The sequence below is a fragment of the Mchenga conophoros genome, linkage group LG22, assembly GCF_057382185.1.
Source record: "Mchenga conophoros isolate Kocher_MC1m ecotype Shallow Benthic linkage group LG22, M_conophoros_male_GT1.1, whole genome shotgun sequence".
Classification (NCBI taxonomy): Eukaryota; Metazoa; Chordata; class Actinopteri; order Cichliformes; family Cichlidae; genus Mchenga; species Mchenga conophoros.
The window spans coordinates 26,081,551-26,144,060 of NC_140546.1; the positions used below are offsets into that span (position 1 = coordinate 26,081,551).

The window sequence follows — 62,510 nt, forward strand, 5'->3', positions numbered from 1 at the left end:
AATAATAAAAACAAAGGTCGATCAAATGGACCAAAACGGCAATGCCACGATGATCCATTTGGCAAAATAAAGCCATTGGGTATCCTTGTTGGTCTTCGGACAACAATTCTGATGGCTAAAGAACCAAATGGGACAGGCAAAAAAAAAAAAAAACACTATGAGGGAGCCCCACTGTGTTCAGGTTAAACCACTCATGGGCCAAGCCTATAGAGCTAGTCTCTCTGGGTGGGGGTGGAATATTTCCCCCCGTGCCTGAGACAGGAGGTCTCTGCGTAGTGGTAACGGCCAAAGTGGCTAAAAAATCTCTGCCAGCCAGTGCTTCCCTGGCCAGTGTGGGGCTATCAGGATCATAGAGTGACCTCTTTCTCTCACTCTGGCCAGAGTTGGAGAAATGAGGGCCACTGGGGGGAAAAGTATAGAGTAGGGTTATTGGCCACTCGTGAGCTAGAGCATCCACCCCCAGTGGAGCTTCCGGATTGTGCAGGGAGTAAAACAGGGGACAGTGAGCAGTCTCCCCAGATGCATAAATGTCCACGGTCGCCTGACTGAATCGCAGCCAGATCTTCTTCACCACCTCTGGGTAAAGCTTCCAGTCTCTGTACAGTGGGTTGCCCCTGGAGAGAAGATTCCCAGCATGTGAGTTGCTCTCACTGACAGCTGGTGAACACTGCTCCACACTATCAGTCTGTGTGCCAGTGTATGTAACTTGGGGGACCCCAGAACCCCCTGTCTGATGATGTAGGCCACAACCATGGAATTGTCCTCACTAAAACATGATGGCCCCCTCAGCCAAGGGAGAAACTGTTTTAGCGACCGGTGAACTGCCATGAGTTTCAGACAGTTTATGTGGGTAGAGCACATGTGAGGGCCCCATCCCCTGTTTACTGCTTTGCTTTTGTGGGCGGCCCCCCAGCACAAAAGAGAGGCATCTGTGGAGATCACCTTCTTGGCTGAAACTGCCCCTGAGACAGGAAACCTGGTTTCTTCTACTTGTGGAGAGCGTGTGACATGTATTTCCTTAAATGCTGGTTCAGGACACGGAATCCAATGTCCTCAACACCCATGCTGACTAAGTACAGGTAGCCCAGCTCTTTATTCGGAGAGACAGAAGGCTCACTGGCCACTTCACCGATGATAGCGTGTTGGCATCCCCTTGTGGTTGCCGCGCGAAATATACGCCATCCCAGTTTCCCATCACCTCCCTTACCTGTGACAGAGGTGATGGGCTCGTCTGCATTATCATAACCGTGGAAACCCGAGTTTCCATATGCTGTGTTATTGCAGACAGCATTGCTCTGTTTTTCAGCATGTTTGATTTTTTTCATGTGTTTACATCACTTGACAGCGCCCTTGGCAAACTGCCTGGATATGCGTGTCGGGAACTTTTTAATACAGAATGCATGAGAGAAACGCTTGTGAAACAACACTGCAAACTTTGGCTCTGTTTCCCTCTTGCGGGTCCAGTGACAGGAACGCTGGCCTGAGTTATGCACTCTGTGTCGAACATGTCTTGAACTTGCTCTGAAACAGAGCTGTGTGGAGGCAAAGCAGCCTGTGAAGGGGGGAAAGCTGGGCTAGCTCTCCCCTAGAGGAGAGGCCGTCAGGCAGGCCACTTCTTCTTCCTACTGGTCGCAACAGCATGAGGAGGAGGAGGGGCCACTTGAGGTCTGGCCTGGGGAGACTGCTTCCTAGTCCAAGGATTCTGTGATATCCTGAAACTAAGGAACCACAGAGACCATGTTGACCTCACAGTCACTTCTTTATTTATCAAACTGGGGCATGCGCAACAAATAAACTGGCACTGCTCTCCAACAACTGTTGCCCCGTGGAGGACAAATCCCTGCTACATTATAACATTCCTCCCACCTTAAACTGAAACTACCCTGTAGCTTTAATTACTACACAAAATACCCATTAAGAAAAACTTAACCTTTATTAAAATGTAACACAACCTCCTTCCCAGCCTTTACTTAAATTTCACTCGCTAAATAATTAACCAATCCAACAGTCTTAGGTTATTCCTATAGTCTAATAGTCTATAACAGTTTAACATTACCACGTAGGAAACAGGCTCCATCATTTCCTGTCCTGGTATCCATTTGGGTCCCCCGCCATAGTTTCTGGTATATACTGTGTCTCCAATAACAAACATGCACTCCTTGGCATGTCTATGATGACACAGTCTTTGGCTATCCTGTTTTGTTGTCACTTTCTGTTTCAAGTCGAGGTGTTTGAGATCAAGTGTACACCTCAACTTCCTGCCCATCATCAACTCAGCGGGAGACTTCCCTGTTTTGGACGTTGGTGTGATTCAGTAACTATACAGAGCCCTGTTTAACTTGATTGCCACTGTGTCTCCAGTACTCTTTTTCATAAGTTCTTTGAAAGTTTGTGCCGCCCTTTCTGCTAACCCATTGAATGCTGGGTGATATGGAGCAGAGGTGACATGTGTGATGCCGTTCTTTGCCATGAACTCTTTAGTTTGTGCACTTACGAAACACTGGGCATTGTCTGAGACCATTATTTCAGGAAGGCCATGTCGTGTGTACTGAAACAGTTTTTCAAGCAGTCAATGGTTGCAGCTAATACAGCTGATGCCACTGAATACACATCTAACCATTTGGAGTGGGCATCCACTATTATTAAGAACATCTTACCCAAAAAAAGAGCCAGCATAATTTATATTTATTCTCCTCCATGGCTTCTCCGGCCACTCCCAGGGGTGTAGCGGTGCCTCTTGAGGGCTGTGTCTATGTTCTTGACGTACCGCAGGATTTCACCTTGTCTTCAAGTCAGTCTCCATCTGTGGCGACCATATGTAGCTTCTGACCAAGCCATTCATGTGGCTCATTCCCAGGTGTGGATGATGTAGCTGTTCCAACAGGGGGCATCGACCTCATTGTGGTATCACCACCCTAGCCCCCCACACCACACACCCATCCTACACACTCAGCTACTGTTGTCTCTGTCTGTAGGGCTTAAAATTAGGATGCTGTGTTATGGGCCATTCTCTCAGAACATTCTCATGCACTCGGGAGAGTATGGGATCTTTGGTTGTCCACCTTTGTAGCTGCTCAGATGTCATCACCACCCTGCTGCCAGCTCTTTAGGGGAGTTCTCTGGATGAGGAAGACTACTCAGTCCATCACGGCCGGGTAGGAGTGGCTGTGAAATTGAACAGCCTTCTAGCCGTCGTTCAAGTCCGCCCTTCTGCGTTTTTCTGGTCGCTGGCGCCACAGCACGAAAACTTTAAAATGGACACAGAAATGTTCCCCTGTTTTTTTGTACGTTTTTAATTTTCGAGAAGCTAGAAAAACTTTATCATTGTCGCTGGCACGTCTTGTACCTTAGGCTCATCAGACACGATCATACCCAGGTAAAATTATTTCCCTTCATCTACACACATTTAGGAATTACTTAGCTAGTTTCAATTATTACCAGTCATCCGTGCACATATATTGTATTATAAAAAATATATAAAGTAAATCTCTTTGAAACTTATGGAATTAATCTTTTGTTTTCTTTTTTTTACATGGCACTTTATCAAACTTTTGTCTGCTACAGAGTTACAAGTAATATAGTAGTAGTAATATAGCATATAGGAGAGAGGGAATTAGGACAGGAGGCCTAATAGATAGCCTCTGTCCTATCACCTCATCCATGGGGGCAAACCAGGGCCAAGTTGCAATCCCAATCACTCCCTCTCCTGACCCTGGATACTTGCAATCCTAAAGGCAGAGGAAATAAAAAAAAATACAGTAGGCAAATAAAAACAACACAAAAACTCTTAGTAATTGCACATTTATTAACTTGTGTTCTTAAGAATAATCTTCGTGATAACACACATACATACTTTGTATATTTTTTTAAGCTATCTCATTTCTTTCCGGCCTACAAGGGGGCCACCTTCTCCAGAATTGTCCTGATCACATAACAAATAAGAGAAGAGAGTGAACCATGGCAACTTATTTTAATCCCTAAACATAGTTGTGGGCTCTTACAGTCAGAGCCGCTGCCTTGTAACACTTATCCGTAAGGCTAGAATGGAAGCGGTCTGCCTTGGAGGGGAGAGACGTCTTTGGGTGAAGATGGCTCGCTACAGCTCCACTTGTGGCATCTGGTGGAGGCCGATAAACTCCATCCCCTCAATCCGACAGCAGGGAGCTCCCTGCGATGCGGTGTTTCTCGCTGTAAGGTTTTGCTTTCCACGTCACTGCTATCTCATTGAGTAGCTCCGGGAAAACAGGCAAAATCTTACGAGATTTTACAACCTCGATTTGTACAGCGGGCCATGGGATGTTGAGCCTAGAAGCTGTGCGCTTGCACATGACCTGCATGTCGAGATCCAAGAGAGACTTCCTCCTCGTAGTCATACACCAGGAGCTCTGAGTCAGCCGACTCCTCATCTCCATCCTCGTTATCTTCTCCTCCGCAGGTGACTCCAGCATGGGGGAAAAGCTCACATTCTCCGATGGGCTGAGGGTCTGCTCCTGCCCAGCCTGGGCCTGGGGTTGCAGCCAAATCATCAGGCATCTCAATTTCTCCTTGCGCCGCAGCAGCCTCAAAAAACCGAAGGGTCGCCACGCAACAGGTTAGCCTGTCAGAGTAGTTTGCGTGAGAAAGCCACGCAGTGGATACAGTCTTGTGTGGATGTCAAGGCAGCCTGAGTGCCTTTGTCCATGTTACTTTATTTCCATACATTGGTATGTCCATAAGTTTGTCCAGCAGCTTTGGTTTCCCTGATACTTTTTAACTTCAAACTACTGTAACAGAGTTTCCTTTTGAGTGGGCGAAGAAAGTGCAGCCTGGAATCCACATTTTTTTTTCTATTTAGGCTATATAATCATCACTGTGCACAGTGGTGGGGCAGTCAATGCAAGTAACTAAAAAGTATTTTAAAGGTAAATGCCTGAAATCAGAGACCAGGTCCTCGCTCTTTCTCATAAATCAGACACTCTGTATTGTAATGTGCTTATTTGCATCCATTTTTGCATCACATGTCGGCATCAGACCTATGCAGATCGGTCTGGTTATCCACCTACATTTTCTGCTGAATATATTTGCTATCATTATGTATCATCAACCAACTTTTTGCATCATTTCTCTCTTTGCTGTGCTGCTATCTTTCTGCATCACGGTTTCCCTTCCATTTCCCTTCCATTTCTCTGACATTGTCTCTCTGTCACTTCTCGTTTTTCCTCAAAATACCCTGGGGCAGTTTTCTTCATGCCCAACATGCAAACTAAAACCGTCAGGTGAGAGAATGTAACTTTTTCTAAGCGACGCTCCGCCTATCTCCCTCTGGTTCCTTGTGTTTACCAGCAAGGCCACACCTCAAAGCCAGCCCCCTCTAAAGGTCTAGATGTAACCAAGTCAGTGAGCATTGAGGCAACAGCAGCTGACACATCACATTCATACATTTATGGTGCTCCCTGTGTCCAGGGTAAGGTGCTTTATATGTCTATATTTGCGCAAATTAATGGATCAAGGAAACAGGTGTTTCGTAGCCCATTTGCTGAGTTCTGTTTTAAATTCAGACTAATACAAGAAAGGATGAGGACAAAAATATAGTAGTAGGAAAGCAGTGGCCTGGCGAAATAAAAAGGGCACAAGTCTCACTCATTCGGTTCTTGTTGTATCATGTGCCAAGAGAACCACGTTATAATAAAATCAATTGGAAAAGAGAAATTAAAAAAGAATATTAACAGAAAAATGGATTAAATAAATGTTTTCAACCGCTTTCTAAAGGAGTCCACAGAGTGAGCGAAACAGAGTTAGAGTGGTAAAGTGGCAACTTGCTCAACCTGTAGAGCAAGTTGTATTCAAACATCTGTGGCAGTGCCAGAATAGTCTGAATTATATTGGTTCATGTGTCACACTGCAGCCATAGTGTAATCTTTGTTATGTTTATGGATGTTAATTTATCCTAGTCTCTTTAAGACATTTAATTAAGATAGGGACAACCTGAGAAAGCTGTCTGCATTGTCACGATGAAGTGAAAGAGAAACATATGCAAAAAGATAGATAGATAAGAGAGAGGGCAACATTGCATCTAAAGCAAACGGAAAAACAAGTTGTGGTCACCTCCCTTTAGGCAAGATATGCTCTTCTCTCTGAGGTTTTGTTTATTCACTGAGAATCACTGCAGTCTGTGTTTGTATTTTGTATGAACAAAAATCACATGCCTTTTACATTTGTGAATAGCAATGAATAGCAACTGCACGATGGTAGTAGGCTGTGTGTTTATAAATCCTTTAAGCATCTGTAGCTGTTTTTTTAAGATGATGCCAGAAGATTTCCTTTAAGAATCATAGACAGACAGAGACAGAGATTAAAAAAGAAAAGCAAAAGAATAATGAGCAATAACCATGACATATTTGACATAACAGCTGACATATTTGCAGTCGCAATGGCTTAATTCGTGAGACTTCATATTTAACTCATCAGTAATTAAGAATAGCTTACATGTTTGTAATTGTTAGTTTTGGGGAACATTACTAGAAAAAAACTGCAGTGGCTTCGTAGTTGCTGTTGTAGAAATACTCCAAGAAACGCACTCATACACAGTTTGGCACACACATGACAAACATCAGCCACTAAATGTACAGGATGATCATAGTGCTGTGAGTTGACAAGATAAAAAAATTAAAATACTGAAATCTTTAAAGGCACACTCCATGTCAAGTTTTTTGTTTGCTATGACTTCTGAGCCATTATGTCAGCTTGAACTCACTACGAAGCTTAATACATCTATTATATTCATCCCAAAAAATCTTTGAAATATGTATCTAACTAGATATAACCAGATACACTGGATGGCATTGCATTGGCCTCCAGAGACCCTGTCTCAGAGTGAAACTGAAAGTTCATGCTGGACTACTGCAAATCGTTATTATCAGGATGTTCAAAGAATTCCATGAAGAGTCATCAGTTGATTCAAAATGCTACAACAAGAACACTGACAGGGACTAAATGATAGCATATTTCTCTAATTTCGGCTTCTATTCATTGGCTCCCTGTTAAATCCAGAATTAAATTTAAGATCCTTCTCTTCACATACTAGGTCTTGAAAAATCAGGCCACGTCTTATCTGAAAGATCTCATACTACCATATCACCTCAATAGAATAGAGAAGTTCACTCTCAGACTGCAGGCTTACTTCTGGTTCCTTGGGTATTTAAAAGTAAAATGGGAAGTAGAGCCTTTAGCTATCAGGGCTCTTCTTCCCCTCTTCTGTGGAACCAGCTCCAAATCTCACAGACACTGCTGAAGAACTTCCCATGATGCTCTGAATTTTACTTCTTCACTCATCTACTTCACTCACCATGTGTTTATACACCTCTCTGCATTTAATCATTAGTTATTATTAATCACTGGCTCCCTTCCACATTGAGCATTTTATTTCTGGAGGTTTCGTCCTCCCCACTGTCGCCTAAGCAGTTGTTCAAATAGGTCATATGATTGTAGGGGTTTCCTCTGTATTATTGTAGGGTCTTTACCTTACTGTGCACCTGTTGTTGTTATTTAGCACTAAATGAATAAAACAGAATTGTGTGTGTGTGTGTGTGTGTGTGTGTGTGTGTGTGTGTGTGTGTGTGTGTGTGTGTGTGTGTGTGTGTGTGTGTGTGTGTGTGTGTGTGTGTGTGTCATGCATATGATCTCATTGTATATAGCTAAACACTACAGTCTCAGTCAGTACTTGAAGTTAATATTTTCTTTCTATCTTTATTTAGGACATTAACTTAAATTAGAGGCTTTTATTATATTTGACTTTTTGGACCAGGACTTTACAAACCACTGACTGGCATCATACTGCTTCAAGTATTTTAACTACAAAGATTCTTCTAACATATTTTCTTGTTTCATTGCTCAGGTTTGGATCAGGAACTTCATTCCACCTGATCTCTTCAGGAGGTCAAACATACTCCTCAAATTTCTGTCCCCTTGTCCCCCTCCAAGACAGCAGTCATGAATTGGAATTGGCTGGAGGACCTCATCAGTGGGGTCAACAATTACTCCACAGTGTTTGGTCGGGTCTGGCTCTCAGTGGTCTTCATCTTCCGGGTGATGGTGTTTGTGGTGGCGGCTCAGCGAGTGTGGGGTGAAGAGAGCAAAGATTTTGAATGCAACACTAAACAGCCAGGCTGCACCAACGTGTGCTACGACCACTTCTTCCCCATCTCCCACATCCGCCTGTGGGCCCTGCAGCTCATCTTCGTCACATGCCCGTCGCTGATGGTTGTTGCCCATGTCAAATATCGAGAGATGAAGGACTTAAAGTACACCACCACCCATGAGGGTAAACACGTGTATGCCCGCCCTGGGAAGAAACGTGGAGGGCTGTGGTGGACATACCTGGTAAGAATGAAGGGTGCTAATGTTTAATTCCACTGTTATTGTGTATGCCACACATGGAAGGAGATTTGCAATTATAATGTATGAGCAACAAGCTCCACCAAACTGATGTGAAGTTGTGTGACTTTGCAAGAGTGGTCTACGATAATGCAAATTTTGGTATCTATCAATATCAAGTATTGCAAAGACATTCAGATATTTTTCACAGTGTATGTCTGATGTATTTTTTTATTTCTAAATATATATATACTGAACTTAGAGGATAGAAACAAAGTACAGATCATATCACCCTAGTATCGATCTGATACTGAAAGAAACTCTATTTTAAGTGGTTCTATGCTTTCAAGGCTTCCTTTAAACAGCCATATAATATATCCCTACAGTGGAATGTGGGACTATTATGTCTGTAACATGGTGTCTTTTTTCTTGTCTTTAATTTCACTTTCATTTGCTGTTTAGAAACGTCTCTACCAAGTGTTCACTTTTGTTTTGACTGATTTTGGTAAATATCAGGAATTTTCATTATATAGTTTATAGAAGGTTGAAGAATCCTCATTTATGTTCCAATTTTTTCATAGGGTCATTTATTTATTTATTTTTTTAAACTAATTAATCGTCATAACAAGAGCTTAGACAAATGGTTGGGATAAGTTACAGCAATTAGTGAACATTTAAAATTAATTCTGTCAAACACAGTCATTAGCAATCCATGAGATTTTTCCTACTTTAACACTCATTTGTCTTCTTATAGGTGAGCCTGATCTTAAAGGCAAGCTTTGATGCTGGTTTCCTGTACATCCTTTACCACATCTACGAAGGGTTCGACTTACCACGTTTGTTAAAGTGTTCAATGGATCCTTGCCCGAACATAGTGGACTGTTACGTATCCCGCCCCACAGAGAAGAAGATCTTCACTCTCTTCATGGTGGTGTCCTCTGCTGTCTGCATCTTGATGTGCATCTGTGAGATGTTTTACTTCATCTGCAAGAAAGTCAAGAAACGAATCAAGAGGAAAATAGATGCAGACAGGCAGGCGTCCGCAGAGACACACGAGCTGAAGCCACTGTCAGCAGCTTTTCCAAGGCACAAGTCTAGATCATCTTTGAGAGTGGATCCAACAGTGTCTAACCACACTCTAGAAACTGTGACTAGAGGTTACTTAAAAAAGTTATGGCAACAAAGTGACACTTGAAATAATTAAGTAGATTTTAATTTCAAAAGATTTATGTAAAATGTAGAGAAAATGTTAATTAAATTCAAATAGAAAACAAAAGTAGATATTAATAGAATTAAACTGTAAATATGTGTTGGATTTAGGGTCAAAATCTCAAACTGAAGGTTGAAATTGCCCAACTTTACCAAAAAAAATAATTGATATGAAATAAGTCTCTGAGAAAAATTACTTTGAATTTACTAACTATCTGGCAAAGGTTTAGTAAAAACTTCCTAAAATATCCATTACAAAGAAATGAAATCTTCTTGTTTTTTCAGTAAAACTCAAATTGGATTCAATAATTATCCAAATAAACCTTAAAAATAATGACTGAATAATAAGAGAAAATGAAATGAATTTTACTTATTTTCTGAGTAAAATGAATCGATTTCACAAAGAAAACATCAAAACAGTAATTTGTTTTATTGTGGAAAATAAAACACAGTAATTTATAATATAACATTTTTCTGCTCGTATACACTGAATTCTCATCAACAATCTCCTGATCTCCTAAATACATTCCTCTGCTGTAAATTTGTTTTAGTGTCATAAACAGTTTATCACACAGCTTTGTGTACAGAGCAACAGCAACATAAACTGCATGAATGTAAACCAGTTTTGTAAAAAAGAAATTAATCTTTAGACTGTAATATCAACATGAACCTGAAATTTGAATATCCTTTACCGTTTCCTTTATCTCTGTTACTTATTTATGATTGACTAACAAAAACTTTAGTTAGTCAATCTTTTGTTAAATTGAATCACTCAATATAACTGTAGAACAAAGGTTTTTCACTCATGTACATGGAATATCAATAATGTAAATCAACCTTTTATCCCAATTTGGATGTTTAACCTGAGAAAATCTAAGACACATGTAAGAGGAAGTAACATTTCTACAGCTACAGGACTGCACTTCTGTTAAATTTTAAAGTTGTTTTAAACCAATGTTTTATAGTAACATACACTATAAACAAAGAAAAGCTTCACTAGTGATTCCTCCAATTTGCTGCCTTTCAAACAGAATATTCCTAAGAAACTTGTAGGTAATAAAAAACAAACATTAAAATGAAGACCACAAATACAGCCTGACACATTGCAGGTCATTTGGGTAAGATATGAATAAGATGAAATTAACTTGAAAACTGAAAAGATAGCTGCATCTAACAAAGACAAAGGTTTTCAGTGAGCTTACTTCCCTTTCATTCTTTCAGAGTCCTCGTTTAAGCCAATAACTTGTTCTTGAGGCTGTTCACTTTTGGTGAGAGCTTAGCACAATCCAGTTCAAGGAAAAGTTTCTGGAATACTTCCAAGGTGTATTTTAGCTCTTTGGGATAGGCAAGATCGACTGCATATGTCAATCCAACCAGCATTGCGCATGCTCTTGGAAAATTGCCCAGAGCAGGCATAACTCTCACACCCTCCAGCACAATGCCAATGTCATCCTCCTCAGATCCAACAGCCTTGATTTTGTAGATTTTCATCCTCTGTTCAGAAAGATCTTGTGACACACCATCCTCATCAGCATCCTGAAACAACAAACACATGGGTTTTCTGACTGTAGTTGCACACATCCTGTAGCTGAATGACAAATAAAACATGATAATGCCTGAAATTATTTGAAACTTGACAAACACATATGAATAACAAAAACAGAATAATGTTTCTACTTCAACACTTACACTGTACTCTTTGATCAGTTGATCAATGGACTCCCCAAGGTACACCATCAAGCACTGAATAACCAGATTTCTGGTTATGTTATTGCTAGGATTGCTTGGTGACTGAAAATGAGCAAGAATTCCAAAAATTACCATCAGATAAGTGACCATTTATTAAGACAAAACTGTGAGAATTGGCAGTATTAAAAAAAAAAGTTAAATATCAAATTATCATCACATGGAGCATTATGTGCGATAATTAGCTGATGTTAATGCACATGCCTGGGTGCTGACAGTCAACACAAAGGTATTGTCAACATGCTTGTAAGCTTCAATCTTTAAATGTGTCGTTTTAGTAAATTACATTAATTTAGTCATTTAGTTTTTTATCTAATTTAGTTTATGTTTGTCAGAAAGGGTTTTTCCTTCTTGGGACAAAACAAAAACCCAGCAATATCTGTACTTGTGTTTTTTTGTTTGTTTTTTGTTTGTTTTTTTTACTAAGAATAGACATGTATTTAAAATACAATTAAAACATGAAACTCATAATTGTGTTGTTAATTATATCAGTGACGTCCTGGCGTCCTCTTGCACTGACAAAAACATGCAAACAAATTAGTGGAGCTGTGCACCATGCAAATGAAATTTGACAAAAAAATTCTTTAAATAAAATTCCAAGCTGAAATGTCTGTGGAAAATACCTTGGCTATGATAGCCTGCAACTTCAATCCCATGGCTCCCCCCTTGGAATGGAAAAGGGCCAACAGTTTGGGAGTGTACTCATCCAGCATGGACATGAATTTGGGTTCAAGGTGTACCAGGGTGATCCTGTAGAACTCATCCTGCAGCTGAACGACAAAAAAAACCATGATGCAGCCTCAAATTATTTGAAGTTTGAAAGATTACATTAAAAAAAACCAAAAGCCTACCCAAAATGAATTTGGAACTCACATGAGATGCCTCAAACAATGCTGGCCATCTGGCTTTGATGTCTTCAATGCTGGGGGACAGGTTGACAATTTCATGTCGTCTATGTGCAAATGTTTTAGCCATTTTTTCTTTTATCACTTTGTTGTTGTCTCTTTTCTTGACTTCAGTAAGCAACTGAATTCTCTCTTCTTCTTGACTGTCCTCATCTTCACCTGCTGGATATGGCAGAAGGTAATTTACCTCTGCTTTCCGAGGCTTTTTCACTTTATTTGCAGACTTCTGGTCACCTGGACTCTTGTGTTTCATGGCATTGCATGTCAACTCAGGAACACCAAACCCTCTAAGTTTTGTACGATAATTGGCCATCTTGTATTTGATGCTTTGTTGCCAACCATAATAACCTGAGAAAGAGCCAGGTTCCTTGAGACAAGGGTATTTTGTCACAAGTGCCTCAGCAACATAACTAACCTGTGCACTTGAAGGATAGGCCGTAAATGTAAATATAGTTTCAGCCAACTTCTCAAGAATATCAGTCTTTACTTTGGAGGTGGGCAGAAGATTTCCATTCTTTTTATACTCCTCAGTGGCTCTTTCCAGGTACATCTCAGTTTCATATGCAAACTGTGGAATGGGAAACTGTTTTGGCCAGGGCTCACAACGTTCTGTGGTCTTCTGCCTTTTGAGAATAATGGTGTCCTGAGAAGAAGTAGTTGCAGCAGAGTCTGCATTGGATACAACTGACTCAGCATATGAGGAGTCATAGTCAGACAGTTGGCCAGAGGGGCCGCCAAAACTGTCAGCAACCGGAGTCAAGCTTATCATGACCGGGGTGATGCCAACAACCTTCACAGTGTCTTTGTCTTTTATCTGGTCAGCTCTGTGAAGAGTGAAGTAGTCCTGGAATTCTGGGTCAAAATACTGAAGACTGAAGTCATTTGAAATCCCAAAAGTATCCTTCACAACACTCTGCAGCTCCTCCAATGTTGGTGGGATCCCTGATGGAAGAACCAACTTCTCGATTTGGTCATCAATAATTACACGAAGCTTTGCCTCCATCTTGTTCAACCTAGAATAAAATGTAAATGGGCAGAGTTAAATTTCCCTTCAATTAAATAAAATTAGTTATTACTTTTCATTTATACAATAGTTGAGATATAAAACTATAAAACAAAAAGCACACTTCAACACACCAAATGTTGCAAATAACAAATACTTGGGAGATGTACATGTTATCAAGTTTTTGTTGTTGTCGTTTTGTTTTTTTTACCTATTATTCACAGCAGATGTAACGTTTCAGGGTTACCAAGCGTTTTCTTCCCACATTGTAAGAAGCCAAGGGCCACATGTCACCAAGTTTCTGCTGCTCCAAAAGACTGATCTTGCCAGTGTCCTCCAGTTGAAAAGATCTCAGATGCTCTACATACCATGCAGCAAGTAACTTCACAATGAAATATACACAATTGTCCAAAACGACTATCTGTATTATCTCAGCAAAGTCTGGTAGTCCACATGTTGAACCATTAGACAGGATCATCCCAGCAGTGTATCTTGTTCCACTGTAGGTGACAGTGGTGGCAAGCTGCACACAAGTCAGAGATGGTGATCTTGCTCTTAAATCTGCCTGTATGTCTGGATGCAGCACATCTACAGGCATTCTGGATATTTTTGTGACAAGCAGGGCAGGTTTCACCTCTTTTGATTGCATGTGGTATGCCATCATCATTTGATGCCTTGTAGAAAGGGTCAGCAACACATTTTTGAAATTGTTAGTGTGTCTCACAACTTGCTTGAAAAATCTGTGTTTCGCCTCAAAGCGCATTGTCCATACTCCAACCAATGGCCCATATTTTTCTATTACAGCAGGGTAGTGCTCCAAAAAATGATGTTTTGGTGTGAGCCTTTGATCAGGAAAAACTTCCAAATATCTGACACGATGTTCAGATGTTTTAAATTCAAGGTAGGCAATACTTTGTGTTGTGTGAACAGGGGCAACCACTAACTCAACAATGTCCTTCAAAGTCAGAAGAAGTTGCCAAACAGGATCATCTTCAGGTACACGTAAACCAACAAGGAGAGGCAACAAACGTATTAGGGCCCAGTTTTCATGAGCATTTCCTCCTACAGTTTTGCGACCAGCAAAATTTGAAGGGATTGCTTGTGGACTGTTCAATTTGTCTGAGCCCTTATATGGAAAACATGTGATTATATTATTCAGTTCAGTCAAACTGAAGTAGTGCTTCTTCAAAAAAACTTGAAAACACAATGCTAACTCTCTTGGCACTATTCCCTCAAAAAGGTCATGAAGGACATCTGGTGGGTATCCAGACACAAAGTGAAAATTATTAAGTTGATCAGTTAATGGACATGACCGCTTTAAGCCAAAATGAGGCACTAAATTTGGATTTTCTTTGACAGCTTGTACGTGTAAATCATAGTCATCCTTTTTTCGAAGTGGGAAGACCCCAGACCGTACTTCATATGTCTGGTACTCTGAAGAATGTCCAAGGCAAAATCTACAAACATATGGCCCGTTAAAACTTTCAACAAGTCCACTAATTGCATGAGCACCAAGGTTATCAGCTACAACACAGTGTAGGGCGCCTTTAATATTTCTCCCTAAACATGAAATAAAAACCCCCTCCTGTTCAAGAGTGACAAGATCTTTCAAAAGTGGATCCAATACTACTTTGTATTCAAACTGTTTCACATCAACAGATTTGCAAAGTAAAGCTAGTTGTATTGATGTTAAGGCAGACTGTAATCTCAATGGCAAATTGGCCAAAACCTAATAAACTGCAGTTATTTTATGTTTTTTTCGAGAGGTTCCTAATGGGTTACACACCTCAAATTCATCAACATAAATTATTATAGAGAGTCTTGTTTCTTCTACAGCATAAAAGTCATTGTCCTTAAAACACGTACCATCAAAAATGGACTCAAAATGCCCAGTGCTACTTGAGCACCTCGAAAAGGCTTCCACTGCAATATCTTTGTTCTTCAGTACTTCTTGCAAAGTCTTTAGAACTGGTACATATTGAAAGCTCTTTTTTTGTTCAGCATCAAGAATATATTCAATAGGATCCACAAACTGGAAATGCTCCTTAAAATACTTATTTCTCTTAAAAGCTGAACCAAGTGGCCCGCCTGCTCCAAGAGCTCTGCTAATGGGATGAGAGCTGCACAACTGTTCAGCCAAGTCCTTTATGATAGTGTGGTCAACTGTGCATTTGTTAGATTTCAGTGCTGAATCAATTATATTTTTAACCGCCTCCACAGATGCTGAAGAAGAAATATAGAAGAGATCTTCAACCAAAGCATTAATGCACCTCACTGAAACATTGTAAGTGCTTTCTAACTTGAGTAGAAGTAAGCCAAGTCCTTGAAGAACAGTACAAGATGCACTTTCTGGCTCAACATCACTAGAGCATTCATCACTGTTGAGTTCAGGGACATCAGAATGGTCAGTGTTCTGACTAGGATGACTTTCCAAGACTTCTTTCTTAAAATCAGTTAAGGAACAACATGTATGTCTCCTGCCTTTGTGCTTTAGAAATGTATTGTATATGTTTGTGCGAAAGTCACATCCATTAAAAACGCAAAATACAGTTTCGTGTCTCTTCAAGTGATTTCCTATATGCTGAAAATAGTCCTTCTGAGTAGAGCAAAAAGCAGTGCAAGCCAAACACTTAAATGCAGTGATCACTCCAGGCCTTGGACTCTCTTCAGTGGTATGGTATCTGGACAAATGTGTGCGAAGGGCTCCTTGTGTTTTAAATGTGCAAGGACAACTGCCATACAGACATGGCTGGTGCTGTCCACGACCAAATGTTGCGTGTTGCAATCTGTAATGACGTAGAAGATTCCCCTTTGTAGTAGAAAAAGATTTGCATATCTTACACTGCCATCCCATTTGCCAGGTCCTAAAGTGATGGAAAAATATATATCTAAGAATCTAAATAGTTTTTCATGACAAATGTAAGAGCATGGGTATCTATACACATTTGATGTTGAGATTATAGAGAAGAAGAAAAAAATCCTACAAATAATAAGCAATTATTTTCTACTTATTGTTTTTACAAAAACAAATAAGTTAGATTAAGTGGGGTCAACTTGGTAATTTCATGCCGCTTCAATTTCAAAACCATTAGTTTAATTTAATATAACATGTTATCACAACTTACTTTATAATGCACAGTCTACCTGCTGATCAGGTGAATTTAAGTTGAGGGATCTTCCATTACCTGAAAGGAAAGCAACATTATCATTAATCTCAGCCAAACCGATTTACTCACGAACAAATAAAACACTGAAAAAAACCAAACAATGACATTTTTAGGTTGTCTAAGTGACTTATACATTACGTTTAAACTGAGTAGCGAAACCCCGCGGTGATCTGAAAATGATGTGCCGGGAGTTGTGCCGTTCTCAGCGGCTTCAGTGACCCTCGAGCTCCCGGCTTGCTCGAGCTGGTGGGTAGCAGATGCTCCGAAAACGTCGAAGCACTTTTGCAAACATGCGATATCTTGATAAACCGAGCAGATATTTGATGTTTACACAGCTACTTTCTCGCCTGAAAATATGTTAAAAGTTTATTTTGTGACCCAGAAAGATTACTAAGAGTAATTTTAAAACTTAGTAGCGGCCGCCATTATTGGAAACTGGAGTTCGAAAAACTGACTGTGGCTGACAAAATCACTCACAACTGACCGCAAAACCTTTTCATGAACTTTTAAACGTGGATGAAAGACGTTAAAACTCATCGGAATATACCGTTGATATTTTTTAATACGGTAAAACATGTGGTTAGTTAAAGCTGTTCAGTAACACAGTCGTGAAGGCTTGGAAAGTGACCTTGTGCTAGCAGTCCACTAACTGCCATTTATGTAAAAATACGATACTATCATTACAGTGATGATTATTAATAAAATTTCGTATCATACTGTTTAAAACCTTTACTCAAAACCGATATACGTTATTGTTTAAACCATGTCTTATATTTGAACAAATTAAGAAGTCTTACCTCTGACAAAATGGAGATGTCCACTCATGAAGCGCGTGTGTCCTGCACGTGGCACAAAGGATTATGGGCGGAAGTGTACAATGATTAAAATGAAAATGCTTTCATCAGTTAAATCTATTAGATTTCTTAAATTTTTTTAGTACTCAAACATTTTTTTTAAATCTACTCAACAAACCATTGCTGAATTTACCCCAAACAAAACTGTGTAAATTTAAATAACTGAACATCTCAAAATTGTTGAATTTTGCTTAGATTTGATTAAAACTACTCATACACGTTTTTACTGAGTAATAATTACTATTACTCTCCTATTAGATTCTAATTAACCCCAATCACAGTTTTTACAGTGCAGAACCTGAATAACATCAAGACAGAGGAGACACCAACTATGAAATAAGAATCATCTTGCTCGGGCTACTCTGAAAAACTAAATGAATAACTCTAGGTGCTACTGGAAGCAAATGCATCCTTCCGACGGCTTGCAGAACTGTTACTCAACGGCAAAGAAATACCCAGTGATTTGTAAATAAAACTTTGTTATATGATATTCTGCATGGAAATCGACAGCAAAATTGCAGATGAAAAGGAAGCTATTTTTGAGTAATGATGCTTTATATGTGTATGATGTGTGTGTCTGTATTCATGTTTTTATGTAACCTTTTATGGTTACTGCCTGTCAGTTAGGAAAAGCACATGCTGTAAGTAAACCCTTTATTCACCAAAGCATTACACACTGAGTCACTCACAAGTACTTTACAGTAGAGATACCCATATGATCCCGCCATATTTGTTCTGGCGTCATCCGTTTTTTCACGCTACCGTCCAATCAGAAGCAGAGGACACGGGTGCGGTTTTGATAGATAGGACAATGCACCAATGGTGAGCGGAAACCGGACGTCGTCATTTTTGCCCTTACGGACGCTGTCAAAAAGTAACGGCTTTCAACTACGGACAAGTATTGAATTCCCACATTTTATATTTTGTTTTTGTCTTCATAATAACATAGTAATGTTGTTTATTGAGTTTCTCTTTTATTGACCAATGTGACGTAACTAACAGCACCACAACTAGTTTCGGTTATTCATTTGTCTGCTGTGGTTAGCTAAGTGTTACACTGTAAACTGTTGCTATTCTTTAGCAACATTTCGGTTGGAAATAGCGAGTTAGTCAGTGTTTATTATTTTAATGTGGTCTTGCGGCTCAGGAATCAGAGGTGGGACCAAGTCGCTGTTTTGCAAGTCTCAAGTAAGTCTCAAGTCTTTATCCTCAAGTCACAAGTCAAGTCTCAAGTAATGTCAGGCAAGTCAGAGTCGAGTCTCAAGTCACTGGTGTAAAAGTCCGAGTAAAGTCACAAGTCTGAAATTTTGAATTTCAAGTCCTTTCGAGTCTTAAAAAAAAAACGAAAAAAGAATGTTGCAGTTATATGCTAAACTGTAAATATTAGACCATGTAATTTTAAAATCTGTGTTTTTCTCAACACATGACGAAATAGTGAACTTAGAAAATATACACAAATTGTGAAATTGCACCTCTATAAAATGCAGCTCAATTAAACTTAGTTCCAAGAATAATTTTCACCGACAGTTCTGAGATAAGCTGAATGTTATTATTGGATGCGCTTGTAGGGCCGGCTTTAAAATCGCATGACAAAAATATCATACACATTTAAAAAAAACCTGTATCACCAACGGAGCATGGACAAGATTTGCTAGTTAGATGAAGTCAGCTATCTCATCATAGCAAAAGAGAAGCACCACCTACCGTTCTTTATGCAACTTCAACTGTCGGAGAAAGTTGAAGTTGTTCCATCTCTGTCTGTGATTCTCTTCTTGCATGTTTTGCATATTGCATTTCAGTTTTTTGTTGACTACTTCATAGTTTATGTACCTGAAAAAAATAACTCCTTGCAGCATTTTTGAGCGTTTTTTTTTTTTTTTTAATCTGGTTAATTTGATTGGCAGTGCTACAGCTCACGCACACATAGTACGGAGTGTGGTTTGAATAAATGAATCAATGAATTGAATTAATGGTGCACACTTTCTATATAATATGTATGTTAAATTTTATATTTGGGGTGAAATATCAATTCTTTTCAAGTAAACCGGTTCAAGTCCAATTCAAGTCTCAGGTCATTGGTGTAAAAGTCCAAGTCAAGTCACAATCTTAGAACATTTTTTCAAATCAAGTCTAAAGTCATTAAATTAATGACTCGAGTCCAAGTCATGTGACTCGAGTCCACACCTCTGTCAGGAATACGTAAATAGTATAGTTCACCTCGTTTGAAGTGATAGCAGTCATAGTGAGTTTCATCTGAAAGTAGAGGCAACTCATCACTGTTGCTAAAACACATAATTACAGCGTAAGTAAATTTTAACCTTAATTACCTACCATATAAAAGAAGTTGAGCTGTTTTATGTCAACAAACGAGGCAACACATTGTGTTGATCAACACATTGGAATACAATCTGACTTATTTTGCTTGAATTGTGGCATTGTGAAGCTGCTGTACGTCCAGTTTTTACTTAATTCATGAATCTTTTTTCTTGTATTAATTGATTACATCATCAAAAGGCTGGAATAAGCCATTAAACAGCCGGGTGAGGCAGAGAGTTGGGGGGGGGGGATCCCACATGTTTGTGAACTCTCAGCTGTGTATTGTCTTTTGTTCTGTGGAAGGTATTTAAACCCAGGGCTGTGCCAGGCTTGGGAGAGGCTCTGCTGGTCATTTGCCCTGTGATGGCTGTTCTCACCAAGCTTGGTTTTGTTCTGTTCTTTATTAAAGGATGGTGGCTACCGCTCGCCATTTAGGATTTATTAAATGAAAACTTCCACAAGAGCTGGCAAAATCTTAATTTGCATACTTGAATTAAGATTAATTAAGATTAATTAAGATTAATTAACAAATTTCACACAATTTGTGTCTGGGCCAACACCTAAAGACCACACTCTAGACTTTGTCTTGGGTTATGGACTGAATGTATCAATGACTGAAACTTGTGTTTTATCTATTTTAGACCATTTAGGAATTGTATTTGATATTTTAATTCCTAAATCTCCAGCAAAACTGGGAAATTTGGGCACATTACCCCCATTACTGAAATCTCTTCACTGGTTGCCTTGTGAAGTTTGAGCAGGTTATAAGGTCTTGTTGCTCATCTACAAGGCTTTAAATGGTTTGGCACCTTTGTATCTCTCTGACCTTTGGCACCTCTGTTCCATCCCAAGCTCTCTGATCTCAGGATACTGGCCTTCTAAAAGTTCCTAAAGCCAGAAAATAGACTATTTGGGAGCATGCTTTTTCTTTTCGTGCCCCATTTTGTGGAAGAACCTCGCTCAAGATATTAGGTAGGCAGTATGCTCTGTGAAGGTTTTTAAAGTCAAATTAAAGACTCACTTGTTTACTCTATCTTATGTGTCTTAATTCTATGCCTATCAGTTTTTAAATGTTATCAGTTTTTAAGTTGTATTGTTTTTTCTGCACTACTTTTATTTATGTATTTGTCTTTTTATCTTCAAAAAACTGTTCAGCACTTTGTTTGAAAGTGCTTTATAAATAAAGTTGTTATTATTATTACTATTATTAAGAGCCCAGTTGAGGGACTTTTGGGGAAGGAATGTTGTTCCTATTCCAATGTTTTATTTCATGCATTCCCTAATGGGGCTTTGGCACTCAATTAGTAGCTTTGTCATTTTGAAAATATGCTTTCACATTTTCAGCCAATTACGCATAATCTTTCAGTGCAGGGACATTAAGACTTTTCCATGCATCTATTGCTAGATGGTATGCAGACTATCCAAGCTGTGAGGATGTAAACTAACATTTCAGGATATACATATAAATGGTGCTTTCCAGCAGTGTTTATCCAGTGATTTGCTCATTTGGTTCAACTGTCCCATTTCTACAAGACTTTTTGCACTTTCTTGTGAGGAGTTAGGAAACAGGTTTCTCTTTAGCCTAAAATGTGTTCTGCCAGGTGTTCAGGAAGAAAAACATGAAGTGATATATTCATCTACTGTCTCAGTGAGATACATTTTCATTCTTGATACTCTTCTGGGTGTTCACCTGAATAATAAACTAGACTGGAGCCACAACACTGATGAACTTTACAGGAAGGGTCAGAGCAGACTCGACCTGCTGAGGTCATTTGGAGTCCAGGGGGCGCTTTTAAAGACCTATGACTCTGTGGTGGCATCCGTCATTTTTTACAGTGTGGTATGTTGGAGCAGCAGTTTATCGGCAGCTGAGAGGAAGAGGTTGGATAAACTCATCAGGAAGGTCAGCTCTGTTCTGGGATGCACCCTGGACCCAGTACAGGTGGTTGGGGACAGAAGGACTCTGGCCAAAATAACATCTCTGATGGACAGTCTCCCACCCCATGCATGTAAATGTTGCTTAACTGCAGAGCTCCTTCAGTGACAGACTGCTGCATCCTCGATGCATGAAGGAGCGTTTCTGCAGGTCCTTCCTCCCTGCAGCTGTCAGACTATACAATCAAAACCGCTCCCAACAAACATAGATGTTTACATCTGCGCTGTAACTGCAATAATTTAATCAACCGATTTGCACTACAACCTGGTTTGCCTCTTATCTGTAGTTATTTTTATTTAATTTAATAACTGTACAGTACTCTGTTTATAGTAAACATTGTCCATATGTAAATATGTAAGAAAAATTGTGTATGTTTCTGTTCTGTGTCCTGTGTACTGTTTGTTTGTATATGTGTCTTTCTGGCTACTGTTACAACCAAATTTCCCCTTGTGGGACAATTACAGGATTATTCTATTCTATTCTAAAACACCTGCATTTTTAGCAAAACCTCTCTGAAATTGATGTTCACCCTGCTAAAATTTAATCTCCCTCTCCTAAACATTGAGAGTTTAGAAAACAGTTCTTTATGCATCTCTAATCAGACAAAACTGTTTTTAGAGGTTTTTTCATAGTGTTTAAATGAGCATAAAATGTCCTCTTTACTTTTTACCAGGACGTCAGCAAGACAGAAAATGACTCTTTATGCTTTCCTTCTTCTTCTTTTTATACAGTAATAGCTCGTCATAGTTTCCTTGGTGACAAGTAACATGGTAACCTTGTATATTAGAATGAGTACTTGGTATTATGAGTAGTTGTGCATGGGCAGCATTAACATGCTCGTGTGCCATTAAAGGAGAAAACTGTCTTCAAATGTAAGGGAATTAGCTAAAATGGCACGTTTCAGACAGTGGAGGAAGTGAGGGATGCACAATTGACCAGTGTAAGAGAGAAAGGATCAAAGAAAGCTACTTTATTGGAGTCCACAAATACAGAATATAGAACTATAAATAAGCACACCAGACCCGCACTGAAATTGGATGCCTGAAACTATCTAAATTTAAGTATTTACAGTTAATGCTTATTTTGTAAAACAAAATTCATTTAGGCCAAGAATGTATTAGTCAAATGTCTTGTGTAAAGAAATGGTGTATTTCCTCATACTGCATGGGTAGTTTATTTAATCCAAATCCAGGACCAGTTTTCCTAAAGGGTTTTGTAAACGACAACCCACCGAGCACCCACCAAGAGTCCCAAGTGTCCAAGTTCAACGTTTTGCGGGAAGCATTTCTTTCTGGATTTTCAGAATTGCGTGTAATCACAGTGCAGAGTTAAACAGGCAAACTCTGATTGGCTGAGCACCCGCAACGTTGAACTGGGCGGCTCAGCAGAAAACCCAGCAGGGAAGAACTGCAAGTGACCACAGAGCTTTAATTGCAGTTTGACCAAAATGTGCACTTGTATTTTAAATGTTAAAATCTATAAGTCAGTACAATTACATCCCATAATAGCTTGTTTTTATGCGGTAATATCACTACTGACAACCACTTCTGTGGCCTCTTAACCTAGCAAAACCTAGCAACCACATCATCTACAGCCGGCACGGCTGTAGATGATGTGGTTGCTAGGTTTTAATAAGAGAGATAAGAGTCTCTGTTCTCTGTCTACTTAACATTTCTTGCCTCTCTCTCATCCCCCACACCCCCACCCCTTCCTCTTGTTTAACTAAAAAAAGAAAGGAAAAAGTTTAATAAAATGGTGGAGCATCAGCATTCTCTAGGTTTACTTTATGTCCACACACTGGTATGTCCATAGGTTTGTCCAACAGCTTTGGTTTCCCTGGTGCTTTTTAACTTCAAAATACTGTAACAGAGTTTCTCTTTGAGTGGATGAAGAAAGTGCAGCCTGGACATTTGTTTTCTATTTACACTGTGCAATCATCACTGTGCACAGCAGTAGGGCAGTAAATGCAATTAAGTGGGATTTAAAGGTTAAACGCCTAAAAACAGAGACTGGGTCCTTGTGCTGTCGCAGATCAGACGCTCTGTATTATAATGTGCTGATTTGCATCCATTCTACATCACATGCAACATCATGTGGATCGGTCTGGTTATCCACCATCATTATAACTTTTCGCATTATTTCTTATTTTAGGGCTGCCACGATTAGTCAACTAGTAACAATTACTTCGACGACTAATTTAATCGTCGATGCCTTGTTTGAAGCTTTGTAAGGTCCTGAAAGACGCAGGAATAAGTAGTAGGATTTACAGTGGGATGCAAAAGTTTGGGCAGCCGTGTCAATAGTCATTATTTTCCTGTTTAAATCGTTGGTTGTTACAATAAAAAAAATGTCAGTTAAATATATCATATAGGAGACACACACAGTGATATTTGAGAAAGGAAATGAAGTTTATTGGATTTGCCGAAAGTGTGCAATAATTGTTTAAACAAAATCAAGAAGGTGCATAAAGTTGGGCATTGTTGTCATTTTATTGATTTCAAAACCTTTAGAACTAATTATTGGAACTCAAATTGGCTTGGTAAGCTCAGTGACCCCTGCCCCTACATACACAGGTGAATCCAATAATGAGAAAGAGTATTTAAGGGGGTCAGCAACATGGGGGTCTCAAAACAACTCTCAAATGACCTGAAGACAAAGATTGTTCACCATCATGGTTTAGGGGAAGGATACAGAAAGCTGTCTCAAAGAAAATGGAAGACCACTGGTTCAGTTCAAGTTAAGGCTCGAAGTGGCAGACCAAGAAAAATCTCGGATAGACAGAAGCAACGAATTGTGAGAACAGGCAGAGTTAACCCACAGACCAGCACCAAAGACCTACAACATCATCTTGCAGCAGATGGAGTCACTGTGCATCGTTCAACCATTCGGTGCACTTTACACAAGGAGATGCTGCATGCGAGAATGATGCAGAGGAAGCCTTTTCTCCGCCCACAGCACAAACAGAGTCGCTTGAGATACGCTAAAGCACATTTGGACAAGCCAGCTTCATTCTGGAATAAGGTGCTGTGGACTGATAAAACTAAAATTGAGTTATTTGGGCATAACAAGGGGCGTTATGCATGGAGGAAAAAGAACACAGCATTCCAAGAAAAACACCTGCTACCTACAGTAAAATATGGTGCTGGTTCCATCATGCTGTGGGGCTGTGTGGCCAGTGCAGGGACTGGGAATCTCGTCAAAGTTGAGGGACACATGGATTCCACTCAGTATCAGCAGATTCTTGAGACCAATGTCCAGGAATCAGTGACAAAGCTGAAGCTGCACCAGGGCTGGATCTTTCAACAAGACAATGACCCCAAACACTGCTGTCGCGGTTCGAATTTTGAGGAAGAGACATACGACTGAAAGTCCGTAGTGGGTCAACACAAATGATTTTATTAAAACACATATATGTGGTGAAGATAGGCTCTGCAAAACATCAGGCTCCATCTCCCGCCTGACAATAGGTGGGTGTGATATTTATACTTATGATGACCAGTAACTCCAGCGAGTACATATTCTAAAAAGGAACCGCTACTTCCTCTGTTCCTCCAGATGCTTCCTGTTATTCTACTTGTCTAGACTTAAACAACACTTGCAATTAGTTTACCCAGACAGGCTATGTGTCTGTGTCATTAATCTAAGTGCATGACCCCCCTCTACGTCATCTGTTACCAGGCAAACTCCAGTGCAGCCTGCTGAATGCACACAGGCAATATGTAGTAAATTATACTGTAAACATGTAGGCAACCTTTCAATAGCTGAACTTTGCTCCATTGATCGGCCAGACATCGCGCTGCCCGTAGCTTCAAACCATTAATTAACTTGACCGAGCTTCAACCCTTTAATTATGTAATATGTGTATAACATGATTACAGTTGCACCTGCAATGAAAGATTATGTGCTTATGCTAACACCTTAAATACAGACTTTAATATAACATCACCAGTTTCAATAAATGTGTCAATGAAATGACAACAATGATAAATCATAAATGATGCAACAGTAATAATAAGGATCATGAATAGTAACATAGATTATGAATGTAAAATAATATTTCATCTCGACACTGCTCAAATTCCACTAAGGCATTCATGCAGAGGAACAAGTACAACGTTCTGGAACGGCCATCTCAGTCCCCAGACGTGAATATTATTGAAAATCTGTGGTGTGAGTTAAAGAGAGCTGTCCATGCTCGGAAGCCATCAAACCTGAATGAACTAGAGAGGTTTTGTAAAGAGGAATGGTCCAAAATACCTTCAACCACAATCCAGACTCCCACCACCCCGTGGTCTTTTGCTACTCAGTTTAAATATGATATATAAGTCACTTAGATAACTTAAAAATGTTATTGTTTGGCTTTTTCAGTGTTTTATTTGTTCCTGAATAAATCCTCAGTTTAGCTGACATTAAAGTTATAGTTTTCACACAGCAGAATATGCGTCAAACAGAAAACTAATTAAACAGAAGTGTGAAATGGTCGAGAATTTACTCCAATGTCCTGTTATATTTTTGATAGACGGTTGCGTTTATTACATTCCACCGAGACAATCTGCAAATTTCATTAAAAGTTTAATAAACTATTATCTTGCCTTTATTTTTAGTTAGCACATACCTTAAACCTTTCAAGCTGTAAGCTATTGATAGTTATATAAGAGCAGATGTATGCTGGTGCAATAAGCTGTCCGTTTTACGTCCTTTACTTTACTTTACTTTACTTTATTGATTTATATAGCACTTTTCACAGGATAAAAACCACAAAGTGCTTCACAATAATATAAAACAGATAAACATAAAACAGCACAATCAAACATACAGCACAAATCTAGTTAAAAGCTAGTCTAAACAAATAAGACTTATTTAAAAAGACTCATTTAAAAGAATAAATAGAATCCAGGCAATTCAAAGATGGAGGGAAAGAATTCCACAACCTGGGGGCCAACGCTCTAAAAGAGCTATTACCTCTGGTTTTAAAACGCGTTTGGGGGAATACCTACAGCCTCTGATTAGACGACCCCAGGCTGCAAGAGGGAATATGAGGTTCTAAAAGATCAGAAATATAAAGACAATCTTTATATACATTCAATGGGGCATGATCTGAAAATAATCGGTGACTAGGCGAATATCAGAATAATCGTCTGTGGCAGCCCTATCTGACTTTGTGCTGCTATCTGGTTTCGCTTCCATTTCTCTGAAATTGTCTCTCTGTTATTTCCCTGGAGCAGAGTTTTTTTTTTCCATGCCTAACACGCATACTATCTACATCATTCATGTGAGCGATGCTCCACCTATCTTTCTCTTGCTCTTCATGTTTACCAGCAAGGCCACACCTTAAAGCCAGCCCCCTTAAAAGATCAGGTGGGACAGAATCAGTGAGCATCGAGTCAAGAGCAGCTGATACATCACATTCACTCAGCACTCATGTAATGATGCTCCCTGCACCCAGGGTAAGGTGCTTTATACTTGTCTATATTTGCACAAATTAATTAATCAAGGAAAAAGGTGTGATTTAGACGAATTGCTGAGTTCTGTTTTAAGTTCAGACTAATACAGGAAAGGAAGAGGACAAAAGATAACTGTAAGGGGGCTGGCATTAAAAAAAGGCCACGGATGTCACTCAGTCTGTTCCTGTTGTATCATGTGCAAAGGGAAGAGCTCAGCCCTGATGCGTGCAAAAGAATACGATTTGTAAAGAGAGATAACTGGAAGCAGTGCAAAAAAAACTACACTAGGATTACTTGTGCTTTATTCCTCCAAATGATTCATGCTATCTTGAAAAATGGAAGAAAGTCATGCTGAAAGTGGGTTTTTTTAAAGGCAAGATTTGTGAATTTCACGAAAACTAAGAAAGAGCTATGGTGGAATGAAAAGTGGAAAAGAAAAGACAAAAGCCACACAATGTAACCTCCACCTCACCTTGTTAGCTAGGAGCTTTGACTCATACAGACAATGTATTATTGATGTACTGAAACGTAATATAAGTATGTTTATTTATATAGCTCCTTTATCAGAGACATAAAAGGGCTGTATGACAATTAAAACACAATTAATATCAGTAGAACACCACGTTATAATAAAATCAATTGAAAAAGAGAAATTAAAAAAGAATATTAACAGAAAAATGGATTAAATAAATGTTTTTAACTGCTTTCTGAAGGAGTCCACAGAGTGAGTGCAGCAGAGTTAGAGTGGTAAGGTGGCAACTTGCTCAACCTGTAGAGCAAGTTGTATTCAAACTTCTGTGGCAGTGCCAGAATAGAGTCTGAATTATATTGGTTCATGCGTCAAACTGCAGCCATAGTGTAATTTTTGTTATGTTTATGGATGTTAATTTACCCTAGTCTCTTTAAGACATTTAGTTACGACAGGGGCAAATTGAGAAAGCTGTCTGCATTGTCGCGATGAAGTGACAACGCTGTGTGTTTAAAAATCCTTTAAGCATCTGTAGCTCTTTTTTTAAGATGATGCCAGAAGATTTCCTTTAAGAATCATCCTGATGGCGGCCGAACATCTGCGTCTCGAGGCCCCGGCTGAGGCACACTGTGAGATTAATGTTGCTGGTTGTATTGTCCATCAGAAGGCGAGGTAAAAGGTAGGCAACTTTTGCAGTAATTGAATGTGTCTTGCCTTCAGTAGCCCATGTTGTGATTCTGAAGGCATTCATTGAGTCAAGTCTTTTTATGCTGTGTAATTTAATAGTCAGGAATGCTGGATAATAGAGAAAATAGCAACTGATTTGACAGCTCAATATCTCTATAGTGATGCTGAGATGAGAGAAAGTGTTTCTGAATTCAAATAGTCGGGATTAGATGTGACAGAACTGAAATAGAAAAGTGGACAGTGAAGCTATTATCCAACATGTTCCCTGTCAGGCTGTGTGCATTTACCAGAATGAGATGTAAATGTGAAAGAGAAGCTTTTGTTTCTTGTTTTTGAAACCTGTTTGTAGCACAGCAGAACTTCTTTATGTCTTGTATTAAAATGTTTCAAAACTTTCAAAAATCCTAAACTGTGTATGTTTCTCAGAATACATACAATTTTAAAGTTTGGACAGTTAAATGCACATGTTAATATTTTAACCAAAATTATGGGATAACAAAGATGTCCTTTCAAACAGCTCACTCATAATATTGCAGGTGTGGGTTTGGTTCTTTCCGCAAAGAGGAGCTTTGATGGTGACTCACTCACTGATGGCAGTTGGATTATAAACCAAAAGCAAAAGCAAAAGAATAACAAGGAATAACAAAATCGTATTTGTGGTCACAACAGCTTGATTCCTCAAACTTCATTTTTTGGCTTATCAGTTGTTCAGAACAGTTTTCTTGTTTGTGATTGTATGCGTTACTTTTGGGAAACAATACCAGAGAAAAATTGCAGTGGCTTCATAGTTACTGTTGTTGAATTACTCAGACAAACGCATTCATACACAGTGGCGCACCCACTGAAAGCATCGCAAAATTGACCTGAGGATTTAAATCAGCTTGAACTCAGAGACTACTAACCTTAATATGTCTATTGTATCAGCCCTAAAAACCTTTGAAATACATATCCAACTGGATACTTACCCTGGATGGCATTACCTTGATTTCCAGTAACACTGTGAGAAATCTTGGAGACGTTTTTGATAAGATCTTCAGTGCGCATGTTAATTAATTATGTAGGACTGGTTTCTTGCTTTTGAGCAATATCTCTAAATTTAGAAACATCCAATGTCTCAGAGTGAAACTGAAAGTTCATGCATTTATTACTTCTAGGCTGGACTACTGTAATTCATTATTATGTTTATGATGTTTGAAAAACTCCATGAAAAGTCTTCAGTTGATTCAAAATGCAACAAGAATACTGACAGGGACTGAAAAGACTAGCATATTTCTCCCATATTGGCTTTTGTTCATTTGCTCATTAATAAATTCAAAAATAAATTTAAAATCCTTCTCTTAACACACAAGGTCTTGAATAATCAGGCTACATCTTATCTTAAAGATCCCATAGTACCACATCACCTCAATAGATCACTTTGCTCTCAGACTGAAGGGTTACTTGTGGTTCCCAGAGTATTTGAAAGTAGAATGGGAATTAGAGCCTTTAGCTTTCAGGCCCCTCTTCTATGGAACCGGGACCAAAACTCAGGAGACAGACACTGCTGGAGGAATTGCCATGATGCACTTACTGTTTTTTTCTTCACTCACCTTTTTCACTCTCCATATGTTTATACACCTCTTTACATTTAATCATTAGGTATTATTAATCTCTGGCTTCCACAGCTGGTGTTTATCATGTCTTCCTCCTATCACGCCCAACCAGTCATGGCAGATGGCTGCCCTTTCTAAGCCTGGTTCTGCTGGAGGTTTCTGCCTGTCAAAAGCAAGTTTTTCCTTCCCACTATCGCCAAACCAGTCTCTCAAACAGGTCATACGATTGTTGGGGGTTTTCTCTGTCTTATTGTAGAGAATTGACCTTGCTGTTCAGTTATTGTTGTGATTTGGCAGTAAATAAATAAAACAGAATGTAATTGAATATCATAGAATGATATATTCTGGCTATTTGGAGCTTGAAAAAATTTGAGTATTTGAAGTAGCCTTTAAATGACTCCTAGCAAGTGTGTGTGTTTGTGTGTGTGTTACAAATCCCTGACTGACACTGTTTCAATGTTTTAACCACAAAGATTCTTCTAATATATTTTCTTGTTTGACTGGTCAGGTTTGGATCAAGAACTTCATTCCACCTGATCTCTTGAGGAGATCAATCATACTCCTCAGATTTCACTTCCCCTTCTAGGGCATCTGTCATGAACTGGAACTGGCTGCAGGCCCTTATCAGTGGGGTCAGCAATTACTCCACAGTGTTCGGTCGGGTCTGGCTCTCAGTGGTCTTCATCTTCCGGGTGATGGTGTTTGTGGTGGCGGCTCAGCGGGTGTGGGCTGATGAAAGGAAAGACTTTGAATGCAACACTAGACAGCCAGGCTGCACCAACGTGTGCTATGACCACTTCTTCCCCATCTCCCACATCAGTCTGTGGGCCCTGCAGCTCATTTTCGTCACATGCCCGTCACTGATGGTTGTTGCCCATGTCAAATATCGACAGATGAAGGACTTAAAGTACACCACCACCCATGAGGGTAAACACATGTATGCCCGCCCTGGGAAGAAACGTGGAGGGCTGTGGTGGACATACCTGGTAAGAATGAAGGGTGCTAATGTTTAATTCCAGTTATGTTGTGTATGCCACACATGGAAGGAGATTAGCAATTGTACTGCATGAGCAACAAGCTTCACCACACCTCCAAACTGATGTGAAGTTGTATGTGTGATGACTTTGCAAGAGTGGTGGTATTTTGGTATCTATCCAATATCAAGTATTGCAGATGCAGATACCAAGATACTAATATTACCTACCTAAACTAGACTATAGAAAAATAGATGTAACAGTCAGCACAAAAATGCTTCCAAACATTTCTACATATATACATATACTGAAATTAGAGGACAGAAAAAAAGTACAGATCATATCATCCTAGTATCAATCTGATACTGAGACTAGCCTTAATTATCGATATTTGGAGAGAGCCCATCTCTATTTGCAGTCATTCGATTCTTTCTTCCTTTAAACAGCCATATAATACCAAATGTTCAGTTTGTTTTAACTGATTTTGGTTATTTTGGTATTTGGTAATATCACGAATCTTCCTTTTCTAGATAATCAGGATGAAGAGTCCTCACTTAGGTTACAAATTTTACATAGGGTCACTTATCTTTTTTTTTTTTGTAACTGGCTAAACATCATAATAAGAGCTTGAACAAGTGGCTGAGATAAGTTACAGTAATTACTGAACCTTTAAAATTTATCCTGCCAAACACAGCCATTATCAACTGAGAAATCACTTGGACTTTACTTTACTTTAACACTCATTTGTTTTCTCATAGGTTAGCCTGATTTTAAAGGCAAGTTTTGACGGTGCTTTCCTCTACATCCTGTATTACATCCACGAAGGGTTCGACTTACCCCGTTTGTTAAAGTGTTCAATGGATCCTTGCCCGAACATAGTGGACTGTTACGTATCCCGCCCCACAGAGAAGAAAATCTTCACTCTCTTCATGGTGGTGTCCTCTGCTGTCTGCATCTTGATGTGTATCTTTGAGATGTTTTACTTCATCTGCAAGAAAGTCAAGAAACGAATCATTGACAAAATAGATGAAGAGACTCGTGAGTTGAAGTCATCGTCAACACCTCATTCAAGGCACAAGTCTAGATCATCTTTGAGAGTGGATCCAACAGTGTCTAACCAGAACCTGAATAACATCAAGATAGAGGAGACACCAACCACGCAATAAGAACCATGTTGCTCAGGCTACTCTGAAAAGCTAATTGAATAACTCCAGGTGCCACTGGAAGCAAATGAATCCCTCCTACTGCTTGCAAAACTGTTGCTCATGGAAAACAAAAGAAGTACGCCGTGATTTGTAAATATTACCATGTTAAACGAAATTCAGCATGCATCGACAGCAAAATTGTGGGTCAAAGAGGAAGCTATTTTTTGTGCATGTATTCTGTGTCTGTATGAGTGTGTCTCTGTATTCATGCTTTTATGTAGCCTGTGCATCATTAGCCAATAGTAAATTGTGACTGGCCAAGCACAGCATGTTCTTGAACACAGTAAGTGGAGATGAAGAGATTTGAAGGAAATCTCTTTTATTCTTGCACAAGAACCATTGTCAACCATAATGAAGTAAGACTACAGCTATTATAGTTTGTTTTAAATGATGAGGGGGTGGGGTTGTTGCAATATATAAAGTTTTTTCACTGTTAAATGTTTGTGTATGTGTCTGTTTTCATGCATTTCACAATTATCAAGCGGTTACCAGGTCAGTTGGGAAGACTACATGCTGTAAGTGAACCTTATATTCACTTTAGGATTACACGCTGAGTCACTCACAAATTACTTCACAATCGGCTTCACACAAAGCTTTACATATGACCCCGCCTTACTTGTTCTGGCGTCATCCGAGTTTCCACACTACCGTCCAATCAGAAGCAGAGGACACGGGTGCGGTTTTGATAGATAGGACAATGCACCAATGGTAAGCGGAAACTGGACGTCGCCGTGTCTGCCCTTACGGATGCTTCGTTGTAGGAAGTAAAGGCTGTCAAATATGAGTTTCCACTACGGACAGGTATTGAATTCCCGTATTTTATATTTTGTTTTTGTCTTCATAATAACATACTAATGTTGTTTATTGAGTTTCTCTTTTATTGACCAATGTGACGTAACTAACAGCACCGCAACTAGTTTCGGTTATTCATTTGTCTGCTGTGGTTAGCTAAGTGTTACACGGTAAACTGTTGCTATTCTTTAGCAACATTTCGGTAGGAAATAGCGGGTTACTCAGTGTTTATCTTTTAAATTTGGTCTTGTGGTTCAGCAAAACGTAACTACTCTAGTTTTCCTCGTTTGAATTGATAACAGTCATGGTGGGTTTCATCTGAAAGTAGAGGTAACTCATCGTTTTTGCTCAAACACATAATTATGGTGTAAGTAAGTTTTAACCTTAATTACCTACCATATAAAAGAAGTTGAGCCGTTTTATGTCAACAAACGAATCATTGATCAGCACAGTGGGATCCAATCTAGTTTATTTTGCTTGAATTATGGCATCGTTAAGCTTCTGTACGTCTAGTTTTTAGTTAATTCGTGAATCTTTTTTTCTTGTATTAATTGATTACATCATCGAAAGGCTAGAATAAGACTTTGTTTCACATGTTTAATGATCTTTGCCTGAAAAGTATTTAAAACCACTAATACACTACCAAAATACAGCTGTATTTTTTGTTGTTTTGTTTTAACCTATCACAAAAAATTACCCACCTCTGTGTCCTATAGGTAACTTCACATGAGCAGTCTCATAATTATAAACCAATTACATGTTTTGCTGGCAAAATCTTAATTTACAAGCTGATTGTAACTTTCAAATAAGTATGCAACATTTAACTTAATTAAACAAAAAATATTTTCCTCATATTGTGCAGCTCTCATTGGTGCCAAATAAACTGCTGTCTGTGGCATGGCCATGGGAACTCTAGGGTTGTAGGCTCTATGAGTTCTGAGTCCAGATCAAACCTTTATACTAAACCCACTTAAACATTGCTACAGACAACACAATCCTGCTTATGCCTTAACCTCCTAGGACCTGGCGTCCACATACGTGGACATCACATTTTGGGTTATTTAGACTAAAATACTCAATTTTGCTCTACATGGGCTTGATATCCACTTACGAGGGCATTATACTGCTACTGTTCTATCAAAATCCTCATATGTGGCTCTTATTTTTCTTAAAAACAAAAATAAGGTTGAAAAAAAATCTGGTAATTCTTTGTTTTTACATTCATTGGGCCCCAATATGCCCAAATATCAAAGAGAAATTAAAAATGCATGTCGTGGAAGAGTTCGGGTCTTAGGAGGTTAAGGTATTACCAGTTAGTTGCATTCAACCCTAGAGGTGCAATGTACACTGCAAAAACTGCTGAATGAGAGGTACAAGAAAGAGTACCCCAAATCAGTCTAGTTGATCATCCACTGGATGCTCCCAGGAACGATCACAATCTGTGGAGGCCGCAGCGGACAATCTACAGGACTCCAAGAATCCACTAGAGATCCTGTTTCCATGCCTCACTATGTCAGAGCTGTTTTGCAGGCACAGAGGGGGGCTATACAATATTGAGCAGCTGATTTTAGTATTGTGGCTAATGATTACATATTTTCCCCTGAAATGTTAAACAATTGGAGTACAAAGTAGCAGGATCCAAGGCAACGGAAAATACATGACCTTAAAACTAAACTTAAGTACAGAATTTGAGAAGATAGTCGAATAGCCATACCTGAAGTATCTTGTGTCTCTGTTGTCCTCAGACTCTTTTACTGCAGAAGCAGTAAGCCTGTTTATTATAGGGTTTAGTGACCCTTGCTTTTTTGTCCCTCTGCAGGGCTATCCAGTTGGAGTCAACCCGCCACAGGGTGCGCCATACGGTGCAGGCAGAGGTTCCTATGGGCCTCCACCATCAGCTCCTTACGGAGGTCCTGGAGGTCAACCAGGAGGCCCCTATGGTGGTTATGGAGTTCCAGGTCATGGAGGGCAATATGGGCCAGGGCCAGGTGGTGCCCCTGGTGGGCCTTATGGGGGTTATGGTGGACAACCATATGGGGGACCTAATGCAAACTATGGTCCTGCAGGTAATTATGAGACGAGAGCATATCTTTGTAAGCATCTGTGGTAGCTCTGCCTGTAGGATTTAAGCAGGCATACACTGAACACAAGGAGACTGCAGATAGACTCTGATTCTGCTTCCACATTGCTTCCCCCCTCACTCTCCGCTGGGATGATGGATAGAAAATGACTTGCGTTCCCAGACAGTCTTGTAGAGACAGGGTTCAGTTTGTGCCCCTCAGCAGGATTACACGGCTGGAGTGATGACTCCGGTAATACTGAGTGAGGGCTAAACAGAGTAAGAGACAGATGGGCAAAGAGTGTGTTTGTGTGTGTGTGTGTGCGTGTGTGTGATTACACTGTTTCCAGTAGTGGCTAAGCCTAAGTCAGAACCTGATAGCCTATGTTACGATCAGTCCCCACAGGGACAAAATCCATCAAGGGTCTGCCCTCAAGTGTCACCTGTCCCTCTCTCCCCATTCATTTTTCTGACAATCAGTCCCCCCTCTACTGCTTCCTTCAACTCACACCATATTTTTCTAACACCTCCTTTTTCCAGATAATGGCCTCTTCTCGAGACGGCTTTTTGTCAACCTTTGACCCTATCTGCACCTTCATTTTCACAGCCGCTATTTATGAAACCTGAACCTGTATAACTAAGGTTGGACATGTAGCCTTTAGAAGAATACAAACTGCCTTACTAACTGCAGGAAGGTTATTTGGATCCCTTCTTTGTTTTTTCCATATTGTAAAACAAATATGTATTTAAAGGGGCCCCGTCTAACTGTCAGATGAAATGCAATTCCTGTTCTGTTGCTCACATTTGCATGCAGCTTGTGGAAGCAGAACATCAGGCAAAATGGCAATGAGACTTACATGAGCTGTGTACGAGACTGTGTTGCAGTATCATACGTATGCTGCATTCACAGATGTACAACAGCTGAAATACCAGGGTACATACTCAGTATCAGTTTAATTGACTCATTATAGTTGACTCTGGTTATCAATGCCAGATATATGTTGCATAGCTAATTTATACCTACTCATCTATCGGCCCCTATTATTGGTAATGACTACATTTATATAAAATATTTTTAAATTTTTATTTATTTTAAAATAAATATAAATTCTCAACACAAAGCCTGTTTAAACTGAAATGTTTTTGTTTGCTGCTTTTTAAAAGAATGAACAAGGTCAACTAAAATCAGTTGTGGTAGTAAACTGCTCCACAGGCGTAGTGGCACAGACTGAAAGGTTCTGTCCTTCCTATTCTGTTCCTGTTCCTTCCTATTAATCAGCCATGTAAATCACCCTCACCTAGCTGAACATGGACGCTTTAAAAAAGCTAAAGCTATCCAAACCTTAGAGCCAACCACAAGCTAGCAGCCTCGGTATGAGCAAAAGATCGAATCAGTTATGAAGAAAATTATGGAGATGAGTGAAAAAGAGAAAAGGATTGATGTCCTGTTATCTAGTTAATTTATAAACATACTGGAAAATGATCCAAGTAACTGAACTTTATTTTGTTAAATAAATCTGTAGCACCAGTTTTTTTGTTGTTGTTACTGTTTTTTTTGGGGGGGGGGTTTAAGTAAAGAAAATGTATTAGGTAAAGGTGGGTGTACAGTACCTCATTTTTAGTTAATTATTTGCACCTCTTTCCAGTACCAGAGCACTTCATTTTCAACTGTTTAAGTCAGAGAAGATCTTGTAACTTACTGCAGTGTAGTTATTTATTTTATTATGAAAATAATATTTTGCAAAGGTTGAAAGAAAAAGTTGTTTTATTGATTGCATATGCTTTTAATTAAACTTCTGTGAAAAAAAACAAAAAAATCCAAATCAAATTGCCAAATATTGGTATTGGCAGGTTACACTTTAAAACAACAACAACTGGAATCAGCCAAGAAAATTCAATTTGGTGAATCTCTTGTTCTTTGGTGAAAATACATGAATTACAGTTTCATACAATTTAACAGCTGACAGCTCAATACATTAGTTTTTCTACTTCAGAAAGTACGTCCACTACCTGAGTGTTAATAAGGACACTACTGTTAGTTAATATTAACCAGATAACCGTTCAGGTTTCAGTACAGACTTGATCCCAAAAACCAGGTGACCAGCAAACCAAATTTCTGTTTGGCCGGGCGGACTCCAGTGGGCTCCCCTTCTAAGCTACCAAAAGCTTTTGTTGCTCGCTTTTGATACTGGCAGTGGAAGATGGATATTTATTTAAGGCACTCAGGAGTGAGCATGTGTGTCACATAGTTGAAGATGTGTACAGAGAATTTACTGAATAGTTCACATAGAAATCAGTCCACAGGCTATTAGAGCAAACAGAGAGTCACAAAAGGCCTCATATTTTAAAAATGTCACACTACTAGCATTCAGACATTAGCGATAAAAAGCTAGAGAAACAAATGTTGCACACTACATGTTTAATAAGTATAAATAATATCAGGCATAACAGTCATCACTAAGAGGTGTTATAGTTGGTATGCTCTCTTACCCACACAGCAAATAACATTTCAAAACTCAAAGTGCATATAGAATGTAATTAGCTGTAGGAGTTGTTTGGTGTGTCACTTGCATATGAAGTCGATTTTTTCTAACTAGTCATTTTATACACTGCTCTTTTCTAAATTGGTGCTTCTAAACACCAAAAGACTGAGCCAAGCATAGATGTATTATTTTTTATGATCAATTTTCTTCTTGACAGACTCAGCACAGTTTCAACTGTCAGACAGCCGAAGAGCGTTTCTTCATCTCCTGATAAATAAATGATTATTTGGCATTGGAGTGCGGTAGTCGCTTCATTTCCAAGAATATTTCTTCTTCTTTTCCTTTTTTTCCCCCCACACTTGTTCACTACTCCTGAAAATCCTGAGAGGTTTAGTGAAATAATAACTGGTAGAAAATATGAGGAGGGGAAATAATAAAGAGAATAAATCATACTAGGTGGTTGAGACGGATTGGTGAAAAAGAGATGAACGGCAGTGGAAACAGCTTGGAAAACAAATTTGAAGCCATGGGAATCTTTAAAGTCAGTCAGAACGCATTTCTTTCCTTCTCTGTCTCATTACCGCACTTATTTTTTTGTCTTTGTGTAGGTAACATCCCTCCTGGTGTTAACCCAGAGGCGTACCAGTGGTTCCAGAGTGTTGACACTGATCGCAGTGGCTTCATCAACCTAAAGGAGCTCAAGCAGGCACTTGTCAACTCTAACTGGTCTTCCTTTAATGACGAGACTTGCCTCATGATGATCAGTAAGTCATCCAGCAGCAGCTAAATAAAATGCTCAACAGGCCGTGAGGTAGTGCTGTGTTGATGAATTGGTTGTGAATGCTCTTATAGTGTTGCTGAAGGCAGAATGACACACTATTTAACAATGTAAAATACTCTCAGTGACCTGAATGGCTACAGCAGAAGGAGGCAAAAGTTTATTTAGACAAACAAATGCATAGAGAAGTAGTGGGAAAAAGGAAGTAGGCTGGATTTATATAGGAGTACTCTACTCCCCACTCACTATACTTAGATTGTTGCCCTCTGGGACCCAGACCCAGATAAGTGGTAGAAAATAAATGGATGGATGGAAGTACCTCCCTAAATCTATCAAGCTTGTAAACAGAAATGTCTTGAGTTTCTAAAACAGGGAGAAATTTATGCCGCCAGGAGTCAGCCTAAATAATGACTGAGTCATGTTTGTCGCTGTTCCCATTGTTGTTGCACAACTATCCCTACATTCCAGTTGTGCTTACAGGCGGTGACTAATGTTTTCTATTACCATAATGAGAAGTGTGTGACTGCTTTGAAGTAGCACAAGGAGAAGATCCATGATGATGAAGGATGAGCTTAGTGGTTCTGCTTTACAAAAAAAAAAGCCTCTTTGTCTTGCTTGGCTGAGCCCGTGTGTTTGTGTTTTCTGTTAGACATGTTTGACAAGACGCGGTCTGGTCGAATGGACCTGTTTGGCTTCTCAGCACTGTGGGACTTTATGCAGCGGTGGAGAGCGATGTTTCAGCAGTATGACAGAGATCGCTCAGGATGTATCAGTGGCATGGAACTACAACAAGGTATCAGTGTTTGCACATTTGACAACATGTTGAGAAAAGTCTGACTTAAATCATTTCATCCAATCATATAAATGCAAATATGCACATATGTCACTTTCTCTTCTCAGCCCTCGCTCAGATGGGTTACAACCTCAGCCCCCAGTTTTCAGAGACGCTGGTCCAGCGCTTCACCGTGCGAGGTGCCCGACCCGGCATACAGCTGGACCGCTTCATCCACGTGTGCACGCAACTTCAGAGCATGACTCAAGTGTTTCGGGAGAGAGACACGAGCATGACGGGCAACATCCGCCTCAGCTATGAGGACTTTCTGTCCAGTGCTGTCACCAGGCTCATGTGAGCCCCGTTCCACCGACTGCCCCTCTGCACAGCCTCACTCCATGTTCAGGTCACAGTCGCTCCCTTTTTCGCCATAAGTGCCCCCACATGCTGCTATGTATACATCATGCCAGTCCATGTTGTTGCGTGGCTTATTGCTGTAAATAGACAAAGCTCAGCAACATATACCTGAATAAAGTCCACTGGCTCTTTTAAATGGAGCTAAAGGTTTCACAGGTTAGCTTATAGGATGGCGCTTCATCATATTTATACTGTTAAAATGTTGAAATATTGGATGTTCATATTAAAAATGGCCAAAGCTTAAAAAAAAAAATTAAAAAAATAGGGTAACATATATGCAAGGAGACTCTGAGCCAAAGCCTCTGGCTTCAAAATGCTCTAATAACTTCATTTCAATCATTTCTTTAACATTTACCTGTGTGATGTCAATCAAAGTGAACACCCCTAACTAATATGGTCATCTCATGCACACAGAATGGTCACACACTTTGCCAATCAGAAGGAAGGTAGGAGTGAAGGGAGGTGAAGCAGCTTGTTTCAGCCAACGTATGAAGCAAGTTTCATTATAAAATAAATAAAGATTGGGTTACTTTGGAGTGACTGTGCATGAATCACACTTTAAAACAGAATCCAAGAATTAAAAAGTAGTACTGCAATGAGGATAATATCGCCCCTTTAAATTTTACTGGGAAGTCAGCAGGATGCCAAAACAGTTTACCTTGGTTGCCTTGGTGACATGTGAAAAGTATTTACTTGTACTTTTCCCTGTGAATTTGCACACAAGCAGCATTAATGTGTTCTTGTGCCATAAAACTGTTCAAATGCCTTTTAAATTTATGCACATCAAGGGTATTTCCAGAAGGTACTTACTTTCAGTAAATGTACATGATATTGCATATTACTTCAATATAAAGTCTGTTAGGAAATCTGTATAAGAACTTCTACTGAAAGTAAAATAGTTCAAATCTGTCACTATTTTTAACAGCTCGCAGTAAGATAAGATGGATAGAATTGTGCCTCACTGTATCCTTTGGTTTCTTCTTGTTTTTTTACTTCAGTACATTTATCTTTGATATATGAATAATACACTCCACTGAGGTATATATTCTTAGCTCATTAAACATGTCATGATGGTTTGTAATGCCAAAAGCAAATAAATTTTCATATGTATGAATGAGTTCGCCACCAGTTTTGAATGCATATTGCATGCGTATTAATAGAATAATTAAGCACAGAGTGAATTCATTAATATTACAGTGAAATGCAGTCAATCAAGTACAGGTTGAGTTTGTAATATTTCTGTTAGTGAGCCCTGAATGTTTCGAGGTTGGATTTTCTTTAAAAGCACTTCTGATTAGCTGAAATTCAAACCCGACTCAGAGAAGTCTCTGTCTTTCCTTTCCACATTTGGCACTTCGTTTTACTCACCATCTGTTCCTCTGACAGCCTGTGCCACGAGTCCCCCAGCTTCATCCCAAATCAGAGGCAATCTATCAAATTCTCTTGTGCATCTTTTTTGGTCATATTCTACACCCATCTCCTGCTTAGCAGTCTCCCTGCATGTTAATCCAGGGCTAAATGTAGCTGTCACTGATCCCTTAGGGCACTTTGTGTCATATGTGTCACATCCCTGCCACCACCCCCTGCATTTGTTGACATATGTTTAGCATCTGGACTGTTTTCAAAACACTGAGTTCGGCAGATTTGGAGCCGTGGCCAAAAATGCACCGTGCTTGAGGAGCTGTGCCACACGCTTTTTCAGGCTTCCCTGATTCAGCAGTGATTTAACCAAAGTCTTGTCTGTCAATTTTCAGGTAATGAGAAAAATTTCCCACTGCTGACCATGCCTGACATCTGTAATTAACTTGGGGAGAGCAGGTCTACAGGGCTTCAGTCAGCCACTCTGTCAGTCTCCCTTTGTGATTTGGATTGATAAGGTGGTTGTATTTTTACATTGAAATTTTGGCTAGTGCAACTCTAAATCTCATTTGCTAATAAACAGGAACTGATGAAATAATCCTGTCACTGCCAAGTTTGCTATTAAAGCAGAACTGGCACTAGTGATGTTGTTTTCCTTCAGGCGATGAGCACATTTCACTTTATTTGACAGGACTGATCAAATTCCAATTCTGGCAACTACAAGATGGACAGCACAGAGGGAGGAACTGCTTAAGAGAATAATTTTGAAGCATGAAGCGTAATCACCCACACAGTTCTAAGCAGCATTGCAAGTAATGATAACAAATTTTGATTTAGCTTTATAATCCCCTCTCTTTGCCTCTGCACAAACAGCCATGGAGTCAGAGATGGTCATTCCTTTATGACAGGCTGCATTCCAACTGCTATGGATCAGCTTTGTGCCCAGCATTGGTAAAGCTGGCCCAGGAGCTGAAATATCAGTATCATCAATCATATACCCTTTTACTACCCAGAAACAACAGTAGCATAGAGGAATATTTTTGCCTCGTGTAGCCAAGTCTGAACTGTATGGTTTCCTACTCTGTGACTAAAATGTATTATTTTCTCTGCATTCCTCACAGGCAGCCAAAAAAACCCTAAACTTTAAATTGCGATTTTATGCAACGCACTAAGCTTTTGAAAGTGCTTTTAAACTAAAAGAAAACTATCTTGTCACTTGATGGTTTTGTCATACAAGAGGGGGTAGCTCACGCCTTGTCAGTGTGTAGCACAATGCTGGTGACAGATCTGTCAGCCTTTTGTGAGGATTTCTTGAGAGTATTTGTGGGGAAAAATACCACCGAATTTTTAAACACAGAAAGAGGTGGCTGCTTTTTGTTTTTTGTTTTTTTAACTAGTGCTAAGAACTGGACAAATGTCTCGTGTATTTTAGGCTAGGTATGTTGATTAGATTATGAATTAATGGTGGTTTTTCATTATTTGCTTGTTTTTTTCTATTTTTATTTATTTCTTATATTATTATGTAATTTATGGGATGTCAGCAGTAAATGGTACTGATCATTCACAATGCACTTTCTCTACTCGGTACAAATGTCAAAGTAGTGTAGCGTATTATTTTTACCGCTAAGAGGCGCTAAAACACCGTGAGATATTGTTACGTCTACGCGAAGTTCGCCAGCCAATGACGATAAACCAGGAAGGATACAGACTTTGACACGGAAATTGCGTCACTACAGTACCAACGTGCTAGCGGTAAAGGTGAGTACTTACGACATTTGGGGCTTTCCCCCCTAAATATTTGAGTGTTTGTAGGCAGGCACAAAAGCTCGGTGAATGTATGTTGTGCTCTGAATTATCATTCCTCGAGCTGTCTTTTTGAAGTAAACAGAAAGCACACTAGCCGGTAGCAGCTCTCAGTTTTCTTACATGACTTTCGCACGGTAGGTTTGGTAACACTACGTTAGCGTTAATTCTTTTCATTGTTATCGTTTTAGACTTCTACGTTGTGCTAGATTTGGTCGAATCAAGTTCAGTCATTCATATCATATAGCGTGTAATGACTGGACTTATAATTTATACTGGCGTACTCCGTAGCGAATTTTATCATATAACTTTAAAGAGTCATGCAAAGCTGGGAAACGCAATATGTTTGAATGTAAACTGGTGAATTGTTGAGAATACCTCTTGAGTTCGGCTCTCATGAAACACCCAAACGAGTAAAAATTACCGGGATATTTCAACTTGTATTAAAGGTTAATCAGGCACGAAAGATCAGTAGCTAGCATGAATTGATGCTAGAAGTCGAAGGCTGTTACTGCTACTTGTGTTGCTGGTCGGGCTTAAGTGAAAGAGGGCATTGGAAGGACACAGACGTACTCATTATACTGTCTGGTGTTTGACGACGTCCTCATGTGCACTTTGGCCTCAGTTATTTCGCACATTAAGAAAGTATTTCAGAAATGGGTAGACACATTAAGTCATTTTAATCTTATCCAAAATAATTTCTCTTCAGTAAGCTCTATGCTGTGTTTTTAAATAGCACATAGCAGTCTGCGAGTGAGTCATTGATTTATCTAAGCAAAAAAACAGGGTTTTTATGCTGATCTGGGTTTGTTGGTAATTAGTTAGATCAGGGCTGCCCAATCCCAGTCCTCGAGAGCTACTATCCTGCAGCTTTTAGATGCATCCCTACTCCAACACAGCTGAATCAAATGGTTTGATTACCTCTCCAGCATGCCATCATGTTTGGCAAAGGCCTGATAACAAGCCATTCATTTGATTCGGGTGTGTGGGAACAAGGATGCATCTAAAAGCTGCAGGACGGTAGCTCTCGAGGACCGGGATTGGGCACCCCTGAGTTAGATGAATCCTATAAGTTACAAGATTTCTCCACTAATCAGAATTGAATTAAAGCCACAAGGGGTCAGTAGCTTAAACAAAAAGGGCAGCAATTTTGAAGTAGTAAAATCAGACCTAATAAGCTATAAATGTTCACGGCAAGTTACTAAAAGTGACCTATTATGTTTCTGTGCTATGAGCACAGACGCTCCATCCACTGCTGCTCAAATCAATCTAGGTATTTGTTTGTTTCTGACACTGAATGAAGTGAAGAGCTACACTAATAACACATATAGTGAATAAAAGTTACTTTGAGCTCAGAATTATGCAAACTTGTTCTAGTACACAGCAGGAAAATGCAGAGTTGGACGTGAGCAAATTAAGCGACAGACAACCAATAACATACCTTTTTTTCTCCTCCTTTCTTGAAGCACCTGGGATCCCAGAGCTGCATGCAGTCATGTGGCCTGTAGTGTGGACAGCGTTGCGGACCTATGCTCCGTATGTCACCTTCCCTGTGGCTTTTGTGGTCGGAGCAGTGGGCTATCACCTGGAATGGTTCATCAGGGGCACCCCCAAATCCAGAGAGGAAGAGAAAGGCATCCAGGAACTGAGGGAAGAAAGAAAGCTGCAGGAGCAAGTGGGCATGGACAGCACAAAGGTGCTGAGCCTCAAAGAGAAACTGGAGTTCACACCTAAAGCGGCTCTGAACAGGAACCGACCTGAAAAGAGCTAATCCCCTGTTTCTGTGATAGACTTGCGTTTGACCTTTTTTTTTCAGCTGGAGGACTGTGCACTGAGAGCAGAAGAGAGGGTGATCATTGAATCATACATTCTTCCTTATTCAGCTCAGCTCCACTCTCATGGAAATCCACAGCAAAAACTTGCCTGGGTGAACACTGGGAAACTTTTAGTAGCTTGAATATAATTATTTCTTCTACATAATCAAAGGCTGTACCAAATTCTCCAATCATCTACTTGATGGTGCATGTGCATGCTTTTTATCAATAACTTAAGCCATCCACTGTCATTAGAACACCTTATTGTAGAACCTTTGAGTGTTCAGTCTTTAATCTGACAAAGTTTTATGTGATTTGAAAACAGACTTGGATGGATTACATACATCTGGTTGTGCCAGTATGGTAAATGTATATAATTGCGACTTTGTTATTAAGTCACTCAAATGTCATTTGTCATTCCACGACCAGTTTTCATGTTACAGACCTGTCTGGGTTTTTGGGGGTTTTTACTCCTTTTGATCATTTCTGTTTATAGAGACAGGAAGTCCGGCTGTCATAAAAGAAGAGAAGAACGACAGGACTTTGCTGGAACCTTTGATGATATGTGACAGAACATAAGCCAGCATTGTGGGCGGTCTCCCAGGATGTTTAAGCTGCTTAGTTGTATTGTCTGGAACCATGTGCTCAATACTTTCACTTTAGAAAGTCTGGATTTGCACACTTTAAAAAAACAAAACAAAACAGTAATAATAATAGTCCTGCTGAAAAAATGTGATAAAGAAGTTTGTGTGCTCCAGGTGTTTCCTTGAGTGATGTTTCAGTAAATTTTTACAGCTTCTATTTGGGAATTATCAAAAAGGAGCTTTCATGAAGTTAGTTAATTCTTACTTTAAAAAAGAAGAAGAAAGAAAACACTTGAACTCTGTCTGTGTCAGCGCTGTTTCACGTTCAGTTCTGAGCAACTGTGTCGAACCTCTTTTTGTGAAACAATGCTTCTGCCAGTGGCGGAAAGTAACTTAAAAGTCAAAGGAAGGAAGTAATGACTCCACTCGTTCAGCTTCAAGGGGGAAATTATTATGCTGGGAAACCATTAACTGATTCACCTTTGGAATTTAGCCCTTGTGCTATTTGGCCATCTTAAATCGATTAAAGGAAAGAGCGATCCACTTGAAACAAGACTTTTTATTCTCTGGTTTAAAAACGTAAACTTTAACAAGTATAATGTTTCTAATACTGTAAATATATAAACAGCTTTTAGCAAATTTCTAGAGATAATTGCATGTAAAAATGTCAACTTCCCATTCATCAGTTTTCTTCCACTTACCTGAATAAAGGTTGTGAAGGACATGGAGCCTATCCTGACTGTCACACGCCGAGAGGTTGGGTACACCCTGGAAAAATCACCACTTTGTCACATTTAATTGAACGCCAGTATTTTCTTTGCCATCTGAAGTTTTATGTATTTTCTAGCTTAATTTTTCTTTTTGCTCACAAATGTTTATTTTTGAGTCTTTTTATTTTCTCTAAGTGTGAAATTTGTGTGCAGCACACCAAAAATCACAATAATCCAAAAGAACCCGCAAATTGTTCCCTGGTTCCCTGTTGAGATGCTACCCAACACACCCAGCTCATTTAAATGTTTTCAGCCAGTCCTATGTGAGCTAATCATTGTTTCACTCCAGTCAAGCTCTTTATTTCAAAATAAGAGCACATCATTTTTCAAAAACCACATAAACAGCCGGACCTATATTTGTGCTCCACCAGATGGGATTAATAGGGTCCTTAAAGCCTTATAACAGTCGTCTGTGATAAAGCTGCCATTAATAGTGTGCCAGCTGATAATGCAGCAGTAACTGAGGTGTACACATAGGTTTTACTTGCGGGTTTAGATCATGATGGCAGGTTAGTGGCATGCTGTTATCTCTGACATGTATCTGTGTAATGGCTACTGATATTTATGTGTAAACACTCCTCATGAGATATGCATCACTAAAAAAACATAAGGCAAAAATGGCCTTTAAAGAGCATTTTTATTTCACATGTATTATGACTGTAAACATGTGACCAGGGGCTTGACCTCCCCTTTGTTGACTTGTTTACTCGGGTCCCTCAGCCATGAAACAGAGGAGCTTTCCTAATGGACGATAACCTTTTCAGTGCGCCAAGATAAGTTCCGCTATGTTGCCCTGCCAGCTAGTTAAATGGGAAAGATTATGGAGTCCAGATTTACATTGGCACCAGAGTGGTAAATACTGCTGTATCAGCAGCCATCTTTGAGCCCTGTACTCCCCTCTTAAGTTTGCCATCAGTGGAATGACCCGCTCCACTCCAGTGACACCGGTTGTGCGTGTTTAGAGTCGCAATTACTTCAAGCTGGTGGAAGTTTCCATTTGAAGCTAATGAAGATAGAGAGGTGGAGGTGAGGCTTGCAACTAAATGCACCAGAGTTAACAGAGAATTGTGTGTGTGTGTATCCTCATGGGAACAATCAGAGGACAGGTCGGCCTGCTAACAATGGCCCGGCTCCTCAGAACTCGATAGTACTGTGGGAACCAAGTGCTTGAGGCTCCTGGGAAAGGAGGAGGTTGTGGGGAGGTGTTCCATTGTTCTTGCTGGAAGATGGGGATAATGGGTGTGGGTGATGCTGGCTGGGCTTTTTTTTTTTTTTAAGGAGGTCCAAACCAACATCCTGAGTGGACAGGCTGGAGACATGCTCCCTCTGCTGCAGGAACAATAGAGCTGTCTGTCTGCTGGAAGGGCACTGCATCCCCCTATTAAACAACCACCACCTAGACACACACACACATTTGTGCAGAGAATACAAATCCAGCAGCACAGGTAGCTGTGTACCTAATGCAGTGTGGCTAACCACAAACATACCAAGGGTCTCGTATTTGTGAAATCAGTGGAGCATCTTGGCTCCCCTAAACACACTGCTTTCATTTTAGTGCAATGTGTTCAGGGAAATTAATCGCATTTCCCTTCATGGTATTTTTTTGACATTTTGAGCACAGCAGGACAAACTTATCACACTGATTTATTATCACCTTAAAAACCTGTTATGAAAATCACATTAGGGAACACAAACAAACATTAATGTGCTCCAATTATTTTTGCTCACGCATCTGACAGACAGTAGTCAGTGCCAAGGCTTTTGCTGCGCAGTGTCCACCTTGTATGTATTTGCATTGGAGATTATTTATCTGAATTTCAGGAGCAGAACTACCTTCTGTTTCTCTTCCATTAACTACTAGAAATGCTGTCAAACCTAAAGGAGGCTCTGCCCCCAGCGAGCGAAATCTCTTTGCTAAACAGAACAATGTGCAGATTTTAATATGACACAATTAGAGAAGGAGTTTTTCTGTCATGATCAGTAGTGTTTATTGTCCCAGACATGATAATCACATTTTGAATGTTTGCATTCAGAATAATGAAAATAAGTAACTGCTCACTTTTTAAAACTGTGGGTATGGTAAAGAAAAACGAAAACAAAACCTCAGTGGAAAACGTGAGGTCAAGGAAAAGTGTGAAGGAGAATGTTTAAGGAAAGAGAAGCGTGATACACAGCAAGCGCACTTACACTGAACTCCTTAATAATGTTGCAGCTGAGGGCAGTGTAGCTCCCCGGGTTGAGGAGGTGACTCATATTTTTATATTCAAAGGAAAATTCCCTGCATCCATCACTTATCTGAGACTGGCGCCAGGTAAAAATTAATTCACAAAATTAATTCAAAATGATCTTAAAGGTTGGTTATTCAGTAATGGACATTACTAAAGCAAACTTAATTCAAGTGAACTTTAAACTCATTAACACCGGTTAATATAGCTCATAAGAAGTAATGCTGTTGTAAATTTCAAAACAAACCGTTGTTGATTATTGAAATGGGAATGGAAAACACACTTATAATTAACATTTACACCATCGGAGTCACTTTGTCAGGTTTTTTGATTCTTTTCATGAAAGCAATCAAATCATGGATTCAGGGTTAATCATGGATGGTGCACCGCTCTAAATCATGTGGTGGAGTTTCCCCCTTTCCTTTCATAAAGGAAGTATGTATGCTTAAAGTGGTAATAAAGGAAGCATCCGGAGTGTTACTAATCAATATGACTATTTGACAGCCCCTTGTCTGTTTTGGTGTTCACCACACTGTACACCCGCCATCTACCCACAAACATAGCCCCAGGTTTGATTGATACTAAGGAGATTGTTTTAACAATATATATATATATATATATATATATATATATATATATATATATATATATATATATATATATATATATATATATATATATATATATATATATATGTTCATCACTACAAACAACCCATGTCACATAAGTTCACTTGGTCTTTTGAGGAAATGAAACATTGATCAGTGCAGATTTAAACACTGATGTGTAGCACAGCACGGCGTACACATATACACAGCTCTCTGTAAGATGTTTGTGAGGTATTGGCTCTCTTAATTGACTCCAGCCACACACACAGCAGGCGCTTTGCCCACTTTCCTCATCACCCTTTTATGGGGCAGCAGTGGCATAAGGTCAGCAAACACAGGGGAGTCCATTTAAAACAATGTAACAATGCCCACAGCGACTCCATTGTCAGGGTGAACAATCTTCAGCAACAAGTCCCCGGGGAGAAACAACACTGGAACGGGAAACAGATACAGGACCACTTCCTGTCGACAGTTTAAATTTAGGAACTGCTCAAAGTGTTTCTGTTGCATATTGTTGAGTAGCACAAATGCCCAAATTAAAGACGTGGTGCATGAACCGTGTGCATTGTTATGGATGCTGAGCGATTCGTGTGTCGGTATTGTTTGCATAGATTTCAAGAGAAACAAAGGGGGTTGGCACATGTAAGCTTTGCCTTTTCCACATTTAGATGAACCCCAGTATTGCTACTAAAATACTGCAGGAAACATTATTTCTAAACACATCCAGTTAAAGAAACATTGCACAGTTTTGGTGACCTCACCTAGTCTGTAGCTGCTGTTTTAAGGCCTGCTGTCTGAAAGCGTTTTGTGAAGTGAGGTAATGCTGGCCTTCTTAAGAGCGTGTTTGTGCATCTGAGTGCCTTTTTTGCCTTGTTCGGGGTCCTTTCCTTATAAACATGCAGGGCTTTCAGCAGTACAGCTGGCAGGAAGTATGACACTGGATCAGGCTGTTTTTGTCTAGCCTGGCACTCATTGCAGGTGAATCCTTTAAAGTCCTTCCAAAGGTTGGTGCTGGGCATGAGAGGTGGGCGGCACAACGGCTGACCTTTTATAATACCTGCTAGAGCTCGGCGGATATTTAAAGACCCTTCAAACTCCTTTATACTCCAAATGCTTCAGCATAGCTCTTTGCCCACGAGTATCCACGTACTGTATGCTCATTCACCAAACTAAAAGACTGTCTTTCTTTGTGTGATTAGCACCAGCACTGTGTGTGGCTTCACCAGCAGACTGAGGAAACGCATCAGCAGAGAATTCAACAATGTCAGGAAACACAGTAAGAATGGCATCTGATCCCAGGAGCTGCCTTTCTAACTACAAGTATAAGCCTCTCTCACTAATACAGCTCTTCCCATCTTATGGACTCCCTTCATGTTAGTTTCAGAGAGCAAGTATATTTAAACAAATGCAAATTCTATCAGATTATCTGGAAAGTGACTGGTTCCTTAGATCATTGGAAATAATCTAGACATGAATAATCTGTAATCAGACTAATAATAAATGTGAGAGTGTTTTATAAATGTTCAATTGCCCCATTAGAGAAACATGCGCTCGGATCACTTTCATTGTCGTCTAGGGAACTGAATTTCTCTGAAAAAAAAAATGGCTAAAGCAAAATAACCTACACTGTCTGTTGTTTTCATCCTCCTAGGTTTACATTTGCCTCGCTGAACAGGAGGTGAGAGTTGAGTCTGCAGATAGAGTAGAGCAGGACGTCGAGTCTCTGCACCTTGATGTGCTATTGAGGAAGACGGACGCAAAAGCTACTTCAGCTATTCGGTGTCTGGCTCCAGCAGGCGAGCGAGGGCTGATACGGGTCGCCCTGCGCAATCTGTTCCTTGGCCTTTTGGCTTTTTTGTGGAAACACAGACACAAACAATTACACGGACACATACACGCGAATGCAGACTGAGATTTAAAAAGAAACAGAATAAAAAAGGGCTTCACGGGAATGCCAGATGCTAGCCAAGTTCTCGTGAACAGGCATTAAAGTGGGCAGCTTCAGCAGGCTGTTTGGATTGTTTTCTCAACAGTATCTGCCAATATATCCTTGACATGCTCCTGCAATAAAAACACATTCCACTTTAAGCACACAGAAACAGGCTTCCTATTATTATTATTACACACTATAACATTTCTTTTTTTTTTTGACAAACTGCTGTAAACTGAAAGTAAATGTCAGATTCTTCAGCTGCTTGTTGCAGATTTGACCTCTCAAACACACACACGCACACACGCACCTCACTTGAATTTCCCACCGACCACCTTTCCTGCCATAGATAACTGCTTATCATCATATCGACAGTCCAGTAAATTGCTGGAAATGAATGCTGTATTGCTGCAGAGCTACAAATCTAAAAAAGACGTATGAGTACATTCTTTCAGAGGCTGGGCGAGCACCTTTTGTCGAAGGTGCTGAGTTCTGTATTTTATCAATTGCTTTCATCAAAAAGAAAAAGAAAAAAAAAACAGCGTTGGCCATCAGTGCAGTGCACTCCAGGGGAAATTAAATAGAGCCTGAATAAAGTGCGAACTTTTACTGGCATTTTGAGTGATGGCCTTGTTGCCTGTGCAGCCACAGTTACATATTTGAAAACAGCCATTAAGTCAAAAGTGTTTTCCCTCCATTTTCCCCCCGTTTTCTCCCCTCAGTTGGTTGTGCTCATAATAGCGTGTAAAACCCATCCTCTCCTCCACACCTCTCTCTTTCTATTATTTATTCTATTATCTTCCTCTTGAATGATTAATTTCCTGTAGCGGAGACAGTATTTGGATAGCAGCAAGTGAGCAGTCGCTTAAGAGAGATTTTCCCCCGTAGAAATCTCATCCCTGTGTTTGGGAAAGAAAGGGAATAAAACCATGATGAACACAAAGCAGGCTGAAAGGTTCTGAAAGTATATCTGTGATGCAGTTATTGATTTTTTTTCATATGTTCATTATACTTTAAACTTTATTTCTTCAAAAAAATAATAAATATTATCACTTTGCAATATCTCAAAAATAAACATTAAATACAGTTTTCACAGAACAACTCGTTTCCTTTCTTTGAATTTGTACATTTCTGTACCGCTTTCAGCCCCGGTCGCGGCGCAAGATCAACCTCTAACCGACTAAAGGTTTAGTTTTCATTCATTCAAATGGATGCCTGTCTGTGTGTTGTGCTTTCCTTCTCTCTGTTTTCTTTGTAGATATTATGCTGCGCTTATTGGCGATAATAAGTCCCATAGTTTGGTTTCCCCTTTCCCTCTGCTCCTGCTCTCCAAGCCCGCATCCTCAACTTGAGCGGCAAAATTATATTGTGTGTGTGCATGCATGCGTGCGTGCCTGCATCCACGCAGTCATTATCCTCCCGGGACCTGAGCGTGATCCAGAGACCAGTACATTCCACAGGGTGGACAGAGCCTTTGGGAGAGAACTGGCTTCAAAAAGAAGTTACAGTGCAAATCTCCAGGGAGTATATTTAAATTTAACTCTCCAGTAAACTCTCACACAACACCCTATCCAAAGCCCACTTTCACATTCAGCACTAAAAACCCATTAAATGTAACGTTAAGGCATCTTATGACTTTAATCTTCTCTCACTGTGGAGTCTCATTTTCTTTGCCTTGGGGAGTGCTCTTTAAATTTTTCATTTTGAATAGGTCCATTTATCTGATAAATCTCTGTTTGAGTGTCTGTCAGCCTCTGAGGCATTACGTTCACAGTACAGTAGCTGTTCTTCTGTATCTTACTGTGCACTCCTGATAGTCAAGTGTGCAGGAAAATATTTATAAAAAAAAATCTGAAGCCCAAAAAACACTCCCATAGAAACATCAGTCTGACTGACTACATCATACATAATGCTTTTGTTTTGAGTGTCCCTTATGAGCACCGTTAGTAGTTTTTCCCGTGTGGTGTGCATGTTTCTTATAATGGACTCTAGGGGAATGTGTCTTTCTCATAGCACCCATACAGTTCACATAACTGGGAAGCGCGTCGCTCCCAGCATCTCCAGTTCCCCAGTTCACCTCTATGGGCATGTCCCCGTAGCGCTCACAGGGGTTTGGACAGCGTGGAGCCTCACTCTGCACGGCGAGCTCAATATGGCTCCCTGCTTTATAAGCCTGTGATGCCTCCGTTTGGAGTTCTGGAGTCTTTTGTCGCACCGGTTCCCGCTCGGGCCGAGGTAGGTAGTCCTGTTGCTGGCGTTTTTCCAGGCGGTAGGCGATGGCAAGCTGGAGCAGATGGAGGAGCTCGAGGAGGTTTAGTAACAGGGAGATGGCAGCAATCACCTGAGTATAGATGGTGAAAATAGTCTTTTCTGTGGGTCGAGACACAAAGCAGTCCACCGTGTGGGGACAAGGGTACTTTTTACACTCAAACTTTGGTGCAATGAAGAAGCCATCGTAAAGGAACCAAAGCCCAACAATAAAGCCGACCTCTAAGAGGACTTTCAATAAGATGCTGAATGCGTATGCTCCCAGCAGCCTGCCTTTCAGTTTGGGCACCTCGGGAGACTTCTCTAGCCTTCTGCCTTTCATGCCACTCTTTTCTTTCTCTGTCTCTTCATTTTTTGTGATATTGCCTCTTTCTGTGTGAACTAGCCCATTTTTTCTTCCACCAGCACCTCCTTCTTCAGCTTGCTTCTCATCATCTTTTCTCCTGTCCTTCCCAGCCCTTATAGCCACATATCCAAAGTAAAAGATGGTCGGCGTGGAGACGAAGATGACCTGGAGGACAAAGTAGCGGAAGTGGGATATAGGGAAGGCTTTATCGTAGCAAACAGCAGTGCAGCCAGGCTGGATGGTATTGCAAACAAAGTCTGCTTGCTCGTCATCCCAGGCAGACTCAGCAGCAGTTCCCAGTACCAGCATGCGAAACAGAAAGAGTACGGTAAGCCAGACCCGGCCAATAGCTGTTGAATACTCCTGGCCCTCCTCCAGCAGGTGCTCCAGGAAGGACCAGTCAGCTCTGGACATCCTCTGCTCCTAACATGGAGACAACAGGTCATTAAAGTTACCCACAAAAGGTGCATAAGTTTTGGTAGGATTTTGTAGCATATATAAGTAATAACCTATCACAATCTACACCTTTTTCACCTCAAACTCTAATCTCAAGTGAAAGCTGTTCAGTCAGGTAGCATGGACCCATTAAACTTGTCTACAGGTCTAGTTTTTAATATGGGTCATATGGCCTCGTTTTCTTGACTGCTCAGTCGCTAAACAGGCTGAACCATTGTTACACTTAATCACGTACCTGGCACATTGTTATTACCATTACAAAATTGTTAGTGCTTTTCAAAACTCATAGCCAGAGCATAAACATTTAATCACACCTATAAGCAGCAAATGAGCTAAGTTTCTCCAACCTTTTCAGCATAATGGTGTCTCTATTTGCTGAGGAACGTATATCTGGCTGAAGCCCCCCTATTAGTTCTTCCATGAGCTCACACTCTTGTTAAGGTGGGGCCCCAACTCCTCATCATGGAGACGTGAAAAAGTGAGCCCCCCACTAAAATGAACTAAAACAAAAACATATGCTGCCAAAGTTAGCTTTTAGAATGAATGGGAAGGGGTGTACACTTTGTCTGTTCGCAGCAAACCGGGGTGAACAAGTCCAAATGAAGCAACGTTTACATAATGCAGGCACAAAGAATATATTCTATTCTGGGCTGGATGAATCAGTTCATTTATGCACACTTTAATTATACAGTTTAATTGATTTCATTTTAAAAAATAAAATGTGGTCAGTAATGGAAATGGAAGCCGTGGAAATCGTTAACGAGAAATGACACAGTCGGTGGCTTGTCGGGAAACTCAGCGCGCGCGTGCGCGCGCGCGCGCACACACACACAACTGAATAAACATCCTGTGTGAGTGAGTTCAGGCTCTGCTGTGACACTTGTCTATTTGTTTATTCTATTAATATTTGTCTGTTATTTTCTCCCCCGTGAGAAGGAAAAACGTCTCAGACAGGGAAACTAAAAACTCTTCTGACAGCACGAGGAGTTTCAATGAACTGTCAGGGATACTGGCCCCAGCTGAACAGGCACAGAAATCGCTAACTTGACTGATCCTCTTTCGGGGGTATTGTCTCGAGGATGGCTGTTATCTCTACAAAACATACCACAGAATATCAGCAGAGTAGTTGGAGGTCACTGTAGGAGATGGGAAAAGCATAGCATTGAGTTGGTAAAGCAGACCATCCATATTAAGTATCAAAGCAACAACACAAAAGAAAAAAATAATCAACAAGTCAAATTAAGGTGAAGCAGGTCTCCCTTTTAAAGTAGTTTTAAAGCCGCCCGGCTTATTACTGTCCGACTTTATCAACACAGAAGGAAAAGAATAAGAAGCAGACTCGTTGTAAGATCTACCAAAGTTCAAGAACAACTTTAACAAGCCATCAAAAAGAATAAATTCTCCATTGAAAATAGATTTTATTCTAGGACTAGCCTATCATCCATCTCTGAAAAGATGGTTTTAAGGTTTCAGCCCAAGTGTAAATCGCTTTAAAAATATTACTAAGTTAATATTAATTACAAAAAAAGGAATCCAATAAATAAAAATATGTCAAACAACGTAGAGTATAATTCGGTCACTGACAACTAATCAGAACTGTATAGAGTGTATATGCCCGCCTTTTTTTCTTTTTTTTTCACGGAAAACCTTCTCACCTTTCTCTCTCTAGAAGCCGGGTTTGTCTCCTTACAGCCTCACGGGTCCCAGCAAACAGTGCGTCTTTAATGTCACCTCCGCTCTATCCAGTAGTGGACTGCACTGCTGCTCCGGTCGGGTTATGTTTTGCCTTCTTTAAAAAGAATCGATGTAATCGGAAAAAGTGGGGAGAACTTTCCCATGCTTGCTCAAACCGGCCCTCCCTCAGGAACTTGGTCCAGGAAATGGGATGGATGAACTCACAGCGGTTCTGGTTAACTGCGCTCTGGTCTTAGCTTTGTTTAAAGACCGCAGATTTGCATTAATTGCATGGGAATGTCGCCTGCCTTCGGCAATTTAAAGGTTAGAGGTGCAAGAGTTTGGGGGAAAAGTAATAGTATGGCCTTTGTAGAGAAGGGAGTGACAAAAAATGTTTTAACGCGTTGCTGTGGAGTACAAATGAACATAAATAAACGTATTTTGTAAGTCGATCACTTTGTGCACATTATTGGGGCAGACTGAGTTATAATTGTTTTTCTAGCGTATAAAAACGAATAACCATCAATTAATAAGCATTTTAAATACCAGTGACGTTTATCTGATTTCGCTCCTAAGAGTGCAGGATAAACCATCTATATCTGTCCATATCTGTGCAGCCTTATGAACCTTATATTCTCGCCTACTGTGATTGTTGATAGTAGACTCCTGTAATTTTACATCATGCCACATAATGGCGCCAGTCCCCTTATTTCCAAGAAGCAAATCTCTTCAATAAAGGCCCGTAATTGGCTGTAATGTGAATATTGTTTAACTTACGTAAATCGGTTTTTGACTGAATTCCATCTTTATTTATAACTTCCTGTTTTTTTTTTATTTGTTTGAATCCCTAAGGGCTTGTATTTTGTTATCATCATTCTATAATTTAATTTTTTAAAACAATTTACTTTGTATTGTGTATAGCTGTGTGTGTACACGTGACTTATTAAGGTACCATCTTATCTAGAATAAGTCACATTGCTGTACTGCTTTGCTGCACAGCACATGAGGACAAACTCTTGCTGCAAAAGAGTTTGTCTTCTTGTTGTGCTTCTTGGAAGTCTGCAGTCAGACCATGTATGCTTTTACTTCTTTTTTTTCATTCAAGGCCCAGACAATAGGCTAGTTGAGCACAGGTTTGGTTGCAGATGTTTGGCTATAGTCAATGTATATGATATAAATCACATATTCTATCCCTATTTAAGATCGGAATAATACAAAACCTTGAGGTCATAGACTGAATTAAGAAAAAAACCCTTTCTTTTTTTAGACTACGAATACAGACTGCAAAAGAAGATGCTGAATGTTTAATTGAATATGTTAAACCACTTCTCTGAGAATTAAACCCTTCTCAAGTCACCAAGAATTTAAAATAGTGATTCCTTTTAAGTGAAAATTTTACTCACAATTACACAAAAAACAGCTTTGTTAGTCACAACGCTGTACAACACCAGATTGCGTGTCACAACATAGTCTGTCCCAGTTGAGCCACTTATCACCAGTGCACTTATAACTGTCTGATGGCACACTCGGGCCAATTAAAGCTTTTCCTGAAAAATCATCTCCTCTCAACCGCTCAAAATCATCACTGTGCTATTGTAAAGTGTCAGTATGTAGATTTTGAGAAGAATTAGGAGGCTGGGTTCATCTCACCGGCTGCTGCACAAAGCGGACCAGGATAGAAAGCCCAGTAAATTGACAGTGAATCACTCTGACAGATCATCGTCTTGCTCTTTTCTTTGGTCATTACATCTGCAGATGAATGGCGAGGAGAGAAGTGAGGACACCCGACAGAGAGTAATAGAACTGTTTCCATTCAGGAGATGCACTATGTCTTCCTGTGTTCGGTGTGTTCTTCCCTACCTGTACAGTTATCAATGAAACTAATTGCCTGCCTCAACTTCAATCAATTCCTCACTGCTGGATACATTTTATCATTCGCTATTGTATTTTATGAGTGATTCGGTCCTGAGTGTGCATCGGCTAGCTCAATAATGCAGATATGAATATAGAGTGGGAGAAGTAATTCAAAGAACATCCCATTATGAGTTTTGGTGGGGGACGAGAGAGAAGGATTTTGAGGTTCTCTTTGTTGGCTTGCATCTGGTAAAACTACAAGGCTTAAACGATACAGACAGGTGTATTCCCGCAGGTTAAAATGAAGCAACAATGCCCTCATCCATTCACTTGACAGCTTCAGTCCCCTTAGAAAAAAAAGAAAGTAGTGACAGCAAACAAATCATGGCTATGTTTGTGTGCTTTTCTTCTTTAACATTAATAAATAAAGGACGGGGTGCTAAATCACCCTCACCTTGCTTTGCTAAATGATTAACTGCAAACACTGCCTGCAGTAAAACAAGCCACAACACCTCATATCCGATTGCTCTTTACCTTCTGACACAGTTCGCTGAGGTAAAAAACTATTTTTTACAAAAACTAAAGACATGCTGATCTTTCCAGCGTTTTCATCTACACTGAAAAAGTCCTAACAGTTATGTTGTGACATTACTGTGCAGATAATCCTTTTCTCTAATGGATATGAGACTTTGGTGGTCCCCGACTGTTTCTGCAATCAGCGGCAGGTCAGAATTTTCACTTATCCAGTAAAATATCTCGAAAGCAACCCTGAAACTTGCTGACATGCCAATTTTTAAGTTCACAGATAAAATATATCTGACATTTTGTCTGGTTCCATCATTATGTCAGAATTTCCATTTCTCCAATATACCCACCCCCACCCAACCCCGACTCCCGATATGTGTGGTAAGAGCAATACTATGAGTTCTGGACTGCAGTTTCTCGATTGGTTGCTTGAGGCTGGTGAGTGAATGAATTGATCTCTATGAGTAATGAGATGCATTTAACAGATTTGTAGCCTGGTGCAAAAACCTCTGTGCATAGTTTCTTCCTTTTGAAATAACTTTGTATGTAATGTATGTTTGCACTGATTGGACTTTTAACATTGTAATTTTGGATTCTTTGGGTTTTGTTAAGGTTTGACAAGGCTTTTGATACAGGCAGGGGTAACTGACAACCATCTGGTGAATCTCACAGTGTTTGCTCTGCAGGTGCCTTTTAAATAAATTACATGACAAACAGCATGACCTGCTGTGTGGTATGGCCTGTCTAAGCTTTTGCTCTGGTATTTGTGAATGAAATTCTAATATTTTATTGGTCTGCCTTTTGCACCAGTAAGCAGGTAGCTGTATCTATGCATTGCACCCATAAGGCTTATGGGCCAGTTTGCTGACCACCCGCTTGTCTAAATTTGGTCACATCTGGCTCCACAACTCAAGGCTATAGGAGTATAAGGCCATGTCCATCATCTATATACAGTTTATAGTTAGTCCTAACTAGCATATGAAAAACTGCTAAAAACTCTAAACTAACACAATGAGCATTTTACTTTATGTTATTGTAGCTGTGATGTTTTTTTGATGCCAGTATTATCTCATTACATTCTCACGAAGATGCTAGGACAGCTGCTGAAAGCTTATTCTTGTTCATTATGTTGTTTTATCAGCACTATTTTTGCTCATGTGCCCACCTGCTTTCATCTTTTTTCAACACTGATTAATACATTTATGTGGGCCTTCATTTGCGGTGATTTACACTCTTGGATTTCTTGTTTTTGTTTTAACACTTTAAAGCCTGAACTGTGAAAAAATTGCTAAAATAATTCTCTTTTAAAAAAACTGGAGTGTTTATTGAACCATCTTACAATTAAGAAAAGAAATTAACTAACAATTTGCGCAATTTTTGCTACATTTGGCATTTTTGTGCAATTTTAATGTTTATTGTATACAAAGCAAACACTCAGAGATTGCACCTTCCCCCTGAAGGGCAAGGGCAATTCAAAAGATATTAATATTTTATGGTGTTTTTATTAAATAATAATAATAATAATGGATTGCATTTATATAGTGCTTTTCAAGACCCTCAAAGTGCTTTACGATTCCACAATTCATTCACTCTCACATTCACACACTGGTGGAGGCAAGCTACAGTTGTAGCCACAGCTGCCCTGGGGCAGACTGACAGAAGCGAGGCTGCCATATCGATCCATCGGCCCCTCTGGCCATCACCAGTAGGCGGTAGGTGAAGTGTCTTGCTCAAGGACACAACGACCGAGACTGTCCAAGCCAGGGCTCGAACCGGCAACCTTGCGATCACAAGATGAACTGACAACTCTTGAGCCACGATTGCCTCTAAAATGTGCTGATGTCAGCATTGTTAATGTGGAAATCTGGTGTAGTATAATCATTTTTATTTGTAACTTTGATGCCATATAATTTTGTACAAACAAAGAAAGTGCTTATGTCCCCCACTGACTAATACATTGCTTTAAAGTTAGGAAATACACCAATAGAAATTAAAGCTTTTTCCTGATTCATGTGACCTTGACCTTTGCCCTATGACCTTGAAGTATTACCTACTGAAATGGTGTATTTTATTATCTTTAAACATAGCTCTCTACATGACCTTTCATATGATATATTGTTTGATACAGTTTCTCAAAAATTTTCTTCATGGTCAGTTTTGACCTTAGGCACTAACAGGGAAGTTGATGGTGCCAGCACTTAGCCTGCTCATGACTGCCAAGGCATGCTATAAAGTTGTGATGTTTGAAGATGATCTATAGAAAATTGTGGGTAATATTCGTTTTTAACTGATTTTCACATGTGCATGAGCTTGACCCAATTAGTCACCAAAATGAAATTAGCTCAAGCTGTTACTGATATCTGTTATCACACAAAACTTTAACATGATATCTTGAAACCTGAGGATGCTAGGCTGCTAACAAACAGACAGACACACACACAAATGGAACATACTCCCTCCCTTCATATAAGGGGACATATAAGGGGGTTAGGGTTAAAAATAACACTGATGATGTATAGGTCCCCGAAACTCACGTATCAAATATGACATGTATGATGTTACAATGTTATGATCGAAAACGGATGCAGCTGCATTTCCCTAACATCACTGTGTCACAGCCGTCACACTCAGAGAGAAATGCAAAGACCTTTTGCCATGTTTTATTGTGCAAAAATTAAGTTTCAAGTCTTAATGTGAAAATCTTATTTCTTCCACTGGATGTGTTTTTCCAGGGGATAGCACAAGATTGACTCTATCAGTTGTGTTAACAGTAAATTTCCCGCACAGCAGGCACTGTGTGTCTATCACTGCTGTCTGGTTAGTAAAGATGTCAACACTACATCAGCTATGGATTCTGGGTTGCACAGCTTTGCGTATTTTTTTGATGAAATATGCATGACACAGGCAGAGCTGTAGTTCTTCTGAAGCGATAAAGATATACATAGATACACCGGCTGCGGGGAGAAGGGTTGTGACAGGGATTTCAACAGTGATAGCTGAAACTAAATACAGCTATATCCTGTATCTGGTTCTTTACGATTTATATTGTTCGATTATATCTTAAGAACTCAGAGTTCTCCTCTTTACTCTTACTCCCTCGTATGTCTCCCATGTGTCCCTGATGAAGTCAGGCCGCCTACCCATAGTGGTGTCTAGATCTCAGTGTGGTCCTCTTACAGTACACTGTGTCACCCAGTCTTGTTACACCTATGGACAGACACTATTGATTGGAGCCAGCTTGGAGCATTGCCATGAAAGTGCACATTGGCAGCTGCTGACATCTTTATTAGAAAAGCCGGACAAGGAGGATCAGCAAGTTTCCCCTTATCAAAAGCCCGAAGGGCATGAACCAGCTACAGCGCACATCACATTTGTTTGGGGATCAATTGACTGGCCGGACTTTTGTAGGGGATCAATTCGTTCTGTCCACTGGGCATAATACACTCTGGCGAAAAAAAAATCAAAGTCAAAGTTAAAGACATGACTGGGGGATAGGACAGGGAGAAAGAATGAAAGAAAGAGAGGGAGAGAAAGAAAACCAAAGGGGAGAAGAGACGGTGAGAAGGGGGGGAAGAAAGAAAAAAACAAACAAACAAACAAAAACAAATCACCTGGGTCACCTGTATGGAGAAAAAAACAGAAGAGAAAGCAAACAACAAAGAGCAACATAACATCACAATAAACTAGCTAGCAGTAGATATCAGTAGATACTAAATAATAAACGATATTGTGCAGCACGCAAGATAGACAGCGCACAATGTGCTTTGAGGCAGCAGCCAAGAAAGGTGTAGTCCGCGTCTGTGAATACCCGTGTGTACACCTGTGTGCACACCTGTGTGGATCAGCATGCTTGCATTCCAAAGGTTTCTCCATGTAACGATCTGCTAGGGAGTGTGGGGAGCCACAGCCCCGTCCTCCAGGGTATGAAGCAGGTATGGAGGAGATCAAAACTCCAGACATCCAGAGGCAAGCCCTCTTACGAGTGATTATCTGATGCTTGGCATGAATTCAAAATGTCATGGTCCGTGGTCCTGTGTCTGTGGAATGCGTGATGCTCGGGTAGCCACACCCCCGGGCTGGGCCATCACCAGCACACCTGCTCTCCATCACGGTGATTACACGGAGATCCACTTAATCCGGCGCTGACGGATGCTCCACGCCAGTCCGTTAGTCATCCCCACAGTGGTAACCAGACTTCCACGAAAAGTGTGCATTCTCTTCTGCTTGGAACTTTGTTTAACCTGCCTACTTCTGTCCAGGTTTCTACTCGGCGTCTGCTACCTGCCTGTCCTCCGGCTCAACTGGATCTCGCGGTGCTCACCTGGCCCACGCGCCATTCCCACGGACTTCCTGCCCCCACGGACTGCCACACTTCCCTCCCGAGCACCCACGGTCCTGTTCTATCGTAAGCCCCTACTCTAACTCAGTCCTGATATGTTTTCCCCGCTTCCTGGCTCCCTAGTAATCATCTCCCCTTTCTATTGCAGCCCCCCGCCGTCTCGATCCCGGCTTCCTCGTGTCATTGTTTCCCCGGGTTTTTAGTTTCTGTTTTGCTCTCTAATTTCCCCGGGTCGCCTTTCGTTGTTTCAATAAAGTGTCTTTCTGTTAGCTCGGAGTCTGCGCCTGGATCCTTTCGTGCCCGCGCGCCACGGCCCATGACACAAAAACTGTTCTCACTGACTTAAATGTTCACTATAGTAGTTTTACACATGCACTGCAGACCTGAACTTTTCTAGTTAGTATCTGATGGATGCATGTAAAACTGTAAGTATCTGACTAGGTCTAAATGGACATTAAACAGTATTTATATTGCCAGCTTGTCTCGCAGATGTCCACATCGACACAGCTTCAGCTGGTCAGCATCCTCACCTATACCAAATATTACCAAGTATTACCAGCAGTAGAACTAACTCCTGCCCACTACATTATGTCTTAAAATACTACAGCTGACTGTGTCCCGACCTGACTCTCCCAACATTTTCTGGATTTAATGAGGGAAAACAGCTTATGTAACTTGTGAGCTGGGGTCTCTCAGTAAAATTATAATATAAGACTGAAGCTGCATTAACACTGTAAGCAATTCTCTCATCGCATGTTGCCTTAAAACCGGTGGTTGGTCATTTGCGAGATTATA

The 62,510-nt window shown here is 40.0% G+C and overlaps 6 protein-coding genes across 9 annotated transcripts; 4 read left to right on the forward strand and 2 right to left on the reverse strand.

Moving 5' to 3' along the window:
- Positions 1–5,387: 5,387 nt before the first annotated feature.
- Positions 5,388–9,726, forward strand: LOC146549562 (gap junction beta-7 protein-like). Its single transcript, XM_085261675.1, has 3 exons — positions 5,388–5,443; positions 7,874–8,358; positions 9,107–9,726. Exons 2-3 carry the CDS (start codon positions 7,969–7,971, stop codon positions 9,545–9,547), a joined length of 831 nt encoding a protein of 276 aa, XP_085117801.1. The 5' UTR covers positions 5,388–5,443; positions 7,874–7,968; the 3' UTR covers positions 9,548–9,726.
- A 949-nt stretch (positions 9,727–10,675) lies between these two features.
- Positions 10,676–12,348, reverse strand: LOC146549563 (uncharacterized). The gene is made up of 3 exons (XM_085261678.1): positions 11,931–12,348; positions 11,251–11,352; positions 10,676–11,097 (listed from the first exon to the last, which is right to left on the reverse strand). The coding sequence occupies exons 1-3, from the start codon at positions 12,096–12,098 to the stop codon at positions 10,792–10,794; spliced, it is 576 nt and encodes a 191-aa protein (XP_085117804.1). The 5' UTR covers positions 12,099–12,348; the 3' UTR covers positions 10,676–10,791.
- Positions 12,349–26,854: 14,506 nt separating this feature from the next.
- Positions 26,855–32,284, forward strand: LOC146549564 (gap junction beta-5 protein-like). Of its 2 annotated transcripts, XM_085261676.1 has the most exons (4): positions 26,855–26,935; positions 27,950–28,080; positions 30,189–30,666; positions 31,413–32,284. In XM_085261676.1, the coding sequence occupies exons 3-4, from the start codon at positions 30,277–30,279 to the stop codon at positions 31,818–31,820; spliced, it is 798 nt and encodes a 265-aa protein (XP_085117802.1). In that variant the 5' UTR covers positions 26,855–26,935; positions 27,950–28,080; positions 30,189–30,276; the 3' UTR covers positions 31,821–32,284. The 2 variants fall into 2 exon arrangements, with proteins under 2 accessions (XP_085117802.1, XP_085117803.1); XM_085261677.1 differs by lacking the exons at positions 26,855–26,935; positions 27,950–28,080 and having other exon boundaries at positions 28,090–30,666.
- Positions 32,285–32,503: 219 nt separating this feature from the next.
- Positions 32,504–40,270, forward strand: pef1 (penta-EF-hand domain containing 1). The gene is made up of 5 exons (XM_085262335.1): positions 32,504–32,660; positions 34,471–34,717; positions 37,802–37,957; positions 38,621–38,764; positions 38,872–40,270. Exons 1-5 carry the CDS (start codon positions 32,640–32,642, stop codon positions 39,099–39,101), a joined length of 798 nt encoding a protein of 265 aa, XP_085118461.1. The 5' UTR covers positions 32,504–32,639; the 3' UTR covers positions 39,102–40,270.
- Positions 40,271–42,144: 1,874 nt separating this feature from the next.
- On the forward strand, positions 42,145–45,270 carry smim12 (small integral membrane protein 12). Of its 2 annotated transcripts, none has more exons than XM_085262336.1 (2): positions 42,145–42,277; positions 43,789–45,270. In XM_085262336.1, exon 2 carries the CDS (start codon positions 43,818–43,820, stop codon positions 44,091–44,093), a length of 276 nt encoding a protein of 91 aa, XP_085118462.1. In that variant the 5' UTR covers positions 42,145–42,277; positions 43,789–43,817; the 3' UTR covers positions 44,094–45,270. The 2 variants fall into 2 exon arrangements, with proteins under 2 accessions (XP_085118462.1, XP_085118463.1); XM_085262337.1 differs by lacking the exon at positions 42,145–42,277 and adding an exon at positions 42,309–42,459.
- Positions 45,271–50,962: 5,692 nt separating this feature from the next.
- Positions 50,963–55,124, reverse strand: gja4 (gap junction protein alpha 4). 2 transcript variants are annotated; one of them, XM_085262553.1, is made up of 2 exons: positions 54,979–55,124; positions 50,963–53,284 (listed from the first exon to the last, which is right to left on the reverse strand). In XM_085262553.1, the coding sequence occupies exon 2, from the start codon at positions 53,279–53,281 to the stop codon at positions 52,154–52,156; it is 1,128 nt and encodes a 375-aa protein (XP_085118679.1). In that variant the 5' UTR covers positions 53,282–53,284; positions 54,979–55,124; the 3' UTR covers positions 50,963–52,153. The 2 variants fall into 2 exon arrangements, with proteins under 2 accessions (XP_085118679.1, XP_085118678.1); XM_085262552.1 differs by having other exon boundaries at positions 50,963–53,290.
- Between the last annotated feature and the right edge of the window lie 7,386 nt (positions 55,125–62,510).

Coding starts and splice junctions, on each gene's coding strand:
- LOC146549562 (XM_085261675.1), top strand. CDS start 7,969: ATGAATTGGAATTGGCTGGAGGACCTCATCAGTGGGGTCAACAATTAC. Junction 8,359..9,106: donor GGCTGTGGTGGACATACCTG/GTAAGAATGAAG, acceptor GTCTTCTTATAG/GTGAGCCTGATCTTAAAGGC.
- LOC146549563 (XM_085261678.1), bottom strand. CDS start 12,098: ATGGTTTTTTTTGTCGTTCAGCTGCAGGATGAGTTCTACAGGATCACC. Junction 11,353..11,930: donor TGCAGGCTATCATAGCCAAG/GTATTTTCCACA, acceptor GCTCATTTTCAG/TCACCAAGCAATCCTAGCAA. Junction 11,098..11,250: donor AACTGATCAAAGAGTACAGT/GTAAGTGTTGAA, acceptor TTGTTGTTTCAG/GATGCTGATGAGGATGGTGT.
- LOC146549564 (XM_085261676.1), top strand. CDS start 30,277: ATGAACTGGAACTGGCTGCAGGCCCTTATCAGTGGGGTCAGCAATTAC. Junction 30,667..31,412: donor GGCTGTGGTGGACATACCTG/GTAAGAATGAAG, acceptor GTTTTCTCATAG/GTTAGCCTGATTTTAAAGGC.
- pef1 (XM_085262335.1), top strand. CDS start 32,640: ATGAGTTTCCACTACGGACAG. Junction 32,661..34,470: donor TGAGTTTCCACTACGGACAG/GTATTGAATTCC, acceptor GTCCCTCTGCAG/GGCTATCCAGTTGGAGTCAA. Junction 37,958..38,620: donor GACTTGCCTCATGATGATCA/GTAAGTCATCCA, acceptor GTTTTCTGTTAG/ACATGTTTGACAAGACGCGG.
- smim12 (XM_085262336.1), top strand. CDS start 43,818: ATGTGGCCTGTAGTGTGGACAGCGTTGCGGACCTATGCTCCGTATGTC.
- gja4 (XM_085262553.1), bottom strand. CDS start 53,281: ATGTCCAGAGCTGACTGGTCCTTCCTGGAGCACCTGCTGGAGGAGGGC.